The sequence below is a fragment of the Triticum aestivum genome, chromosome 3A, assembly GCF_018294505.1.
Source record: "Triticum aestivum cultivar Chinese Spring chromosome 3A, IWGSC CS RefSeq v2.1, whole genome shotgun sequence".
Classification (NCBI taxonomy): domain Eukaryota; kingdom Viridiplantae; phylum Streptophyta; class Magnoliopsida; order Poales; family Poaceae; genus Triticum; species Triticum aestivum.
Window position 1 is genome coordinate 740,323,959 of NC_057800.1, and position 72,089 is coordinate 740,396,047.

The window sequence follows — 72,089 nt, forward strand, 5'->3', positions numbered from 1 at the left end:
TATTAGGCAAGCTTTGAAAATAAGTTTATAAGCTTTCAGAATCCTATCCGCAAACACATGACAGTTCCCTTGGAGGTATATACTTATTTCTCCATATGTCATTATTTCAAGACAAAGCATGTTATTCACACCCACTTAGAATCATAATTTCCAGTAAACTTTCCATACAGCAATATCAATAAAAAGGCTTCTGTTCTTTACCTTTGATAGAAGAGGCAACTGGCTGAGGCTGCCCTAGCATGAGGTCAAACTGTCGATTGCAGAGCTGAAGCGCTATTGAAAGTAATTACATCACCTGCTCGATGTACAAAATAACCATTATATCATATATCATATTTTACGGTTAAAACTGCAAAAGGAGTAGAGAACGGCAAAAGGGAACTACACAATTTAGTCAACAAACTAAGTTTAGAGGCGCAAATGTATGATGGAGCGCACGAATTCCTTTCGCTGGTCTCCGTGTGAATTACGTAGCCTGACAACTAAATTTCAAATCATGGCATGATGGCAAGCAAGGAAAAGGTGCCAATTCACCACCACTACCAAATTCCTCCACATCCAGCTAACTTTTATGGCTTCATGCCAACATTGGCCAACTCCTTTAACATGTAGTAGAAACAAATGATTTAATTTATATCATACAGTAAAATCTTCCCTCAAGTCTGAAAGTACCACAGACCCTGATGTAAGGAGCAGAATAAATTTAAACCATCAGGCGCATTGTTTCTAAAACCAGGGCCAACCTCTCAAATCTCTATATGGTGTTCTTGTCCCCGAGAAATAGAAAAGCGAGTTATATACAAGGAAAATGTACCAAAAGCAAGGTGAGTTAGTTGTTTCAAACATGCAGTCCTTGCTAAACATTTAGCCGAAAGAAGTAGAATAACTAACCCATCACTAACGCTTAAGTACAGTATCTGATTTTTTTCTGGCCATGCAAACATGTAAATATTTGGCAGATATGTAGACTAAAGTGTCAACTAAAAAACACTGACCGCAATTGGAAGAAACATAATCAGTCTAGAATAAGCATTTGTAGCTAGATAAATTACTTATTTCAAGTTGACTGCTATTTCTTTTAGGAAGCAAATCATGGCAGGAAGTCAACTATAAAATGGCAAGAAGATGATTGTCCAACAGTTTTTCCTCTGGTTGATTTCGGGTAAAACAGAGAGGCCATACCAGCTGCACTTCCTCATTTGTAAATTCCCGACGCTTGTTCTTGTTTTGATTCATTTAGGCTGGCTATCTTCTTGCTGCTTGAACCACAAGTTCTTTTATCTTTCTTGAGACCTCTACATAGATAGAGGAAAATCAAGAAGATGAAAATTCCATTCAAGATCAAAATATCGACCTTCACTATCACCTCCAGCTCATACAAAATTAGCGACATCAAGAGACAACAAATTATAAATCAAATTAAATATTTGCACAATTCAAATATCTGCACAGAAATCTACAAGCAAACAAACAACCCCATGGATCTTTCATTGTACAAAGGCATCTCAATATACACTCAGAGCTTGATAATAGAAACGAGGCATAGTTATTTTAGTCTGCCAAGCATTTTGTGCCTACCGCAATCATGAAGTATACTGTGTAACTAACCTAATCGTTTTCTCATTGTTACCCAAGAAGGAAGAACTACCTAAATAACTGAGAGGAGGGCAGTGAGGAGGATGGCTTGGGTACTGATTCAAACTAACAACCGATAGATCGGGTTTCACATTAACATAAAACAACATCACATTTATCATCAAGTGCTAAGCTATCATCATTCAAATGCATGTAATTTCTGGTTTTACGTGGACATACCGAACGAAGCAATGGGAAAACATAGAGATTAGAATAGCAGTCCATGTAGCAGACAAAGTCAAAATAGCAACAATTTCGATCGCTTCTAGGACTATTAGCAGTGGGCCATGCACTTGCAGGTCCCGTTGCCATTAAAATGGAATCAGGTTACCCCCATGGTAGCACATTTAAAAGGTGCCGAAATCTAAACAGAAATAGAATAGCCAGGAAAACAGATCAAGTTACTCAATGGCCGCACGCACACGCATCAAAAGGTGCGGAAACCTAAACAGAAACATAAACATATATTAACCGAATTGATCAAACCTAGCTATCCGATCCAGGCCAACCAATGGCATCACATATATATCGACCGAAATGCATTGGGCCATTGCAAATCTGAATGGAGGATCAATACACAAGTTTATGATTATGGATAGGTTCGCGTTGTTTAGAGATGCGGGTTGCAGGCTATATCCATGCCAAGACAGTACCTTGTATGTATAGGACTGAAGGATAATATTTTGAAGAATCTGAATCTAACTTCCATTTAACAGAAATTATAGCATCTATACTGTGTAGAGGGTTCAGATATATATTTGTTCACCAAGCTTCTTTATTATGTCCATCTCTTTTTCTAGTTGCAATATAACACAAGGAGGCATTGTTAGTCCGAAACCAGACTGTACGCGAATTTGGGCGCATTAATTTCACAAGCCAGGGAAATAATGTACTTCCCAAGACATACCATAGCTTATTCCTCTTATTTCTTTCTCAGACATGCACACATCAAATTAGAGGAATTTTAGGGAAATAAATGAAAGCTTGATGCGGGACAGGAATGGGCAAGCATATGGGAAACGAGCACTTGCAAGCATATTCTTACTTTATGAGCACCGCTAACAAGCCCTGGAGGCTCGGGGTGACATGAGGCGCCGCATCTGGTCGATCACAATGACCATCTGAATGTCGAACACCATTTCAGCTTCCTCTGCTCTAACCCAGTGGTCTGGCAGCATCGGATGCCACCAAAGCTGATCCCTGCATACCAGGACACCAAAATTATAATATGAAAGATAGCATAGGAAGAGCAAAAAAATTTGTTTAGTCATCCCACAAAGCTACTAAATTCCTTGGCTCAGTTAAGGTGCTTTTCAACACCATCACGGAACCGGGAGTAAACTGCGCACATCTCAGCAGCTGCCACACACTGGTGCCAGACACGCGACAACAGCGGCGAGGAGGCCGGCGGCATACTCGGACGTTCAAAGCTGTTCAAAGCTCCTCAGGTTGTCTATCTATCTCAAATTCCTCTCTCTTTTACCAAAAGTTAGACACGGTCGAAAACTCAAAGAAACAAAATTCTTCTGGTTGTGTATCTCTCAGATTCCTCTCTATTTTCTTTAAAATTAGATGCGGTGGAGACGGAAAAGAAATTAACTTTGTGCACTATTTATACACACTGGGAGGAGAAAATATATGGAAGAAGTAAAACCAATTAGAGTAGTATCTAGGTTTATAAATATACAAAATTGTCGAGCATGAATTTCCCTTTTACACTTCGTCTAGCAGATTAAGTATATAACAAATCAAACAGTAAATATGTGAGCTCAATGTCGCTTGTTGGCAAGTAAACAGAAGGCAACCAAAACTGAAGATATACATGTTCTAGACAGGACAATGGTTGCTTCTGTTTGTTGCTGGCCCTCTTCTGTCCAAGGCTACCAATCGTATGGTCAGCAACTAAAACAACCATGAATTAAGAAATTAATTAACTGTAATTAACAAAAATAGACTTCACATGTGAATCCAAAATGGCAATGAACACGAACCCTAACGGTGCATCACCAGAAAATAATGTTAGGAAGGATGGACGTTTCGGGAGTTACCGGTCTGGCGCCTTAGGAGGAGGCTACCTTCCGGAGTCCGTCCTCTTGGTGATGAAGCTGACGCCGATGAAGCTGAGAATGAAATTCTGTCCAACATAGTACAACCTCCTTTAATATTTTTATAGGATTCGATATAGAAGAGGAATTCAGACAAATTATATGTGTATAAGCATCTACAGAAACATATCTACAACTATCATGTTGAAAGTTTATTTTAATTCAACCTCTAACAGGCCGTAAACTGGCAAATGAAAAAACTGCGCTCAGGATAATAACTTCCTGGACAGCACATTAAATTGATGGCTGCTCTGAAACTGCCTGGCCAAAAAGCACAAACAAATACTCTTTGGAAAGCTTGAGACCTACACTACAACTTATATTTGGAGACTTGAAATTATGGACTGATCAGCCCAGAATTGGCCCAAACATCACTATCCAAAAACACCAATTCCTCTAACTGAACCAAACTATTCCTCTAATTATGTACAGCAGGGGCAGCAGTGCTAAATGCTTTCTTCTCTACAGATTCTTATAGCAACATAGAAATAAGTGCCTTTCATTGAGCTTTTCAATTCAGCACACATGAGCAATTAACTTTCAAAATCCTAGAATAATAGAGGCATAGGTAAGAAACACCAACCTGCAATAGATGTTGCATAGAGAACTTTTCAGTTCAGCACACATGAGTATTTAACTTGCAAAATCCTAGAATAATACATGCATAGGTAGCTGCAGTGAGAAGGAGAGGAGCACCAACCTGCAATGATGTTGGATAGAGAAAATAAACTCTCAGCAGGAGCATATCCGCAAGCCAAACGGGAATAACTAAAAGTAGCAATGTGTGAAACATAACAGAGAAAGTCCAATCACTAAGTTTCATAAGAACACCGACGACAAAGGAATATTGTGAGAGATTGATCTTGGCTTACCTTCTGCCAAGGACGACGTCGACGGCACCGTCGACGACCGCTTCGCCAGCAGTGCACCAGCACCGCGCCTGCTTCAGCAGCTGCTCCTCTCATCCCCGGCGGCGCCACAAAGAGAAAAAATGAAAAAGAGAAATCAGGAGAAGAAGCAGAGCAACGAAGAGGAGAAGAGGCAGCAATGGTGAAATAATGAAACGGGAGATGTGGAGATGCAGCCCGCACAGGAGCATGGTGGCTAGTTTTACCTCATACTCTTATCCCTTGGTCAGGCAGCGCTCGATCCAGAAGCACGGCACGCAGCGGCAACGGAGTTCTTCACCAATCCTCGCCTCCCTCTCTCTCCTGCAGATCGAATCCAGCACCGCCGCCGTCGCCGGCCAGCTCATGGAGTCCAGCCACCGCCGCCCCAGATGTTGGTTGCTGCTCCTCTCCTTTCCCCTCCTCCTCTGCCGTCGCCCCAGATGCCGAGTCCCGATCGAGGCCGCACTCCTCGGCTCGAGGTCCTCAGGCTGAGGCCGGATCAAGGCCATGCTCGTCGAGGCCGGCCAGGCGAGGGAGCCCGTCCCGCGCGAACCTAGAGCTGGCGGTGGAGACGGGTTCGCCCTCGAAGCGCTTGGCCACGGAAGCCTGCGCCCGAGCGATGGGAAGGCCAGGAGGAGGAAGAGGCGAGGCGGTGGAGGAGTAGCAGTCGGCGGCGGGGCTCCTAGGGCGCAGGAGGAGGAGGTGGGAGGGAGTGGCGGCGGACGAAGGAGGGAGGAGCGAGGGGCGCGGACGAGGGAGGGAGGAGCGAGGGGCGCGGGGCTGTGGATTGGGGCTAGGGTTCGATGCGGTGCGGTGTTTTTTTCCTTCGCGTGGTGTGCTGCATCCCCACGCGCGGCGTGGTGCGGTGGTCTTTTTTCCCTCGCGTGGTACCGTGCGCTCGAGGCCTTCGTTGTGACTACCACTCTAGGAGGCTTTATATGTTAGATGTGAACGTATATGAGGAAAAAGATTCTCTATTGCATGGTCCTGATAGAGAGTACCGTGGAGCTCAAGCTACACAAATCTACTCTCCTATCTTAATTTGAACGATTGTGCAGAGATCTTTTGTATCTCCCTGTTATATAATATGCTTCGACTATGTAGAAGTCATATTGAGATTGCAAGAATACGATGCATCCAATTTTCATGCTTCATTTGTCTCATACATGTGTTTATTCATAATGCACAGTCAGGTTCATACACACGATAGTTATGCTTCTTCTCTATGTGCGGTTTGGTTTGTTACTTCACACTTATGCTTCTACATTATGTGCAGTTGGCTTCATTTTCATGCTTCGTATTGTTTCATAGACGTCATGCTTGTATCCAAATCAAACTACTCATGCTTCCTAAATTTTGACAGGGCTAACTTGAGATGATGATCGTGCTTTACCGTCTGTGTGCATGCCACGATCATCGATGTTGGTCATGGAGTCCAACGTGAGATCAAGCATCTCAATGACCAATGTTTTGTCATCATTTGGAAGCAACCTAGCAAGCCACACAATCGGTTCTCTAATTAAGGTCAAGGGTGTCGTCCCCTCGATGGTGTGGTCCTCGCTGCTCCTCACCGGATTCTCGTGGCTCGTGATGTCAATACTCACAGATTTGTGAAACAAAAGGAAGTCATCGAGGCTTGGTCGGAAGCGGTGGATGGAGCAGAGGACTATGAATTATGTAGCATGGTTTGTAGTGTTGTAAGCATGATTTTCATATGATGAAAGCAATTTGAGCACATTTGTATTCCTTGGAATCAGATTCCTAATATGCTTAAAGCATGTGTTATGACTTATGCGTACATGTGATAATAGTTCTTTTTTATAGAAAGGAGATTGTATTTGGGTAGAGCAATCCTCTAGTTGGTTGATTCAGATTTTGTGTACAGTAGAAATATTGTCCGAAACATAAGTTCCATTTTGGAAGCATATTTGGGTAGAGCAATCCCCTTTTGGAAGCAAATTTTCCATTCGGTGTACAGATATGATAGTAATTTTGGGACGGAAGTAGTAGTTGTTATACTTTCTACTCGTAATATGTTTCAACTGCCTATTAATATTGCATCCAATATTGCTCTTGTTTGCTTCCTGCGAACAAGAATGATACATTGTACATTGTACTGAATATAGTTTTTCGTACAACATTAGTGCATTATAAGCAGGAATGGCATGTGAGCAAGCATGTGACCTTTTTATTCTACCGAAGCATCAAAAATCTTTATTAAACATGTGAGGAAGCATGTGCCATCTGTGATCCTTTGGTACTGAAGCATCGAATGACAAAGTAGGCGAGCATTATACGTACGTTATGCATGAAGCAACTAAGTGCCACATATAATTTGTTAATATCCATGGTAATATCGTTGACACTGGAAAATGTTTCAAACAAGTTTGCATTATATTTCCATGAAACAACAAAAATATTTCCATGGATCAGAAAAAGTTTGCATTATTTGAGATCCGATATGATGCTTCCATGATGTGTGAGAAATGTTGCATAAATCTACCTACCATGTTTTGTTCGAATGGGGGAAATGCTTTCGTCAAAACAGATACAAACCAGGGATCAGTTCCCTAAAAATTTGGAAAATTTTATTATTCTATCATACATGCTATAAACAGATCGAAGCATATTCTGGCATACTCTGGACACTAACTAGATCGAAGCAATTGGCAGTTGGCGTGGAAGCAAAATTATACAGAGACCAAAGCAAATAATTTCTAACGGAAATATTAACGCCCACACGTGTGGGCGTTTGCATTTCGCCCACATGCGTGGATCCGCGTCCGTTTGTGAGCGCACGAATCTTGGCATGTTTCTAGTGCCACGTAAGACTGGCCTGATGTGTGGGCGTTCAGCCGGTCGCCCACACGGCCGTTTCACCACACAGGAGGGGCTGGTGTGTGGGCGTTCAGCAGTTCACCCACACGCCACTTTGCACGCACACACAAGGGCTAGTGTGTGGGCATTTGCCATCTTGCCCACACGTCCGTCTCCTCTCCCACACCCAAGCTGCTAGTTGCCATGTGTTTTGCAGTGCACATGGCAACTGCCCCTAGTGTGCTTTTATAAGCAGGTGGCAACTCTCTTTTTTACCCGAGTTTGCCATGTGTTTTGCAGGGTACACGACAACTGCCTAATGTGCACGTAAGCAGATGGCAACTCTCTTTTACCAAGTTGCCATATGTTTTTGCATGGTATATGGCAACTGTCCTAACGTGCATGTACATGGCAACTGCCCTAATGTGCACGTAAGCAGATGGCAACTCTTCCTTTTTACATGGCAACTGCCCTAGCATGCTTGTGAGCACATGGCAACTCTCTCAACTGCCTAGTGTTAGTATGTGGCAACTCCTAAAGTTATGAAATCATGGCAACTACATTAGATCAGACCATACATGGCAACTGCAGTTGAGCAACCATGGCAACTGCAGTTGTCCGACATGGCAACCGTAGTTCAGCGACATGGCAACTGCAGTTAAACAAACATGGACGAGGGTCTGGACCATGGCAACTGCGGACGCGCGGTGACCGTCACGCGTGGCATGCGGGACCAGCAGGTACGAGGCCTGACATACGGGTGTGTGGGTGTTATCAACTTCGCCCACACGCACGCGTGCGAGATGGGTCGGGAGGGAAAAAAGAGGCATGTGGGCGCTAGTTGTTTTGCCCACACGTAGGTGTGTGGGCTGTTTCTCTTATACACCACACAAAATGTGTGGGCGGACTCCCTAACGCCCACACGTGTGGAACTTATCGGCCTCCATTTCTAATTCAGAAGATCATATCTAGTACTACAAGGCAACTAAAGTTTCACCGGAAATAAGGTTCCTCGCGGTTGGAAACTAGTCTTTTTATAGAAGCAAATTGCATGCATGGAAGCACATAGTATGGCGCCTAATTAATGCCAATTAATATGATATCCGTGATTAGTAATACTAGTAGGAAACAAATTAATCATAGTTATTGCAAAATCCGCATGCAACTAAACTAACGGATGCACTTTTCAAGGAAGCAATCCAACTAATCACGCGTGGGGCTATACTACCAGATCTGGTGGCCATCATCCGACGGTCCATGACTAGTCTGATACTTGGCAAAGGATCAGTAGTCTGATCCCTAGTGGTCTCCTTTAACATATGCATCTAGCGTGGAAGGCTAGCAGATGCCATGAACTCTACCTCCAAGCTGTAACAGCCTCCGGACTGCACGTCGGCTTTGACGTCCAATATCGTCACAGAAGATTGATGATCAGCTCCAGATCTTCGAGTTAACCAACTTGGTTGTATTTGCTCTTCATTTCTAAGGTTTGCTTGATATGAGTTCACCAACTTTGCTCGTAGGGTCTGCAGTTCGGTCTCCACTTGTTTCATGGTGGGTCTTTCTTCACCACACAGTCTTAAGCATCGCTCTGCAAGAGAGGCGACACCGTTGATCTCTTCCTCGGTTGCCTCCTCCAGGACCTGAGAATTAACAATACCTGTGATTCTCCCCTCATTGAACTCCTGGAGAAAATAATTTGACAAATTCTTAATTGTGCCTGATTCACTTGTAAAAACAGGCTTCTTTCTGAGAAGCAACTCCACTAGTACCATACCAAAACTGTACATGTCGCTCTTCCCGTTCAACTGCCTGGTATGGAAATACTCTGGATCTAAGTACCCAAATGTACCTTGCACATTCATGACAATGTGTGTTTGATTGATCGGAACCAATCTGGATGCGCCAAAATCGGAAACTTTAGCTGTGTAGTTTCCCATCCAAGAGTATATTGGAGCACTTCACGTCACGATGGAAGATTGATATTGAAGCTGAAGAGTGGAGATAAGACAGAGCACCTGCTGTTTACAGGGCAATCCTTAAGTAATCACCCCAAGACAAAGAAAGATCATTACTTACATCTGCATGAAGAACTTCAGACAGTGAGCCACTGGATACATAATCATAAACCAGCAGTGGAACCTCGGTTTTGAGACAACATACAAATTGCTTCACAATATTTCTGTGATTTATCTCAGAGAGGACTGCGACCTCATTAATGAACTGACTGATCTCACACTCCTCAATGAACTTAGACTTTTTTATTGCAACAACACGCTGATCGGATAATATGCCTTTGTAAACCATGCCATGACCCCCACGGCCAATGATACGTGTAGGATCAGAGTTATTGGTTGCCTTCTCCAGCTCTTCTAACGAGAAAATCTTTGTATTCTCGTTTGCACTTTTATCAGATGATATCAATCTTTCTAGGAGAAAACCTTGGTTCTTCCGGAAATAGTTCTTGCATAGTCGCTTTTGAACATTTATTTTCCATCTACGAGTGAGAAGCACTACACTGAAGCTCAAAAGTAGAACACCAAAACCACATGGCAGCCCAATAATTACACCTGCAGGCATTAAGCTATTTTAAGTTTCTGTTCTATCTATAAAAAATGTAACAATTATAGTCTTACATAAGAGCAGAGACTGTTGTCTCTTAGTGCACTGCATTTTTAATGGATCATACTCAGTCTTGTGAGGACATTCTGTACAACTAAAGCTTCCGTTGGTATTATGGCAGGTCCCTTTACAATTGCCCGGTTCAAGGCATTCATTAATATCCGAAATTAACAAAATATGGATAAGATGCATAGAAAAATCTACAACACAGAAATCAGAAGATTATACTTCATTTAGTTAACATGAAACAATATCTAAGTACGTGAAGCCTACATGAAGGATAAAACAAACTACAAGTAGCAACTGTTTAACGTAACCAGCATAGACTCTATCAACAGAATTGAAGTCTTTAACACTTAGTTTCACACACTTGCTGTTGGTACTCACGCAAGCATATCCAGACCTATTCTGTTGGGCCTGTGAAAAACTTAGATTAGCACTAACCCATTGCACAGAGGAGAATGACCCAGAACAGGAAAAAAGATTAAACTTTCAGATATGATATATCTCCCTAGTAGGTCAGAACGGGTGGCGTTAACGGTCCCTTCGTCAATACTTATGTCAATGAGAGGGTTTTTTCCTCGGACCGAAATTCCAGTTACCGACAAGAAACCAGAAATTTCAGTGATCTCCAAAATAAATCCGGAATTCCCGAGATTTTCCGAAAACCGGCTTTTCCGCCCACTCCCCCCCCCCAAAAAAAACCTTAGTCAATGATGACATGTTTCTCCTCCCCCATGAGGGCAGCTGATAATGTCATATTTGTGCAGTTCAGGAACTTTTTCCGTGCAAAGAACAGAAATTGCACACTAGTGTTACCACACCAACGGGTACAATCAGCCCCTCCTAGGATTTAACTTATACCCTAGTTTGATCAGTGATAGGTTAGCATGTATCAATGCCCAAAATACCTAATAACTGTGCGTTTGGTCGCTAGATCAGGAAAAGAGAAGTCACCTGAGCAACCATCTTAGTGTAGGGATTGCCTTCATAGTAAGCCCTGCACTCGCAGCTGTAGCCATGGTTTCCGTCGATGCACTCGGCATGCTCGCTGATACAAGCATAGTTTGTCCTGTTTTTCTCGGCAGCAATGCAGTTGGATTGGCCAACTATCTGCCACGATAGCGTGAAGTTAGTTAGCACATCACTAGTCGTGCTGATTCTATCCCACAGTTGGGAGGTCTTGTTAGCAATAGCAAAGTCGTCCAGATGTACACGACAACATCCAAAGCCATTACAGTCGTGCATAGCTTCCATCTCAGTGATTTCTGGATCTGGGCACACCATGGCACAGATTGACTGGGTGGCATACTCTTTGACAGAGTACACATCCAGGTCGCAGCCGGTGATCTTTAGAGCAATGTCATGAAGATGGAAGGACCTCCCCGGCGGCTTAAAAGACAAGTTGTAGACACTGACACCAGATTTCATGGCGATGGTATGCGCCCAGTTCCCCTCAGGGCTATGCTGGCCTGTTACAACTCGGGATGCCAGAGTTGTTGGGGGCTGGTACGGTCTGCATACGACTAGAAACCCAATCTCTAGTTAGGCCAGAATGCAGGCCCGTACGATCCAGTAGGCCCCACAGGGCGGAAGACTTGCAATAGGCCCACAAAGGCCTGCTTAGAGAGGAGCTCGACACGGTAGTCGCGGCGGGGCTTATAAACCGGTGCGAGCTCCTCTCAACTAGCAAGGTGGGACTAAACATTGTGCACTGCGGGTGGCAGCGCACCACCTTTAGTACCGGTTGGTGGCTCCAACCGGTACTAAAGACCCCCCCCCTTTAGTACCGGTTGGAGCCACCAACCCGTACTAAAGGAAACCACCTCTTTAGTACCGGTTCGTGGCACGAACCGGTACTAAAGGTTCGCCACGAACCGGTACTAATGAGCGCCGCCCGCCTGGCCATTGGAACCGGCACTAATGGTCACATTTGTGCCGGTTCAATTACAAACCGGGACTAATGAGTTTCATATTAGACCCTTTTTCTACTAGTGAAGATGCCCATCATCGATCTACAGTTCTACACTACACCTTGCACTAGAGAAATTTAGGTCAGGCAGGAGTGGCCTCTCTTGTAGTTGTAGGTACCACTTTCATGACTGCCTTCCTTATTTCATATATATACCAATGGTTACGAACATACAGTTGACCCAAGGATGACTGGAACAGGATTCGTGTGGATGTGTGCTCAATATACAATGTGAAGAAGATGACCATGACCTCATACTCCATGCCGCAGAAAGACCTCAGTAAGTCAGTCCAGGGCCAATCTCTGTCTATTCCTAACAAAACCACGTTACACATTTCCCGTGCGGATTTTCTGGGTTTCCAAAGGTCGTTTCCTCTGCACAAAGAGAGGAAACAAATGAACATGCAAACTTGCATCATGTAAATGGCGAACCTCACAAAAAACTCAACTGGTTGGGATTTGGGAATGGCATCTTCAGTCTCCAACTCCACGGATAGCTTGCAACCGAGCTATGTGAATCCATCACCAAGAGCACGGCAGCAGTAAAAATTCAGAACATACAGTAGTTATACCTATCGCCAAGGGTTCATGTGGATGTGGTGTGTGCTTTGGTGACATGTGAGAGCAGATGATGACCCTCGTACATCCCCATGTGGATGTGGCAGTGGTTGTTAGCATCAAGCCATGCCCCGTGATGGTGGCGACCGGTGTCAGTGCACGGTCGAGTCCATGGCGGGTGTTTGCGCGTGTGTGTACGTGTGTGTCTAGTCCAGGTCGGTACGCCGGTGTTTGGCCGAGGCGTGCTCGAGTTAGGAGTCGTATGGATAGTTGGCTCAGGTCGTTAGCGAGACTCACGGGATAGGATTGGCGATCTGTCGGAGTGCAGCAGCGTGGGCGCGTAGGAGCGCGTCCTGTGCGCAGCAGCACATGTGGATCGTGGCCGGGTGATCCGGAGGAGTTGGGTACGGGGTAGTGCATGCATCCGTATAAACTCCATTCCCTTGTACTGCTTGTAGTGAGAGTCAGCTATGTAGTCATTAAAAAGATAAGGAAGATTAGGGCGTGCGTGCGCCCACGACGGCCTTCGTGCGCCGGCCCGTAATTTCTTGTGTCTTCTTCTACCTCTAGCCAAGAGTGAGAGAGGGCTGCGGTTCCAACAGTGGTGTACTTGATACAATGCATGTGAAAGAGATGATCATGACCGTGACCTTGTACGCCGTGCCGCAGGAAGACCTCAGCAAGTCACTCCATTAAAGAGGCCGGTATAAAATATGTTCCTGATACACCACGTACGGAGGAAACCAAATGTGAGAGGAACCAAATGAGCTCGCAAAAATTACAGCATGAAAATGGGGGGAACCACACAAGAAACTCACCAGCAGTAGGTAGGACAGGGCATCACGAGAACGTGGGATCGTTCCATTCAACCTGTTGTGATTGTTATCCTGCTCGTCAACAACGGAGGCCGGCCAGCAATCTTCAGTCCCCACCTAGTGGGGCAAAATTTCGTGTTTTGACCCTTTTTGCAAACAAAATCGGAATCTGATCCCGGTTCAAAAAAATTCGGGATCTGACCCTTTTGCCTACCGCCGGGCTACACGGCGGTAGGCCTGTGCATGCTACCGCCAAAGGGATCGGCGGTAGCCCACTTATCCATGTTAGCCCCAAGTAAACGGAACCGTCTCCTGCCGTCCACCCTACCGCCAGAGCCCACGGCGGTAGGCTCTGTAATCCCACCGCTGTAGGCTCTGGCGGTAGGAGCTGAAACCTTATAAACCCGCGCGGCCGGCTCGTGGGGCCCATCCACGAACCCGCCCCCATCTTCTTCCCCTAGCCGCGGGGCGGCGCAAGAACAGAGAGCACAAGCTCTCTCTCATCCCCTCCACTCCCCCCTCCGATCTCCTTCGTTTGGGCACCATTTTTGCGGATCGAGATGGCTCCAAAACGGGAAAAGTAAGCTCTCTCAATCCCTCCAATTAGTTCTACTCGAAACGCTTTCAATTTGATGCATTATTTGGTGCAAACAAATCTATCTTTTTACTTTGTTTTTATCCTAGGATTGCTTAGGTTGATTATATATGATGTATATAGTTGAATATAAACTCTAATAACTAGTTGTGGAGATTATGTGTAGTTTTGATATGAACCCTAGTTCATCACGAAGGTAGTTGGAGATTAACATTATTTTTGAACAAGTGGTGATGTGATTGATGTTGGAGGGATTGTAAGTAGTTGCTTACATGTGATTGAAATATGTATATGCATTTTTTTGAACAAATGGTCATATGATGGATTTTGATGAATGATGTATATGCAATTTTCTAATTGTTTCAATATACGATAAATGATGAATGTTGGTGAATAATTTATTTACATTGATCATTTATATTGGTTGAATATATGATAAATGATGAATGTTGGTTGAATATGATTCATTTATATTTGGACTTGATATGTTCATGTTTGTTCAAAATGATACAAGTTGGTTGAAAATGACATCATTTCTAATTGTTTAATTGTTACAGGCGGCCACCCCTTGCGCCAGAAATCGGCGTGAAGTACACGATGCTTGATCATGCTTTCGACAACGGTCACCGCGCCTGTTTTATGGAGAACGGAGTGGTAATGTCTATCATCAATTTGATGTATTGTTTATTATGACAAAATTAGTTACTAACAATTCCGTTTACATTCTAACAGATGCTCCCCCATTGCGGATGAGGGGCCACACGAAGGAACAAGAAAAGTAAGGACTCCAGTCCAGAGGATGTTGATGTGGTTGATTTTTTCTTGTGGCGTTGCTGCCGCAGAGTGACCTCTCAAGTCAGTCAATGCCTGACTTCTTGTGCAGGATATTCTAGCCCATCGAAGCGGGTGTTTGACAAGTCTTTGACAGCCGGCTCATTTATTCCCAGAATAAATCGCATTGCATTATTGCCTGGCTTGTGGTTCATGCTGCAGAGATAGACAGTGAATGCCATCGACAGTGAGACCCGGCTGCCAATCTTCAGTGCCACCTAGTGAAGATAAGCTAACTGATCGCTTCCAACCGAGATAAGCTGCAACGGAGGGCAGACTAGTAAAGTGAATATTGTGCACAGAGTAAATCAACCATGCCCTATGCCAAGGAGTTCCTGACGAGCCAAGGAGTTCTTTTTTTTGGAAAAGGAGGAAGACCCCCGGCCTCTGCATCTGGACGATGCGTGCAGCCACTTTATTAATTATTCATAAAAAATCTTACAAAAAAATACAACAGTAAGTCTAAAGCCACCGTCTAGACAACATTTGCCGCTGCTTCCTATCCAATTGATGAAGGGATGCTGATAGTTCGGGTCTAATACTACAGACCTCGCAGCCAGTGGTGGAGCTAGCCCGTCCATGGAGCCGGGGCAAAATACAAAGGGGTGTGCTCCATAGGCATTTGCCCACAAAGACTGGTGATTAATTCTCAGTCCCTTAGTGTAATTTAATGGAAGTATTTGGGCAGAGCCCGGGCAGCTGCCCAGGGTCGCTGGGAGGGTGGCTCCGCCACTGCTCACAGCCAAGGCTAACATCTAAGACCTGAGGCCCCAACCTAGCCACTTGCCGGGTCTGGGGCACACATCGGTCCGGTGCGCTCTCAGAGGCCGCCGCCGCCAACTGCCACCGCTCCATCTTCAGAGTTGTACTGAGCATCAACCTTGCTCGGTCTAGCTGTCGTCGATGCCACCATGGTGCCCAACGGCAACACCTCCCTACGCGCAAACAGCTAAGCACGTCGCGGTTGCCACCGATACACCTCAGCACCATGCTGCCAAGTATCACCAGCCAACACAGCTTGAAGTCTTTGGAAGATCGGTCGTGCGTAGCACCTGCCAACCAGGCCTGATAAAGCGTAGCACCTGTCGGTCAGGCATAACTACATCTCCACCGAAGCTCCATGCAAGGCGAAGCCGCTCCACCTCCTGCCTCTGACTTCCAGTGCTGCTCCACAAACGATGCTCTCAAGAGAGAAACGACACCGCAGTGCCGCCATAGTCCAATCTGGAACACCAGATCCTAGGGTTTCCCCCGGAGCAGCATGAGTGAGTCGACAGTAGTTACACGACGATGTGTTCATCAAGGTAACGGCGTAGAATGCCGCCATCGCCTGCCGTCGGCTCGGTTTTCACCGGCAACCATGTCTCCCCAACTCGCAGCCGGGACTAGATGATGGATCTCGAGATCTGATCACCAAGCCTCTAGCCGGCCACCTCCGACGAAGAAGATGACCACCACCGCTGGCTACACCGGCCAGAACAGATCTGCCAGAGGTGCCACCGAGCAGTCCACCAGGCCCTCGACGCCGTCGCCGATCTAAAGCCAGATGACGTGCCGCCGAAGACCGCAATGCGCCGCCGCCCGATCTAGGCCAGCAGCCGCCCGTGGCCCAAGGCAGGGCCGACCACCGCCGTCATCGTTAAACCATCGCCGCCGCTTCTCGATTGGCCGCACCTCCACGCACGTTGGGGCCCCGCCACCCCTGAGACGTGGGAGGGAGGAAGGGCCGCCACCACTGTCGGCCTCCGGGCGTAGGCCGGTGGCGGCGGGAGGTAGGAAGGAAGATGAGTTAGGCTCCGACGGCAGTTAGGGTTGGGGTGCGACCTGAGTCGCCCGAGTGGGGGGCGACGCGGGGGTGTTTCTCCTACCGAGCCAAGGAGTTCTTGGCGAGCTTAAACAACAATGGTAGCGACGTGTACTACAAGGAAGACGGAATCATCGACAATGACGTGCAGGGGATCACGTCGGTAGGGTACTACGTGTTGAGTGGTGCTCAACCTTGTCCTCCAGATCTTTAGCCAAGTTTCTCAGATCGCGCTTCTCCTATTTTGGCATCCCGTGATCTTTTGTTTTATTTTCCACTGATCATGTTATGACAAGCGGCCAACGGTTTTAGGTTATCACGTCACGCAACTCTGAAAAAAAGAGAACACGTTATCTATCTCATACGGGTTTGATCTTCTGTAATTTTTTCCACAACATGCCTCATAAACATCTTGACACAACGCGCATGCCTGTAACTAAGTCACTCCACATGTGAAGGTAATCATATTAATCAGTTTTCATAAACAAGCGCGGCTCCAACCAATAAACTCGTACAATTATCTTGAAATAAATGGACTTACAATACCAATCTTTGTCACATTGTTTTCCCCTTGAATACAAGCGCATGCGGAGCTTACAAAGGTGGAAACATAATCATGCATTATTGCATCAGTTTACAAAAGTAAAACCAAATCATCCATTATTATGGGCTTAACATAGGGAAACACTACTAGCAGCCGTCTGATAGCAGACGTTTACCAGACCATGCGCGGGTCGTTGATGTCTTTTTCATCTCACGGTTGAGATGGCCTCCTAAATCCTTTTATTCGTTTCCAAAATACACCATTATCTAGCCACATCATCACCCATAACTCCTCCCGTAATAATCTCACCTACCATAAACGCATCAGTCTCCTCGTCCTATCTCCATAACTACACCCGACAGCGTCAATCTCGTCGTCGCCCCTGTTCTCACCACCATGAACAGCCTCTGTCCATGCCCGTGAAACTAGCCATGCCGGTGCGCTGTCCCATCGTGTGGTTATGCCTGGCATTAGTTACGACGCGCACGACCAGCGAGCTCGCAGCCCCATCGCCGTCTCGGTCATCTACAATTGCTTCGAGCACCACGGCATCCAGTCCACCGCGGTAGATCTTCGTCTCGGTCACCGGATGTATCTGGCACGCGAGGAACATTGCTGGAGTCGCCCCCCTCATCTGCAGGTACCATCCTCATCTCACCTATGGATTGTGGGAGGTCTTGATATAGTTCTACTCCATTGTGTATCTGCATGACAGAATCATTGTCCTCATCCAACCTCTTGGTCCTGACTATCCTCATCATATAGAAAGTATGTTGATATTGCATCCATACCATGCTTCCTGCTTTTCATGATTCGTACATATAGGATTACAACGTCAGTCCTTACAGTTTACTTCATATTTACCACGCCAAGGCTTCTACACTAGGCCAGTTTGCTTCATACATATCAATCTTGTGCTTCTACATTGTGTTTAGTTTTTCTTTGGCTCTATGCCCTGCATGTACTTGTAGGCTCCATGTTTTTTACTTAGTCGACAGCCAAATCATGCTTCCTAAAACGTATATTATGGACAAGCTGCATGTGCCACCCCCTTCCTTATCTTAACACAAAGTTCCTTCCTAGCTCGAGCTCCGCGGTCCCTCCTATCTAGACCGTTGGCTTGCTATGCGATTTGTGCAGGAAAGGAGCGGCACGAGCGCGCAGCGGTTGCATGCAGCGTCATTTGCAGGCGCTGCCGTGCGCAGGTAAACAGTAATCAAACCTAGGTATAGCCCTGTATGCTAGTACTTGTGGGTCCTAGCGCATCTGACTCCCCTCTGTTCTGTCTTATCAGCCGCCCCTCGTCTCCCATCCGCATCTCACCCCGGCGCTGATGGAATCCTCTGCCTCGGTGGTGTCTCCACCTATTTAACTGTTGAAAGAAGCTAGGTCGCTGAGTTTGAGATCCATAGTGTATACGAGGAGATGGAAAGGAAGACAAAAGAGGATGCCAGATTATAACATACCTCTGATCCAGGCAGATGGAGACGGACGTCATTGCGGATGGATCTGGAGGCGCCGCAATCAAAATCTGTTCGGCCGCTGCCGCTATCGCCATGATGGGCTCCTCTGCCTCGTTGGTGTCTCCACCTCTTTTCCTGTTGAAAGAAGCGAGCTCGCTGCTCTCCAGATCCATGGTGCTGCAAGCAGATACAAAAGAGGAGAAAGAGGATGCCAGAGTAAAACAGCTATGCGTTGCCTGATAGAAGGAACGAGATTACACGCGTCGTACTTGCACAGAGGAGTCGTCCAGATCTGTTGGTTGTCCGTCGTTCAGTGGAACGCATAGCTGTTTGATGGGCCTAGTCACGTGGGGCCCTTCACGTCTTGTCTAGTAGCCTACTAGGCCCATCAAATTCGAACCTTTTGCAGCCTCCCGCCAGAGTATTAGGGCTTGATTCCCGTGGCAGAGCTGCTGTTATTCAAACACTAGATGACCCGTTGCACCAATGGCGCAAAGGCCGAATGTAAGCTAATCGATGTGAGAGTATGCTCTAGCATATTATTGTTCAAAAAGAATAGCTTATATACATTGGTTGAATGTGTACAGGATCGATTGGGAAATCTTAATATGAGCTTGTAAGGGTGTGTTTGGTTCAGGAACAAAGTGTAATGGAATGTCATGGTTCCGTTCCATAGAAATGGAATGGTTCCGTCTCTGTGTTTGGTATAAGAATGTAGTGGAATGGAACGGTTACGTCTCCATGTTTGGTTGGTGGAATGGTATGGAATGAAAATTGTTCAAATTGGTGTTTGCTTTTCTGGTATCATACGCAACATTGATAATATGTTCCTGAGCTTTCTTTTCTAATTCCAAAATAACATTTTCTTTGTCTTTTCATCATCGAGGAAAACAAGTCAGGTGCCTCCACCAAAGTGAAAACATCCCTCGATTCTCCTATCTCGCCTCGCCCGGCATACATGAAGATCACACTGTTCTAGACATTCACATCAGATTATCAGAACCATATCCAGTTTTGAGGATCGTTGCTTACATGGATTAGCCAATTGAACCTTCCTGAATTCTTCTAAGCTCGCCATGGCTGCCGCCTGGAATCAGGCGCCCTTCTTCCCGGCCTTGGCCATGGGCCCGCTGGTGCCACCAGCGTCAGCCGCCACCCTCTCCAACTACCCGCCGAGCACTGGATGCCACCGCTCGTCTTCCCAGCGTGAGCCCCGCTGCCCACTGCCGCCCGTCTTCTCGGCCGTGAGCCGTGCACCCGCCGCCCGTCAGCCGATTCAGGATGAGGCGAGGGAGAGGACCGGCCGGCGGCGCGGATCTAGGAGAGGACCGGCCGGCGGCTTGGATCAGGAGGGATGGATCGAGGGGGCTTCGTGCAAGTGGAGTACGACGTGCGAGATAGAGAGGGACGAGCGCTGAGCACGGTTCCGCGTGGTCCGCTCGATTTGGAGAAACCGCTCGGTTCCGGATCTCAGCGGAATATTCGCTCGATGGGAACGAGTGGGTTCCGTCCCAGTTACCAACTGAACGCTAGAACGTGGCCCAGGAACGAGTCCGACCCATTATATTCCGGTTGGTTCCTGAAACCAAACACATCCTAAGTGCTGCAGATATGATCACAGGGAATGTTTGATGCAAACATTAGTGTGAAAGCATGGATAAAAGGAAAGGTTGTTTTCTTCGGTCATAGTGTTGTGAAACAATAGTAGAAGAGGAGACCTTCACATATATACAATAAGCGATGGTAAACCGCTCTTGACTATACAGACAACAATAAAATCTAAAGATCGTAAACTACATCATAGACTACTTTTCACCATAGAGGCAGCAAGGGAGGACTAAAGTCTATACATATCTTGCTGGGAGTAGTCCAAAATGGGAAAGATGCTGGTCTGATAGATATGAAACAAAAGGTGGTTGTTGCGGTAACCGATGAAGCACGCTATCCAGGATACATTCAGCAAAGTTTACCAGAAACTGTTGCTGGTTGCTTCAAGGCGCTGCTCAAACTTCATAGCAATGTAGCGTAGCCTTTGCGTCAGTCCTTCGATGCTTGCAAGAGCTGTTTTCATAACTCCTTTGGTGTTGTCCTGACCTTTCAGGTGGCAAGCAGCTGTTGTGTTTTCTATCTGGGTAGAATATGAGTTCATGTACCTGACAGCGTAGTAGCATGTTTTGCGCAGCTTCTTGATTGTCTCATTCGATGAAGTCAACCATTTGACCAGGTGCGTCACTTGATTTTCTAGCCTCTTGACATGGGTGTAGTGGTAGCCTCTCATTTCTTTGCCATATGCATTCTCCATGAATCTAATAGCCTCCATAGCAGCACTGACTTCTGCATCTTCATAGCTATCTAAGATTGCACCTGGTATAGAACTCGGGACAAGTGAACCATCTAGCAATTCCAAAGTAGAAATGAAAGTCACTGTCACACGATTCTTTCCGCCTGGGTATATTTTGTGCTGGTAAGTTGCAGGGGGCAGCTTTAGAGCTTGCAGCATGAGGCCAAAGATGTGAGCATAAGGAATCACTATCAGGTAGTCATTATCCTGTAGGGACACAGCGAGGGTAAATTTTCTTTCTCACAAAATAATAGTTGAACCAATAGATGAGAAGTGCTAAAAGCTGCTAGCCTAATTAACCTAATAGCGGAACATTAAGCCCTCAATTTAGCAAATAATTGAAGATTTACCGCAACCATATAGATCTAATAGCAGCAGTCTTAACCAATGACAATAAATAAACTACCACTATTTTCTCCCGTAAATAAACTGCAAATAATTAACATAAGCATTAAATCGGTCACCCTAATTAACTTAATAGGTTAACACTTATCTCTCTCTAATGAAATAAATAACATCATGCATCACCGCAAGACAGTATAAATTTCACTCAAAATCTAATCAAAACTGCATCTTGTGCCATTTATGACACTTGGATCAACATTTAAGGGAATAACAATAGATCATTGTCAAGTGGGAATGTTTTACTGAATTTCAACTTATATGATAAAATTATTAGGCAAGCTTTGAAAATAAGTTTATAAGCTTTCAGAATCCTATCCGCAAACACATGACAGTTCCCTTGGAGGTATATACTTATTTCTCCATATGTCATTATTTCAAGACAAAGCATGTTATTCACACCCACTTAGAATCATAATTTCCAGTAAACTTTCCATACAGCAATATCAATAAAAAGGCTTCTGTTCTTTACCTTTGATAGAAGAGGCAACTGGCTGAGGCTGCCCTAGCATGAGGTCAAACTGTCGATTGCAGAGCTGAAGCGCTATTGAAAGTAATTACATCACCTGCTCGATGTACAAAATAACCATTATATCATATATCATATTTTACGGTTAAAACTGCAAAAGGAGTAGAGAACGGCAAAAGGGAACTACACAATTTAGTCAACAAACTAAGTTTAGAGGCGAAAATGTATGATGGAGTGCACGAATTCCTTTCGCTGGTCTCCGTGTGAATTACGTAGCCTGACAACTAAATTTCAAATCATGGCATGATGGCAAGCAAGGAAAAGGTGCCAATTCACCACCACTACCAAATTCCTCCACATCCAGCTAACTTTTATGGCTTCATGCCAACATTGGCCAACTCCTTTAACATGTAGTAGAAACAAATGATTTAATTTATATCATACAGTAAAATCTTCCCTCAAGTCTGAAAGTACCACAGACCCTGATGTAAGGAGCAGAATAAATTTAAACCATCAGGCGCATTGTTTCTAAAACCAGGGCCAACCTCTCAAATCTCTATATGGTGTTCTTGTCCCCGAGAAATAGAAAAGCGAGTTATATACAAGGAAAATGTACCAAAAGCAAGGTGAGTTAGTTGTTTCAAACATGCAGTCCTTGCTAAACATTTAGCCGAAAGAAGTAGAATAACTAACCCATCACTAACGCTTAAGTACAGTATCTGATTTTTTTTTCTGGCCATGCAAACATGTAAATATTTGGCAGATATGTAGACTAAAGTGTCAACTAAAAAACACTGACCGCAATTGGAAGAAACATAATCAGTCTAGAATAAGCATTTGTAGCTAGATAAATTACTTATTTCAAGTTGACTGCTATTTCTTTTAGGAAGCAAATCATGGCAGGAAGTCAACTATAAAATGGCAAGAAGATGATTGTCCAACAGTTTTTCCTCTGGTTGATTTCGGGTAAAACAGAGAGGCCATACCAGCTGCACTTCCTCATTTGTAAATTCCCGACGCTTGTTCTTGTTTTGATTCATTTAGGCTGGCTATCTTCTTGCTGCTTGAACCACAAGTTCTTTTATCTTTCTTGAGACCTCTACATAGATAGAGGAAAATCAAGAAGATGAAAATTCCATTCAAGATCAAAATATCGACCTTCACTATCACCTCCAGCTCATACAAAATTAGCGACATCAAGAGACAACAAATTATAAATCAAATTAAATATTTGCACAATTCAAATATCTGCACAGAAATCTACAAGCAAACAAACAACCCCATGGATCTTTCATTGTACAAAGGCATCTCAATATACACTCAGAGCTTGATAATAGAAACGAGGCATAGTTATTTTAGTCTGCCAAGCATTTTGTGCCTACCGCAATCATGAAGTATACTGTGTAACTAACCTAATCGTTTTCTCATTGTTACCCAAGAAGGAAGAACTACCTAAATAACTGAGAGGAGGGCAGTGAGGAGGATGGCTTGGGTACTGATTCAAACTAACAACCGATAGATCGGGTTTCACATTAACATAAAACAACATCACATTTATCATCAAGTGCTAAGCTATCATCATTCAAATGCATGTAATTTCTGGTTTTACGTGGACATACCGAACGAAGCAATGGGAAAACATAGAGATTAGAATAGCAGTCCATGTAGCAGACAAAGTCAAAATAGCAACAATTTCGATCGCTTCTAGGACTATTAGCAGTGGGCCATGCACTTGCAGGTCCCGTTGCCATTAAAATGGAATCAGGTTACCCCCATGGTAGCACATTTAAAAGGTGCCGAAATCTAAACAGAAATAGAATAGCCAGGAAAACAGATCAAGTTACTCAATGGCCGCACGCACACGCATCAAAAGGTGCGGAAACCTAAACAGAAACATAAACATATATTAACCGAATTGATCAAACCTAGCTATCCGATCCAGGCCAACCAATGGCATCACATATATATCGACCGAAATGCATTGGGCCATTGCAAATCTGAATGGAGGATCAATACACAAGTTTATGATTATGGATAGGTTCGCGTTGTTTAGAGATGCGGGTTGCAGGCTATATCCATGCCAAGACAGTACCTTGTATGTATAGGACTGAAGGATAATATTTTTAAGAATCTGAATCTAACTTCCATTTAACAGAAATTATAGCATCTATACTGTGTAGAGGGTTCAGATATATATTTGTTCACCAAGCTTCTTTATTATGTCCATCTCTTTTTCTAGTTGCAATATAACACAAGGAGGCATTGTTAGTCCGAAACCAGACTGTACGCGAATTTGGGCGCATTAATTTCACAAGCCAGGGAAATAATGTACTTCCCAAGACATACCATAGCTTATTCCTCTTATTTCTTTCTCAGACATGCACACATCAAATTAGAGGAATTTTAGGGAAATAAATGAAAGCTTGATGCGAGACAGGAATGGGCAAGCATATGGGAAACGAGCACTTGCAAGCATATTCTTACTTTATGAGCACCGCTAACAAGCCCTGGAGGCTCGGGGTGACATGAGGCGCCGCATCTGGTCGATCACAATGACCATCTGAATGTCGAACACCATGTCAGCTTCCTCTGCTCTAACCCAGTGGTCTGGCAGCATCGGATGCCACCAAAGCTGATCCCTGCATACCAGGACACCAAAATTATAATATGAGAAGATAGCATAGGAAGAGCAAAAAAATTTGTTTAGTCATCCCACAAAGCTACTAAATTCCTTGGCTCAGTTAAGGTGCTTTTCAACACCATCACGGAACCGGGAGTAAACTGCGCACATCTCAGCAGCTGCCACACACTGGTGCCAGACACGCGACAACAGCGGCGAGGAGGCCCGTGGCATACTCGGACGTTCAAAGCTGTTCAAAGCTCCTCAGGTTGTCTATCTATCTCAAATTCCTCTCTCTTTTACCAAAAGTTAGACACGGTCGAAAACTCAAAGAAACAAAATTCTTCTGGTTGTGTATCTCTCAGATTCCTCTCTATTTTCTTTAAAATTAGATGCGGTGGAGACGGAAAAGAAATTAACTTTGTGCACTATTTATACACACTGGGAGGAGAAAATATATGGAAGAAGTAAAACCAATTAGAGTAGTATCTAGGTTTATAAATATACAAAATTGTCGAGCATGAATTTCCCTTTTACACTTCGTCTAGCAGATTAAGTATATAACAAATCAAACAGTAAATATGTGAGCTCATTGTCGCTTGTTGGCAAGTAAACAGAAGGCAACCAAAACTGAAGATATACATGTTCTAGACAGGACAATGGTTGCTTCTGTTTGTTGCTGGCCCTCTTCTGTCCAAGGCTACCAATCGTATGGTCAGCAACTAAAACAACCATGAATTAAGAAATTAATTAACTGTAATTAACAAAAATAGACTTCACATGTGAATCCAAAATGGCAATGAACACGAACCCTAACGGTGCATCACCAGAAAATAATGTTAGGAAGGATGGACGTTTCGGGAGTTACCGGTCTGGCGCCTTAGGAGGAGGCTACCTTCCGGAGTCCGTCCTCTTGGTGATGAAGCTGACGCCGATGAAGCTGAGAATGAAATTCTGTCCAACATAGTACAACCTCCTTTAATATTTTTATAGGATTCGATATAGAAGAGGAATTCAGACAAATTATATGTGTATAAGCATCTACAGAAACATATCTACAACTATCATGTTGAAAGTTTATTTTAATTCAACCTCTAACAGGCCGTAAACTGGCAAATGAAAAAACTGCGCTCAGGATAATAACTTCCTGGACAGCACATTAAATTGATGGCTGCTCTGAAACTGCCTGGCCAAAAAGCACAAACAAATACTCTTTGGAAAGCTTGAGACCTACACTACAACTTATATTTGGAGACTTGAAATTATGGACTGATCAGCCCAGAATTGGCCCAAACATCACTATCCAAAAACACCAATTCCTCTAACTGAACCAAACTATTCCTCTAATTATGTACAGCAGGGGCAGCAGTGCTAAATGCTTTCTTCTCTACAGATTCTTATAGCAACATAGAAATAAGTGCCTTTCATTGAGCTTTTCAATTCAGCACACATGAGCAATTAACTTTCAAAATCCTAGAATAATAGAGGCATAGGTAAGAAACACCAACCTGCAATAGATGTTGCATAGAGAACTTTTCAGTTCAGCACACATGAGTATTTAACTTGCAAAATCCTAGAATAATACATGCATAGGTAGCTGCAGTGAGAAGGAGAGGAGCACCAACCTGCAATGATGTTGGATAGAGAAAATAAACTCTCAGCAGGAGCATATCCGCAAGCCAAACGGGAATAACTAAAAGTAGCAATGTGTGAAACATAACAGAGAAAGTCCAATCACTAAGTTTCATAAGAACACCGACGACAAATGAATATTGTGAGAGATTGATCTTGGCTTACCTTCTGCCAAGGACGACGTCGACGGCACCGTCGACGACCGCTTCGCCAGCAGTGCACCAGCACCGCGCCTGCTTCAGCAGCTGCTCCTCTCATCCCCGGCGGCGCCACAAAGAGAAAAAATGAAAAAGAGAAATCAGGAGAAGAAGCAGAGCAACGAAGAGGAGAAGAGGCAGCAATGGTGAAATAATGAAACGGGAGATGTGGAGATGCAGCCCGCACAGGAGCATGGTGGCTAGTTTTACCTCATACTCTTATCCCTTGGTCAGGCAGCGCTCGATCTAGAAGCACGGCACGCAGCGGCAACGGAGTTCTTCACCAATCCTCGCCTCCCTCTCTCTCCTGCAGATCGAATCCAGCACCGCCGCCGTCGCCGGCCAGCTCATGGAGTCCAGCCACCGCCGCCCCAGATGTTGGTTGCTGCTCCTCTCCTTTCCCCTCCTCCTCTGCCGTCGCCCCAGATGCCGAGTCCCGATCGAGGCCGCACTCCTCGGCTCGAGGTCCTCAGGCTGAGGCCGGATCAAGGCCATGCTCGTCGAGGCCGGCCAGGCGGGGGAGCCCGTCCCGCGCGAACCTAGAGCTGGCGGTGGAGACGGGTTCGCCCTCGAAGCGCTTGGCCACGGAAGCCTGCGTCCGAGCGATGGGAAGGCCAGGAGGAGGAAGAGGCGAGGCGGTGGAGGAGTAGCAGTCGGCGGCGGGGCTCCTAGGGCGCAGGAGGAGGAGGTGGGAGGGAGTGGCGGCGGACGAAGGAGGGAGGAGCGAGGGGCGCGGACGAGGGAGGGAGGAGCGAGGGGCGCGGGGCTGTGGATTGGGGCTAGGGTTCGATGCGGTGCGGTGTTTTTTTCCTTCGCGTGGTGTGCTGCATCCCCATGCGCGGCGTGGTGCGGTGGTCTTTTTTCCCTCGCGTGGTACCGTGCGCTCGAGGCCTTCGTTGTGACTACCACTCTAGGAGGCTTTATATGTTAGATGTGAACGTATATGAGGAAAAAGATTCTCTATTGCATGGTCCTGATAGAGAGTACCGTGGAGCTCAAGCTACACAAATCTACTCTCCTATCTTAATTTGAACGATTGTGCAGAGATCTTTTGTATCTCCCTGTTATATAATATGCTTCGACTATGTAGAAGTCATATTGAGATTGCAAGAATACGATGCATCCAATTTTCATGCTTCATTTGTCTCATACATGTGTTTATTCATAATGCACAGTCAGGTTCATACACACGATAGTTATGCTTCTTCTCTATGTGCGGTTTGGTTTGTTACTTCACACTTATGCTTCTACATTATGTGCAGTTGGCTTCATTTTCATGCTTCGTATTGTTTCATAGACGTCATGCTTGTATCCAAATCAAACTACTCATGCTTCCTAAATTTTGACAGGGCTAACTTGAGATGATGATCGTGCTTTACCGTCTGTGTGCATGCCACGATCATCGATGTTGGTCATGGAGTCCAACGTGAGATCAAGCATCTCAATGACCAATGTTTTGTCATCATTTGGAAGCAACCTAGCAAGCCACACAATCGGTTCTCTAATTAAGGTCAAGGGTGTCGTCCCCTCGATGGTGTGGTCCTCGCTGCTCCTCACCGGATTCTCGTGGCTCGTGATGTCAATACTCACAGATTTGTGAAACAAAAGGAAGTCATCGAGGCTTGGTCGGAAGCGGTGGATGGAGCAGAGGACTATGAATTATGTAGCATGGTTTGTAGTGTTGTAAGCATGATTTTCATATGATGAAAGCAATTTGAGCACATTTGTATTCCTTGGAATCAGATTCCTAATATGCTTAAAGCATGTGTTATGACTTATGTGTACATGTGATAATAGTTCTTTTTTATAGAAAGGAGATTGTATTTGGGTAGAGCAATCCTCTAGTTGGTTGATTCAGATTTTGTGTACAGTAGAAATATTGTCCGAAACATAAGTTCCATTTTGGAAGCATATTTGGGTAGAGCAATCCCCTTTTGGAAGCAAATTTTCCATTCGGTGTACAGATATGATAGTAATTTTGGGACGGAAGTAGTAGTTGTTATACTTTCTACTCGTAGTATGTTTCAACTGCCTATTAATATTGCATCCAATATTGCTCTTGTTTGCTTCCTGCGAACAAGAATGATACATTGTACATTGTACTGAATATAGTTTTTGGTACAACATTAGTGCATTATAAGCAGGAATGGCATGTGAGCAAGCATGTGACCTTTTTATTCTACCGAAGCATCAAAAATCTTTATTAAACATGTGAGGAAGCATGTGCCATCTGTGATCCTTTGGTACTGAAGCATCGAATGACAAAGTAGGCGAGCATTATACGTATGTTATGCATGAAGCAACTAAGTGCCACATATAATTTGTTAATATCCATGGTAATATCGTTGACACTGGAAAATGTTTCAAACAAGTTTGCATTATATTTCCATGAAACAACAAAAATATTTCCATGGATCAGAAAAAGTTTGCATTATTTGAGATCCGATATGATGCTTCCATGATGTGTGAGAAATGTTGCATAAATCTACCTACCATGTTTTGTTCGAATGGGGGAAATGCTTTCGTCAAAACAGATACAAACCAGGGATCAGTTCCCTAAAAATTTGGAAAATTTTATTATTCTATCATACATGCTATAAACAGATCGAAGCATATTCTGGCATACTCTGGACACTAACTAGATCGAAGCAATTGGCAGTTGGCGTGGAAGCAAAATTATACAGAGACCAAAGCAAATAATTTCTAACGGAAATATTAACGCCCACACGTGTGGGCGTTTGCATTTCGCCCACATGCGTGGATCCGCGTCCGTTTGTGAGCGCACGTGTCACATCCCTAGCTGCTGGTAGTGCTCTAGGCTAGCTCATGTGTGCATCATGTTTAAATTCTGAAAATTTGAACTGAGGGAATTTTGGAAGCCTCAAAAACTTAAATAAAAGAGGGGCAAAAACCCTAGAAATCTCATTCATTGCTCCAAAATGCTCTTCTTAAATGTTTGATAATTTTTGGTAAGGGTTCTGGTCCCAACCAAAATATTGAACATTTTTAAGGATTTATTTTTGGGACTTTGGATTTAATTCATTAGCTATTTGAATTTGAATTATATTCATATAATTGGAATATAATTTCAAATACCCCTGAAATATTTTATAAGCTTTTGGAAAAGTCCATCTAGCAATATAAAATATTCAGAGGAGATTTTGGCATTGTTTGAATTATTTTAAATTCAAAAACAGTGGCAAAATAAATTAAATAAATAAACAGAACAGAAAAAAAATAATAAAACCGAGCAGAGGACTACCTGGCGCTCACCTCAGCCCACTTACCTGGCCCAGCTCCTCCAGCGCGGCCCAGCCGGCCCGGCCCATCTCCACTCCCTCCCCTGTCGTCTTCCTCCCTGCCAGGAGGACGGGCACGCGCCCGGCGCGCGCGGCCACGCGCCCCGGCCACCTCCTGCTTCCCGGCCACCTCCTGCTTCCCCCCGGCCTCCCTAGCGACGCCACGACGAGGCCTCGTGTCCCCTCGCTCCTCTTCCTCCCCCGCTGCATCCCCTCTCTCCTCTGCTCCCCCTCTCTCGCCCGGACCGAACGGAGCCGCCGCCACCGACGAGCTCCCTCGCGGCCACCGCCACCCCCTCTCCTCCCCGACGTGCTCCCGAGCTCCTGCACCTCGTCGCCAACCTCCTCACCGAGCCACGTGACCGGAAGAGCCCCGAAGCACCACCCCGACGCTTTTTCCCCTCCTCGGCCACCGAGGATCGCCGTCGTCAAATTCATCGCCGTCCGGCCTCCCTCAAGCTCGCCGTCCACCTCTACAGGGTCTATGTGAGCTCCTCTTCCATTTCCCCTCCTCCCCGCGCTCGTTCCCGCACGCTAGCCGCCCTTTCCACCGGGGCCGTGAGCTCCTCGCCGCCGGCGATGACGCGGACAAGGCCAGAGCCACCGGAGCTAGCTACCGAGCACGGCAACGTGCTCCACACCTCACCAGGAACCTAACACACACACTAGCTTCCCCTCCCGTGCCCCCTAACGCCAACCCCGACCTCGCCCGAACTCCGGCCGCCGCCTCCCTCGCCGCTGCCGACGCCACAGCCAACCCCAACTCCTCTGGCTTGCTCCATTGGATGCGCACGAGCTCGAGCTCCCTGTAGAACCCCTCCGCGCGTCGAATGGGCGCCGGAGCAGCCATTCCGGCGAGCCACCGCCGCGTCTGGTCGTTGCCGGCGGTTAGACGCCGGTGGATTAGCCGGGTTGACCAGGGATTTGACCCCCCTGGGTCACTGACGTGTGGGCCCGTCCCCTGCTAACCTTTGGTTAAATTAATAACTAAGTTTAATTAAGCCACTGACTCACTGACATGCGGGCCCGGGCCGACTAATTAAACTAGGTTAGGTTTAAATTATATTAGGATTAGCCGTAGTCACTGACCAGTGGGCCCCACTGGTCAGGTTTGACCCGAGCCGGCCCCTGTTGACTTGCTGACGTCATGCCAACGTCATGCTGACGCAGTAATGTTTTCTGGATTTAATTTAATTCTGAAAATTCCAGAAAATGCTAAAACTTCTAAAATTCATAGAAATTCAACCGTAACTCCAAATTAAATAATTTATATATGAAAAATTATCAGAAAAATTCAAGGAATCCATCTGTACCATTTTCATGCATGTTAGAACAACTTATCACTACTGTTTAGGGCAAATGAAGTAAATGGCATTTGAATAATCACATATGGAGTTTGAATTTGAATCTTGTATTCAAACCAACTTCATTTAATCTGTTGTTAGTTGCATTAGCTCAAACACATTCATTTTGCCATGTCATGATCATGCATCATATTGTGCATTGCATTGATTGTGTTCCTTTGTGTTGCCGGTATTTGTCCCCTCTCGATAGACGTGATACCGATGATGTGATCGTTGACACCGATGAAGACTCAATGCTATCTTCAGAAGTGCCAGGCAAGCAAAACCCCCCCTTGTTCATTCCGATACAATCCTACTCTCTCGCCCCTGCTCTCTTTTAATGCATTAGGACAACACCGATTTATCTGTTACTTGCTGCGGTAGCTGAACCCCTTTATCCTTTGCATGACCTGTCATTGCCACAGTAAATAGATGAAACCCACTAGCATGAGTAGGAGTTGTTTGAGCCCTGTTGTGCCTACTCATTCATGTTTGTTTGTCATGCCTGCTACTGCTTAGAGTTGAGTCAGGTCTGATTCATCGGGGATGAATCAGAGGCGTGTGAACATGTCCTACTGTGTGTGAGCTAAGTGTGTGAACACGATTTGGTAAAGGTAGCGGTGAGAGGCCATGTAGGAGTGCATGGTGGGTTGTCTCATTGCAGCCGTCCTCAGGAACTGAGTTCTGTGTTTGTGATCCATGATTCAGTTACTACCATACATTGGGCCCTGAAATATGACCCCGCTCGACTTCTTATTCACCCTTGTCCTCTGTCCAGGAGTTGCAAGTAGTTTCTGGTGTTTGTAGCTTACTGGAGGCCGTGGACAGCGCTGACCGTAGGGGTGGGCTGTGATGCGGTAGGTACGTGGCACGGTGTACCGGATGCCCGTTTGGTATCTCGGGAACCCTGTTCACATCGTTTGGGGCTGTGAGCGAAACTCCGGCCGGATCTCCTCATGGATGGAACCCGAATAGGCGATAAACCTGGACTAGAGACTTGAGTGTTTAGGTAGGTCGTGGTCTACACCCACGTCGGCTTTCGCTTGAAGTCTGCCGAGCACATGTCGTGTGCAGACGCTAAGTGGTGGAAACATGTATGAAGAAGTACACCCCTGCAGGGTTATCATCATCTATTCGAATAGCCGTGTCCGCGGAAAAGGACTTCTGGGTTGCTTATATCAGTTCATAGACAAGTGAAAGTGGATACTCTAAAATACGCAAGATAAGCGTGAGTGCTATGTATGGCATTCTCGTAGGGAGACGGGAGTGGATCCATAGTGGTGTATTGATATGGTGAATATGTGGACTCGTGTGCGCCACCTCAAAAAGTTACTTGCAGTCGTAGTTTAGGATAGCCACCGAGTCAAAGCTGGCTTGCTGCAGTTAAACCCCACCACCCCTTTGTTGACAATGATGCATATGTAGATAGTTCTGATGTAAGTCTTGCTGGGTACATTTGTACTCACGTTTGCCTATTTTATGTTTTTGCAGAGAGACTTCAGTCTCACTAGTAATTCCGTGTGGACTTCGACGTTTAGCTTGATACCTCAGCTACGATCTTGTGCCCTCGGCAGGATCTGATAGATAGTCAGGCTTCTCAGCCTTTTTCATTTATAGTTGTCTGTACTCAGACATGATAGCTTCCGCTTGTGCTTTGACTTGTATGCTCTGAGTGTTGGGTCATGAGACCCATGTTTGTAATATCTCGCTCCTCGGAGCCTATTGAATAAACTACTTGAGTCGTAGAGTCATTTTGTGATGCCATGTTGTATTGCACATATCGAGCATATTGTGTGTATGTTATTGAAATGCTTGGTATGTGTGGGATCTGACCATCTAGTTGTTTATCTTTAGTAGCCTCTCTTACGGGGAAATGTCTCCTAGTGTTTCCACCGAGCCATGGTAGCTTGCTACTGCTCCGGAACACTTAGGCTGGCCGGCATGTGTCCTTCTTCGTTCCTGTGTCTGTCCCTTCGGGGAAATGTCACGCGATGAATACCGGAGTCCTGTTAGCCCGCTACAGCCCGGTTCACCGGAGTCCTGCTAGCCCAGTGCTACAGCCTGGTTTCACTCGCTGATGACCGACACGTTCGATGCTGGGTCATGGATGCCTGTCCCTGTAAGTCTGTGCCACTTTGGGTTTACGACTAGCCATGTCAGCCCGGGCTCCTTATCATATGGATGCTAGCGACACTGTCATATACGTGTGCCAAAAGGCGCAAACGGTCCCGGGCTAAGGTAAGGCGACACCCGTGGGAATACCGTGCGTGAGGCCGCAAAGTGATATGAGGTGTTACATGCTAGATCGATGTGGCATTGAGTCGGGGTCCTGACAGCGTTGGTATCAGAGCTTGACTGCCTGTAGGATTACCAAGCCAAACTGGTCGAAGTTGAGTCTAGAAATTCTTTAGTTATATAAGGGAATTGATTGTGGGATGGAACGTAAGGCTCTTTTTACTCCTTATACATTATGCCTTCTGATCTAAGTCATCTTATCTTTCCTGCGGGGATTAAGAACTAGGCTATCTCTTCTTTCTATCAGGATCACGTGTTACTAATCCGTAGACTTATAGATTGTTGGACTTAAGCCTCGTTTCAGTTTCTACTACTTCTGTATGTTAATTGTTGATCTCGAAATCTTGATATTGTGCTTCTGAGTGGTTATGCCACCATTTTTGTGAATGTCTCAAATCTTTTCTGAGCATTTACAGCCGTTATGCTGTCCGAGTCATCCCAGGTTTCTAAGTAGTTTGATGCATTTGCAAATCCTTTCTTCCCGTTTCAATGTTCCCATGGGCCAGATTAACCACACTAATCAGTGAGTTGAGGTACTCCGTTACCTTGACATATATGTTGGAAATATTATTATGACCCTAGGTGTCTCAGGGGATCATCTAGTAATTTAGCCATGATTTGTGTTCCCAGTGTGATGATTCTGGCCATCATTCTCGAAAGCATCCCGTGATGCTACTTAGTAGTAGGTATTCTATTCCTGGGTTTTGAACCCGAGATCCACCCTACTTATTTCATGTTGATAGTGTTAGCTAGTTCCTTTAGGATATTAGTAACCTTTGCATTAGTCCTCGATGTTCGTGGTATTCCTTTCTTCCAAATACTATGAACCGCTTATGGCAGATGTTCCTCGCTGATCGAAAGATCACAATCAGAGTGCTCTCGATGGGTTCTCGATTCTACATTGTAACTCTGCCAGTTCTACTTTTCTGCATGGGTTATCCGGAAGAAACATGTGGAATTCGTTCGACATGCTAAACCATGCATCCACAACTCAGAAAATCATAAGTTCCTTTGAGTTGTCTCTCTTTAGTTGTTTCTGACCCTCGCCTATCAATTGATAGTCAAGAGTATGCGTGCATTCGTTCGTCGATGCCTATTACCCTTGTGGTCCGCCAAGCCATTCTATTTTAGAATGAATAGGAGAAACAAACTCCAGTACCTCATCCATATCTAGGATTGGGTCAAAGTAGTTGTATTCCGCAGATCAAATGCCAATCCAGCTTTTGGTTCTGTTCTACCTTGGAGTATTACCCCCTTCATGTCAGAATTGTCATGAGAACTGCACCAACTTTCATGAATTTTGACGTAGTAATACTTCTCACCATCATTAGTCATTCCTCGGCCATCGTGTTGATGCAACCGGAATACCGACAAATGAATTGTGATGTGTGAAATCAATACTCCCAGCAACCTCGTTGCTTGGTAGTTAAGGGACAATAATTTCATTCTTAGCGTGTTGGTTTTTGAATCATCCTTCTAAGACTGATCGTGCTACCTAGTCCTTATTTCGGTGCACCCTTCGATTGATGAGTTAGGATCTTGTCAAGTCCTCACTCATTTGATCATATCGTCTTGCCCTCAAAAGCGAGATTGTTCTCGAGCTTAGTAACATATCGGTGGTTCGTGATTTTTCGAATATCTTCTCGAAAGTATCACCAGGCTGTCACCTGACTGTTATGTTGAGCTCGTGATCAAGTTGGTTTCTTGTGAACCACCTTCTCTCCAAGAATCGGTGTTAGATATCCCTGAGCTAGTTGGTTAAGCTAGACAACAACTTGGAGAGTTGGAAGATAAAAGCTTGCCTGACTTAGTTCGTTCCAAAGGGATATTCTTGTGTAGTGTGTGTTGAAGAAAGATGATATCTTCATCGATTGGTCCTTGTGATCAGTTGCTGGACCTATTGTCTTATCAATCCTTTGATTTGAGTGTGGGCTATCGTCAAATCAAATCAGTACCAACGATGCTCGTAATGTTGTCTTATTCGTGGTTGATCCCTCGAGCATACACCATTACATCTTTGGTCTGACCAATGCTATCACCGTGTTCACTTAACTATGGAATTCCTTTTAAAAGGAAACCTAGATGAATTGTTGTTGAGCCCATTGACAACATCCTTATTTCCTCCATGATTTTGTTGAACATTAAGTTAGTGTTGGAAACTTTTGAAAGCATTTGTTCATGCTAGCTCATGAAGCATATGTTTGGATGAAGGTAGTGACTTCCTTTAATTCATGTGCATCTGATGCAAGTTGCCGCCGTGGATTCGAGAAAGTCAATGTTGTTTCCTTTGGAATCATCCCAAATCAGTCATGCATACGTGCGAAAGTATTCTGTGGTTCGGAGACTTGCAACCTCCATTCCATATGTGTTCCGTAGCACCCCAAGCCACTGACTGATTTGTTCGAGAAAAGGAGTTAAGTGTTAATCCATGGTAATGCACAAGACTTCGATACCCTCGTTGATGGTTCCCCCTCCTGAACTCGGTAGTGTTTTATTGTAAGACTACCATGTGGGCATGCTTGTCTGGGACAACGTGTTCACATGTTTGTAGCAGAACCAGCTCATGTTTTGGAGCTTGCTATCGTAGTTCATTCCCCGAGAATCTCGCAACGTCATCTCGTCGATTTGTGTTGCAAACTTCCGTTTTTCTTCCTAGACTCGATGAGTCTAGAATATCCTGACACCAACCAGATCTGAATCTCAGGCAGATATGATGGTTGGAATATTTCCCAAGAATTATAATATTGGTCGCGCGATAACCGGTAAAGTGGATGTCGTGGCCAACACACCCAGCCGGAAGACCTGTTATTATAATATCTTGATTGATGAAGTTGGCCACCTCCCCATAGGGATTTCGTAGGATTTACTCCCTAGTTACCCCTATGGATTTCTGTGTTCCGAAGTCCGACCTTTTACTTGATGTTCTAGTTATCAAACCGTATCTATGAATGGGATACACTAGCACATCAAGGAGAACATTAGAAGCGGAGTGCTAAATGTCTCTCGGTCGATCATCCAGATTTTATTTCCTTGGCCCCGCCAAGGGTGAAATCTGAGAAGGTGTTATCTTCCTTTGCATCTGCATCCTCCATCACCATTCATCATGGTAGTAAGTTGTGTTACCGGACCCTTGACACGGATGTTGATAAAACCTTGATGATTATGGAAATGCTCAAGTTCTTGAGAGCACGCACAAGCGCTACGTGTTATCATCATCTCTAACTGGGATTCCTCTCAGTTTCCTCGGCAAATGCTATGACCTTTTCAAACAGTGAATTCACTCTCTTTTGTTGGGTTCTTCCCCAGTTACCAGAATCATTCCCAGCATTTGCATTTTGTTCCCAGCTTGCACCGCCAATGTGCCATTCTACCATGGATCTCTTCCATTTCCGGTGATAAGCAAAATCATCCATTACGTTGTCTTCAACAAGGTAATCCACATCATCCAAGTCCGAGTATGCCATTCTACCGACCCCCGCCAATCGATTGCTGTGATTTGCCTTCGGCTGATATAGAGAGTCTCAACGATCTCTATATCAAAGGTAATTCTTTTTGCCACTTAAGATAATACTCTACGAATCACCCTCCTCCAGGATGTTTCGTCGTGGTATCATGGCAATTCAACTCCTCGCTATGTTGACAACCGATCATCACCTTCTTAAGTGTGGAATTGTTGTCCACCTAGTGAACCTTCGTCATCCGTTTCTTCCACCCCTCTCGATGTGTATCTCGTGTCTCAACCCGAGAAATGGTCCTATGTCTCATTCCGTGAGTTGTTCGATCTTCGAGAAGATCGACCCCTCTAGAGTTTTCCTTTCCTCTTCTTGTCATGATTAGCTGGAGTTCTCAGAGCAAAACGACAAGACAAAGATGGTGTTCAAATCAACGTTCATTTGAAGTACAACCTGGATCGTGAAGATTGTACTAGTTTGCGTTTCCCCTTCATCCTACCCTACGCTTGAATCTCGAGACGAGATTCTTGTTTAGTGGGGGTGAGTTGTCACATCCCTAGCTGCTGGTAGTGCTCTAGGCTAGCTCATGTGTGCATCATGTTTAAATTCTGAAAATTTGAACTGAGGGAATTTTGGAAGCCTCAAAAACTTAAATAAAAGAGGGGCAAAAACCCTAGAAATCTCATTCATTGCTCCAAAATGCTCTTCTTAAATGTTTGATAATTTTTGGTAAGGGTTCTGGTCCCAACCAAAATATTGAACATTTTTAAGGATTTATTTTTGGGACTTTGGATTTAATTCATTAGCTATTTGAATTTGAATTATATTCATATAATTGGAATATAATTTCAAATACCCCTGAAATATTTTATAAGCTTTTGGAAAAGTCCATCTAGCAATATAAAATATTCAGAGGAGTTTTTGGCATTGTTTGAATTATTTTAAATTCAAAAACAGTGGCAAAATAAATTAAATAAATAAACAGAACAGAAAAAAAATAATAAAACCGAGCAGAGGACTACCTGGCGCTCACCTCAGCCCACTTACCTGGCCCAGCTCCTCCAGCGCGGCCCAGCCGGCCCGGCCCATCTCCACTCCCTCCCCTGTCGTCTTCCTCCCTGCCAGGAGGACGGGCACGCGCCCGGCGCGCGCGGCCACGCGCCCCGGCCACCTCCTGCTTCCCGGCCACCTCCTGCTTCCCCCCGGCCTCCCTAGCGACGCCACGACGAGGCCTCGTGTCCCCTCGCTCCTCTTCCTCCCCCGCTGCATCCCCTCTCTCCTCTGCTCCCCCTCTCTCGCCCGGACCGAACGGAGCCGCCGCCACCGACGAGCTCCCTCGCGGCCACCGCCACCCCCTCTCCTCCCCGACGTGCTCCCGAGCTCCTGCACCTCGTCGCCAACCTCCTCACCGAGCCACGTGACCGGAAGAGCCCCGAAGCACCACCCCGACGCTTTTTCCCCTCCTCGGCCACCGAGGATCGCCGTCGTCAAATTCATCGCCGTCCGGCCTCCCTCAAGCTCGCCGTCCACCTCTACAGGGTCTATGTGAGCTCCTCTTCCATTTCCCCTCCTCCCCGCGCTCGTTCCCGCACGCTAGCCGCCCTTTCCACCGGGGCCGTGAGCTCCTCGCCGCCGGCGATGACGCGGACAAGGCCAGAGCCACCGGAGCTAGCTACCGAGCACGGCAACGTGCTCCACACCTCACCAGGAACCTAACACACACACTAGCTTCCCCTCCCGTGCCCCCTAACGCCAACCCCGACCTCGCCCGAACTCCGGCCGCCGCCTCCCTCGCCGCTGCCGACGCCACAGCCAACCCCAACTCCTCTGGCTTGCTCCATTGGATGCGCACGAGCTCGAGCTCCCTGTAGAACCCCTCCGCGCGTCGAATGGGCGCCGGAGCAGCCATTCCGGCGAGCCACCGCCGCGTCTGGTCGTTGCCGGCGGTTAGACGCCGGTGGATTAGCCGGGTTGACCAGGGATTTGACCCCCCTGGGTCACTGACGTGTGGGCCCGTCCCCTGCTAACCTTTGGTTAAATTAATAACTAAGTTTAATTAAGCCACTGACTCACTGACATGCGGGCCCGGGCCGACTAATTAAACTAGGTTAGGTTTAAATTATATTAGGATTAGCCGTAGTCACTGACCAGTGGGCCCCACTGGTCAGGTTTGACCCGAGCCGGCCCCTGTTGACTTGCTGACGTCATGCCAACGTCATGCTGACGCAGTAATGTTTTCTGGATTTAATTTAATTCTGAAAATTCCAGAAAATGCCTAAAACTTCTAAAATTCATAGAAATTCAACCGTAACTCCAAATTAAATAATTTATATATGAAAAATTATCAGAAAAATTCAAGGAATCCATCTGTACCATTTTCATGCATGTTAGAACAACTTATCACTACTGTTTAGGGCAAATGAAGTAAATGGCATTTGAATAATCACATATGGAGTTTGAATTTGAATCTTGTATTCAAACCAACTTCATTTAATCTGTTGCTAGTTGCATTAGCTCAAACACATTCATTTTGCCATGTCATGATCATGCATCATATTGTGCATTGCATTGATTGTGTTCCCTTCTGTGTTGCCGGTATTTGTCCCCTCTCGATAGACGTGATACCGATGATGTGATCGTTGACACTGATGAAGACTCAATGTTATCTTCAGAAGTGCCAGGCAAGCAAAACCCCCTTGTTCATTCCGATACAATCCTACTCTCTCGCTCCTGCTCTCTTTTACTGCATTAGGACAACACCGATTTATCTGTTACTTGCTGCGGTAGCTGAACCCCTTTATCCTTTGCATGACCTGTCATTGCCACAGTAAATAGATGAAACCCACTAGCATGAGTAGGAGTTGTTTGAGCCCTGTTGTGCCTACTCATTCATGTTTGTTTGTCATGCCTGCTACTGCTTAGAGTTGAGTCAGGTCTGATTCATCGGGGATGAATCAGAGGCGTGTGAACATGTCCTACTGTGTGTGAGCTAAGTGTGTGAACACGATTTGGTAAAGGTAGCGGTGAGAGGCCATGTAGGAGTGCATGGTGGGTTGTCTCATTGCAGCCGTCCTCAGGAACTGAGTTCTGTGTTTGTGATCCATGATTCAGTTACTACCATACATTGGGCCCTGAAATATGACCCCGCTCGACTTCTTATTCACCCTTGTCCTCTGTCCAGGAGTTGCAAGTAGTTTCTGGTGTTTGTAGCTTACTGGAGGCCGTGGACAGCGCTGACCGTAGGGGTGGGCTGTGATGCGGTAGGTACGTGGCACGGTGTACCGGATGCCCGTTTGGTATCTCGGGAACCCTGTTCACATCGTTTGGGGCTGTGAGCGAAACTCCGGCCGGATCTCCTCATGGATGGAACCCGAATAGGCGATAAACCTGGACTAGAGACTTGAGTGTTTAGGTAGGTCGTGGTCTACACCCACGTCGGCTTTCGCTTGAAGTCTGCCGAGCACATGTCGTGTGCAGACGCTAAGTGGTGGAAACATGTATGAAGAAGTACACCCCTGCAGGGTTATCATCATCTATTCGAATAGCCGTGTCCGCGGAAAAGGACTTCTGGGTTGCTTATATCAGTTCATAGACAAGTGAAAGTGGATACTCTAAAATACGCAAGATAAGCGTGAGTGCTATGTATGGCATTCTCGTAGGGAGACGGGAGTGGATCCATAGTGGTGTATTGATATGGTGAATATGTGGACTCGTGTGCGCCACCTCAAAAGAGTTACTTGCAGTCGTAGTTTAGGATAGCCACCGAGTCAAAGCTGGCTTGCTGCAGTTAAACCCCACCACCCCTTTGTTGACAATGATGCATATGTAGATAGTTCTGATGTAAGTCTTGCTGGGTACATTTGTACTCACGTTTGCCTATTTTATGTTTTTGCAGAGAGACTTCAGTCTCACTAGTAATTCCGTGTGGACTTCGACGTTTAGCTTGATACCTCAGCTACGATCTTGTGCCCTCGGCAGGATCTGATAGATAGTCAGGCTTCTCAGCCTTTTTCATTTATAGTTGTCTGTACTCAGACATGATAGCTTCCGCTTGTGCTTTGACTTGTATGCTCTGAGTGTTGGGTCATGAGACCCATGTTTGTAATATCTCGCTCCTCGGAGCCTATTGAATAAACTACTTGAGTCGTAGAGTCATTTTGTGATGCCATGTTGTATTGCACATATCGAGCATATTGTGTGTATGTTATTGAAATGCTTGGTATGTGTGGGATCTGACCATCTAGTTGTTTATCTTTAGTAGCCTCTCTTACGGGGAAATGTCTCCTAGTGTTTCCACCGAGCCATGGTAGCTTGCTACTGCTCCGGAACACTTAGGCTGGCCGGCATGTGTCCTTCTTCGTTCCTGTGTCTGTCCCTTCGGGGAAATGTCACGCGATGAATACCGGAGTCCTGTTAGCCCGCTACAGCCCGGTTCACCGGAGTCCTGCTAGCCCAGTGCTACAGCCTGGTTTCACTCGCTGATGACCGACACGTTCGATGCTGGGTCATGGATGCCTGTCCCTGTAAGTCTGTGCCACTTTGGGTTTACGACTAGCCATGTCAGCCCGGGCTCCTTATCATATGGATGCTAGCGACACTGTCATATACGTGTGCCAAAAGGCGCAAACGGTCCCGGGCTAAGGTAAGGCGACACCCGTGGGAATACCGTGCGTGAGGCCGCAAAGTGATATGAGGTGTTACATGCTAGATCGATGTGGCATTGAGTCGGGGTCCTGACAGCACGAATCTTGGCATGTTTCTAGTGCCACGTAAGACTGGCCTGATGTGTGGGCGTTCAGCCGGTCGCCCACACGGCCGTTTCACCACACAGGAGGGGCTGGTGTGTGGGCGTTCAACAGTTCACCCACACGCCACTTTGCACGCACACACAAGGGCTAGTGTGTGGGCATTTGCCATCTTGCCCACACGTCCGTCTCCTCTCCCACACCCAAGCTGCTAGTTGCCATGTGTTTTGCAGTGCACATGGCAACTGCCCCTAGTGTGCTTTTATAAGCAGGTGGCAACTCTCTTTTTTTACCCGAGTTTGCCATGTGTTTTGCAGGGTACACGACAACTGCCTAATGTGCACGTAAGCAGATGGCAACTCTCTTTTACCAAGTTGCCATATGTTTTTGCATGGTATATGGCAACTGTCCTAACGTGCATGTACATGGCAACTGCCCTAATGTGCACGTAAGCAGATGGCAACTCTTCCTTTTTACATGGCAACTGCCCTAGCATGCTTGTGAGCACATGGCAACTCTCTCAACTGCCTAGTGTTAGTATGTGGCAACTCCTAAAGTTATGAAATCATGGCAACTACATTAGATCAGACCATACATGGCAACTGCAGTTGAGCAACCATGGCAACTGCAGTTGTCCGACATGGCAACCGTAGTTCAGCGACATGGCAACTGCAGTTAAACAAACATGGACGAGGGTCTGGACCATGGCAACTGCGGACGCGCGGTGACCGTCACGCGTGACATGCGGGACCAGCAGGTACGAGGCCTGACATATGGGTGTGTGGGTGTTATCAACTTCGCCCACACGCACGCGTGCGAGAGGGGTCGGGAGGGAAAAAAAGAGGCATGTGGGCGCTAGTTGTTTTGCCCACACGTAGGTGTGTGGGCTGTTTCTCTTATACACCACACAAAATGTGTGGGCGGACTCCCTAACGCCCACACGTGTGGAACTTATCGGCCTCCATTTCTAATTCAGAAGATCATATCTAGTACTACAAGGCAACTAAAGTTTCACCAGAAATAAGGTTCCTCGCGGTTGGAAACTAGTCTTTTTATAGAAGCAAATTGCATGCATGGAAGCACATAGTATGGCGCCTAATTAATGCCAATTAATATGATATCCGTGATTAGTAATACTAGTAGGAAACAAATTAATCATAGTTATTGCAAAATCCGCATGCAACTAAACTAACGGATGCACTTTTCAAGGAAGCAATCCAACTAATCACGCGTGGGGCTATACTACCAGATCTGGTGGCCATCATCCGACGGTCCATGACTAGTCTGATACTTGGCAAAGGATCAGTAGTCTGATCCCTAGTGGTCTCCTTTAACATATGCATCTAGCGTGGAAGGCTAGCAGATGCCATGAACTCTACCTCCAAGCTGTAACAGCCTCCGGACTGCACGTCGGCTTTGACGTCCAATATCGTCACAGAAGATTGATGATCAGCTCCAGATCTTCGAGTTAACCAACTTGGTTGTATTTGCTCTTCATTTCTAAGGTTTGCTTGATATGAGTTCACCAACTTTGCTCGTAGGGTCTGCAGTTCGGTCTCCACTTGTTTCATGGTGGGTCTTTCTTCACCACACAGTCTTAAGCATCGCTCTGCAAGAGAGGCGACACCGTTGATCTCTTCCTCGGTTGCCTCCTCCAGGACCTGAGAATTAACAATACCTGTGATTCTCCCCTCATTGAACTCCTGGAGAAAATAATTTGACAAATTCTTAATTGTGCCTGATTCACTTGTAAAAACAGGCTTCTTTCTGAGAAGCAACTCCACTAGTACCATACCAAAACTGTACATGTCGCTCTTCCCGTTCAACTGCCTGGTATGGAAATACTCTGGATCTAAGTACCCAAATGTACCTTGCACATTCATGACAATGTGTGTTTGATTGATCGGAACCAATCTGGATGCGCCAAAATCGGAAACTTTAGCTGTGTAGTTCCCATCCAAGAGTATATTGGAGCACTTCACGTCACGATGGAAGATTGATATTGAAGCTGAAGAGTGGAGATAAGACAGAGCACCTGCTGTTTACAGGGCAATCCTTAAGTAATCACCCCAAGACAAAGAAAGATCATTACTTACATCTGCATGAAGAACTTCAGACAGTGAGCCATGGATACATAATCATAAACCAGCAGTGGAACCTCGGTTTTGAGACAACATACAAATTGCTTCACAATATTTCTGTGATTTATCTCAGAGAGGACTGCGACCTCATTAATGAACTGACTGATCTCACACTCCTCAATGAACTTAGACTTTTTTATTGCAACAACACGCTGATCGGATAATATGCCTTTGTAAACCATGCCATGACCCCCACGGCCAATGATACGTGTAGGATCAGAGTTATTGGTTGCCTTCTCCAGCTCTTCTAACGAGAAAATCTTTGTATTCTCGTTTGCACTTTTATCAGATGATATCAATCTTTCTAGGAGAAAACCTTGGTTCTTCCGGAAATAGTTCTTGCATAGTCGCTTTTGAACATTTATTTTCCATCTACGAGTGAGAAGCACTACACTGAAGCTCAAAAGTAGAACACCAAAACCACATGGCAGCCCAATAATTACACCTGCAGGCATTAAGCTATTTTAAGTTTCTGTTCTATCTATAAAAAATGTAACAATTATAGTCTTACATAAGAGCAGAGACTGTTGTCTCTTAGTGCACTGCATTTTTAATGGATCATACTCAGTCTTGTGAGGACATTCTGTACAACTAAAGCTTCCGTTGGTATTATGGCAGGTCCCTTTACAATTGCCCGGTTCAAGGCATTCATTAATATCCGAAATTAACAAAATGCGGATAAGATGCATAGCAAAATCTACAACACAGAAATCAGAAGATTATACTTCATTTAGTTAACATGAAACAATATCTAAGTACGTGAAGCCTACATGAATGATAAAACAAACTACAAGTAGCAACTGTTTAACGTAACCAGCATAGACTCTATCAACAGAATTGAAGTCTTTAACACTTAGTTTCACACACTTGCTGTTGGTACTCACGCAAGCATATCCAGACCTATTCTGTTGGGCCTGTGAAAAACTTAGATTAGCACTAACCCATTGCACAGAGGAGAATGACCCAGAACAGGAAAAAAGATTAAACTTTCAGATATGATATATCTCCCTAGTAGGTCAGAACGGGTGGCGTTAACGGTCCCTTCATCAATACTTATGTCAATGAGAGGGTTTTTTCCTCGGACCGAAATTCCAGTTACCGACAAGAAACCGGAAATTTCAGTGATCTCCAAAATAAATCCGGAATTCCCGAGATTTTCCGAAAACCGGCTTTTCCGCCCACTCCCCCCCCCAAAAAAACCTTAGTCAATGATGACATGTTTCTCCTCCCCCATGAGGGCAGCTGATAATGTCATATTTGTGCAGTTCAGGAACTTTTTCCGTGCAAAGAACAGAAATTGCACACTAGTGTTAGCACACCAACGGGTACAATCAGCCCCTCCTAGGATTTAACTTATACCCTAGTTTGATCAGTGATAGGTTAGCATGTATCAATGCCCAAAATACCTAATAACTGTGCGTTTGGTCGCTAGATCAGGAAAAGAGAAGTCACCTGAGCAACCATCTTAGTGTAGGGATTGCCTTCATAGTAAGCCCTGCACTCGCAGCTGTAGCCATGGTTTCCGTCGATGCACTCGGCATGCTCGCTGATACAAGCATAGTTTGTCCTGTTTTTCTCGGCAGCAATGCAGTTGGATTGGCCAACTATCTGCCACGATAGCGTGAAGTTAGTTAGCACATCACTAGTCGTGCTGATTCTATCCCACAGTTGGGAGGTCTTGTTAGCAATAGCAAAGTCGTCCAGATGTACACGACAACATCCAAAGCCATTACAGTCGTGCATAGCTTCCATCTCGGTGATTTCTGGATCTGGGCACACCATGGCACAGATTGACTGGGTGGCATACTCTTTGACAGAGTACACATCCAGGTCGCAGCCGGTGATCTTTAGAGCAATGTCATGAAGATGGAAGGACCTCCCCGGCGGCTTAAAAGACAAGTTGTAGACACTGACACCAGATTTCATGGCGATGATATGCGCCCAGTTCCCCTCAGGGCTATGCTGGCCTGTTACAACTCGGGATGCCAGAGTTGTTGGGGGCTGGTACGGTCTGCATACGACTAGAAACCCAATCTCTAGTTAGGCCAGAATGCAGGCCCGTACGATCCAGTAGGCCCCACAGGGCGGAAGACTTGCAATAGGCCCACAAAGGCCTGCTTAGAGAGGAGCTCGACACGGTAGTCGCGGCGGGGCTTATAAACCGGTGCGAGCTCCTCTCAACTAGCAAGGTGGGACTAAACATTGTGCACTGCGGGTGGCAGCGCACCACCTTTAGTACCGGTTGGTGGCTCCAACCGGTACTAAAGACCCCCCCCCTTTTAGTACCGGTTGGAGCCACCAACCCGTACTAAAGGAAACCACCTCTTTAGTACCGGTTCGTGGCACGAACCGGTACTAAAGGTTCGCCACGAACCGGTACTAATGAGCGCCGCCCGCCTGGCCATTGGAACCGGCACTAATGGTCACATTTGTGCCGGTTCAATTACAAACCGGGACTAATGAGTTTCATATTAGACCCTTTTTCTACTAGTGAAGATGCCCATCATCGATCTACAGTTCTACACTACACCTTGCACTAGAGAAATTTAGGTCAGGCAGGAGTGGCCTCTCTTGTAGTTGTAGGTACCACTTTCATGACTGCCTTCCTTATTTCATATATATACCAATGGTTACGAACATACAGTTGACCCAAGGATGACTGGAACAGGATTCGTGTGGATGTGTGCTCAATATACAATGTGAAGAAGATGACCATGACCTCATACTCCATGCCGCAGAAAGACCTCGGTAAGTCAGTCCAGGGCCAATCTCTGTCTATTCCTAACAAAACCACGTTACACATTTCCCGTGCGGATTTTGTGGGTTTCCAAAGGTCGTTTCCTCTGCACAAAGAGAGGAAACAAATGAACATGCAAACTTGCATCATGTAAATGGCGAACCTCACAAAAAACTCAACTGGTTGGGATTTGGGAATGGCATCTTCAGTCTCCAACTCCACGGATAGCTTGCAACCGAGCTATGTGAATCCATCACCAAGAGCACGGCAGCAGTAAAAATTCAGAACATACAGTAGTTATACCTATCGCCAAGGGTTCATGTGGATGTGGTGTGTGCTTTGGTGACATGTGAGAGCAGATGATGACCCTCGTACATCCCCATGTGGATGTGGCAGTGGTTGTTAGCATCAAGCCATGCCCCATGATGGTGGCGACCGGTGTCAGTGCACGGTCGAGTCCATGGCGGGTGTTTGCGCGTGTGTGTACGTGTGTGTCTAGTCCAGGTCGGTACGCCGGTGTTTGGCCGAGGCGTGCTCGAGTTAGGAGTCCTATGGATAGTTGGCTCAGGTCGTTAGCGAGACTCACGGGATAGGATTGGCGATCTGTCGGAGTGCAGCAGCGTGGGCGCGTAGGAGCGCATCCTGTGCGCAGCAGCACATGTGGATCGTGGCCGGGTGATCCGGAGGAGTTGGGTACGGGGTAGTGCGTGCATCCGTATAAACTCCATTCCCTTGTACTGCTTGTAGTGAGAGTCAGCTATGTAGCCATTAAAAAGATAAGGAAGATTAGGGCGTCCGTGCGCCCACGACGGCCTTCATGCGCCGGCCCGTAATTTCTTGTGTCTTCTTCTACCTCTAGCCAAGAGTGAGAGAGGGCTGCGGTTCCAACAGTGGTGTACTTGATACAATGCATGTGAAAGAGATGATCATGACCGTGACCTTGTACGCCGTGCCGCAGGAAGACCGCAGCAAGTCACTCCATTAAAGAGGCCGGAGGAAACCAAATGTGAGAGGAACCAAATGAGCTCGCAAAAATTACAGCATGAAAATGGGGGGAACCACACAAGAAACTCACCAGCAGTAGGTAGGACAGGGCATCACGAGAACGTGGGATCGTACCATTCAACCTGTTGTGATTGTTATCCTGCTCGTCAACAACGGAGGCCGGCCAGCAATCTTCAGTCCCCACCTAATGGGGCAAAATTTCGTGTTTTGACCCTTTTTGCAAACAAAATCGAAATCTGATCCCGGTTCAAAAAAATTCGGGATCTGACCCTTTTGCCTACCGCCGGGCTACACGGCGGTAGGCCTGTGCATGCTACCGCCAAAGGGATCGGCGGTAGCCCACTTATCCATGTTAGCCCCAAGTAAACGGAACCGTCTCCTGCCGTCCACCCTACCGCCAGAGCCCACGGCGGTAGGCTCTGTAATCCTACCGCTGTAGGCTCTGGCGGTAGGAGCTGAAACCTTATAAACCCGCGCGGCCGGCTCGTGGGGCCCATCCACGAACCCGCCCCCATCTTCTTCCCCTAGCCGCGGGGCGGCGCAAGAACAGAGAGCACAAGCTCTCTCTCATCCCCTCCACTCCCCCCTCCGATCTCCTTCGTTTGGGCACCATTTTTGCGGATCGAGATGGCTCCAAAACGGGAAAAGTAAGCTCTCTCAATCCCTCCAATTAGTTCTACTCGAAACGCTTTCAATTTGATGCATTATTTGGTGCAAACAAATCTATCTTTTTACTTTGTTTTTATCCTAGGATTGCTTAGGTTGATTATATATGATGTATATAGTTGAATATAAACTCTAATAACTAGTTGTGGAGATTATGTGTAGTTTTGATATGAACCCTAGTTCATCACGAAGGTAGTTGGAGATTAACATTATTTTTGAACAAGTGGTGATGTGATTGATGTTGGAGGGATTGTAAGTAGTTGCTTACATGTGATTGAAATATGTATATGCATTTTTTTGAACAAATGGTCATATGATGGATTTTGATGAATGATGTATATGCAATTTTCTAATTGTTTCAATATACGATAAATGATGAATGTTGGTGAATAATTTATTTACATTGATCATTTATATTGGTTGAATATATGATAAATGATGAATGTTGGTTGAATATGATTCATTTATATTTGGACTTGATATGTTCATGTTTGTTCAAAATGATACAAGTTGGTTGAAAATGACATCATTTCTAATTGTTTAATTGTTATAGGCGGCCACCCCTTGCGCCAGAAATCGGCGTGAAGTACACGATGCTTGATCATGCTTTCGACAACGGTCACCGCGCCTGTTTTATGGAGAACGGAGTGGTAATGTCTATCATCAATTTGATGTATTGTTTATTATGACAAAATTAGTTACTAACAATTCCGTTTACATTCTAACAGATGCTCCCCCATTGCGGATGAGGGGCCACACGAAGGCTGTGCAGATGCAGTACGACGAGCGCTACACTCTGTATTTCAGGAGAGCACGGATGTTGGGTTTCGTTCTTCAGTTCAAAAGGCAGCCGCCGATGCTCGTGCACTCGGCTCTTACGGCATTGATCGACCGGTGGCGCCCCGAGAGGCACAGTTTCCATCTCACTTGTGGTGAGATGATAGTGACTCTCGAGGACTTCGGCATGATCACGGCCCTGCCCATCGAGGGCCATGCTCTAACTGGGCGAGTGGAGAGGGCCAACTGGCAGGAGAGGGTGATCGCCCTGATCGGCGACTGCCCTCCCATGAAGGGGAACAGAACATCCGGTGTGCGGCTCAAGTGGCTCCTGGAGAACCGGTCCGTTTGCCCGCAAGATGCCGATCAGCGGACCGTGGAGCAGTACGCGAGGGCCTATTTGTGGTACCTTCTGACGGAGGTCGTTTTCCAGACTGCTCGGGGGATTGCGCCCTATGGATGTATCTCGGATTCCTGGAGGACTGGGATGCAGGGTACAGCTGGGGGTCCGCCGGCCTAGCTTACCTATACCGCTCGGTAAGATAAATATCTCAATACTCATTTTTCGATCTACGTATGCTGTTTGAGGTTGTGCTATATGATCATGATCACTTCATGTTTGCAGCTGGATGACGTGACGCAGAGGACCGAATATACCTCTGGCGTGTGTGGATTTGTTTGGGCCCTTTCAATTTGGATGTGGGAGCGGTTACCGGTCGGCCGTCCAGAGAGAGTTCGCTCGCGTGCATGGACGGATTATGGTGAAGAAGGTGATAGTGCTCGCTACCCGACCGTCGCTTACGCCTGGGACAAGGTGAAGGTCTACACGGGCAAGGCCACTACCCTGTATAAGCTCTTCAGCAACGAGCTGGACAACCTATCAGATTTCCAGGTATACCAAGTAGCTTATCAATCGTTCCGCAACTTTCATTCTTCTTAACGATCCTTTTGTTGGTGAACTGGTTTCCGTACCGTGACTGAGAATGGGGGTTCGAGCTCAACTCGATGTGCAAGGAGGATCGGCTTGCCTGGCGGTGCATTGTACCCTTGATATGTGTGTATGCCGTCGAGTGGCACTTACCATAGCGTGTGGCCACACAGTTTAGGATCTTGCAACATACCCCACCGGGTAAACCCACAGACACCGGCGGCTCCGACCTTCACTGGTGAGGACATTGTTCTTTACTTGATGTGTTTTCGTTTATGTTTGACGTTGTCATGACGTCCGTTGCTTCCTATGCCTTGCAGGAAGAGTAGAAAGAATTGTCAGTCCATCACAGACTGGGGGCATGAGCACCAGGAGTACGTGAAAATGTGGGACGAGAGAAGTTATCGCAAAGACAGCGAGAGGAGAGTGGTTCACTGGGACACCTACCATGAACGCCACCTGAAGTGGTATGACGATGGTGTCAAGTACCGTGTACGCCTGAGGCCGCAGTGGACGGATGACGATATCTCCGAATTGGAGGAGGATGACAGCGAGGACGAAGCTTACCGTGGCCGGCTCAGAGATCTCGAAGGTGATTTCAGAGAGTATGCACCCCTGATGAACATAGTGGTAAGTGGTGTTCTCATTTGTTTTGAGCCATGAGCGATTTTGAGCCTTTAACATATTGGTTACATGTGCAGGCTTCAGAGCTCAACAGAAGTATTATCGATGGCTTGAACGCGCTTTCGTATGAAGCCGGAACCGTGGAATCCAACACCAAAATGAGGGATACAATGAAGGTAACATCGAGCTCCTTAGCCATGTTATACTAATGCAGAAGCTTGAGTTGATCCTTATTATGTTTTTGGTTGTTCACTATTGCAGAAGTTCATCACCCGTTGTCGTAAGATAGTGGGTATGCTTGGGTGCGCTCACGCGGCCAACGTCCATGATCCTGCTCATGAAGGGTCCATGCGTGTCATTGCTTCATCAAGCCACGCCGGCGGAGCTTCCTCTACTCATGTTGCCTCGTCATCCCGCGTTGTTGAGCAGCAAGAGGAAGAAGAAACAGAGGACGATGAAGAAGAGGAGGAGGAGGACGCAGAAGAAGAGGAGGAGGAGGACGCAGAGGAGTACGATGACAATGACGGGCCTCAACCGACGCAGCCAAGCCAGGGGAAGAGGGTATCTCATCCACACCAGGATATTTTGAGCCCATCCCCGTTTCAAAAACCGGTTCCTCGTCGTCGCACGAAGAAGCCAGACGAAACCCGCTCGAAGAGAAACGACGACCGTACCGCTAAGAGGAGCAGGAGCAAGTGACCACTCGTGTTGGTGATGTCGTTTAGTACAACTAGTTGTGAGCAAAAACTTGTATGCTATGCTAGTGATGTCTATTTGGTACTTTCAAGCTTTGTTGGTGATGTCGAATTGCTACTTTCAAACTATGTTCAAACTATTTGAAATGTTAATTTGCTATCTACAATGTGTGCGATCATCCTATTTTGAATTACAAACAATATTTGTTGTGATGTTTATTTATTTTTGATTGATAAGACAAAGAACCAGTTTAGAAGTTAACTGGCACATACCCTACCGCCGAATGGGACGGCGGTAGGTGTAGACATCCTACCGCCAGGAACTTTGGCGGTAGGTTGTGGTACCCTACCGCCAATGGGTCACGGTTTCTTCGTCACAGAACAGAAGGCATGTGTGTAGGACCCTACCGCCAAGGCACGTGGCGATAGGTTGGGGTACCCTACCGCCGGCGGAAACGCCATCTTCATCACAGTATCGAAGGCACAGCCTACGGCACTACCGCCGGGCCTTCTGGCGGTAGCCTTAGCTGGACTACCGCCACGTCCTGTGGCGGTACGACCGTTACGCTGCGTGGCCTCACAAAACGGGGCTGACGACGGCCGCCGTTAACCTACCGCCGCTCCCCGTGGCGGTAGCCTGTACAAGCCTACCGCCATGATCTACGGCGGTAGCGAAAGGGTCAAATCTCAAAAAAGTTTGAACCGGGGTCAGATACCGATTTTGTTTGCAAAAAGGGTCAAAACACGAAATTTGGCCACCTAGTGGTGGCAACCTAACTCATATGGCTTCCAACCGAGCTAGGTAACAGTAACTGAATCCATCACCAACATTAGCTAGTGTCACTTAAACTGCGGCCAAGGGAACCACAAATTAAAAAAAAATCTAGCCATTGACAATGAATTTCTAGGTACAGAAGCAAGCAAACCAGTAGCTCCAATTTATAGATAGCTAACTTAGCTAATTAACAGTAACTTAGCTAGGCCATCTCGTACAAGAGTTGAAATACTTTGTCTTTGAAGAGCGGGAGCTCATTCTCATGAAGGTTGATAGAAGTCAGAATAGGGTTGCAGATTTCCTAGCTAAATTTTCGCGCTCGGAGCATATAACCGACTTGTGGTTACAGGATGCCCCCGAGAATCTCCTAAGCCTTTTTGCTATGGATTGTAAAACTATTCGTTAATCAATAATGCTCTCAATCTTTACACACAAAAAAAACAGTAACTGAACTCCTTCCCCACTTTTAGTTGGTGTTTGCTTAAGCTCCAACCGGGAGCACAGAGTAAACATTCTGGTTGCTCGAGATAAACTACAGAAACTGAATGTGATAGTGCACGTCTATTCCAGATGATGATACAGATGTGTACCTGGATGTGGCAGTGGTGTGCTTCATACAATGTGAAGGAGATGACCATGACTGTGACCCAGTACGCGGTGCCGCAGGAAGAGCTCAGCAGGCCAGGGACAAGAAATGTTCCGCTCGATAGGCCCCCGCGTCGCCCCCCGCTCGTGCGACTCGGGTGGCTCCCCAACCCTAGCCTCCGCCGGGGCCTAGCTCATCTTCCTCCCTTCCTCCCGCCGCCGCCGGAGGACGCCGCTGGTTTGCGCCCGGAAGACGATGGCGGTGACGGGGGCCCTTCCTCCCTCCCGCGTCTCAGGGGTGGCGGGGCCCCAACATGCGTGGAGGTGTGGCCGATCTAGAAGTGACGGTGATGACTTCAACGGCGGCGGCGGTCGGCCCGGCCTCGGGCAACGGGCGGCTCCTTGCGGCAGCTGGCCTGGATCGGGCGGCGGCGCGATGCGGTCTTCGGCAGTATGTCATCTGGCCTTAGATCGGCGACGGTGTCGAGGGCCTGGTGGACTGCATGGCGACACCTCTGGCAGATCTGTTTTGGCCGGTGTAGCTAGTGGTGGTGGTCATCTTCTTCGTCGGAGGTGGCCGGCCAGAGGCTTGGTGATTGGATCTCGAGATCCATCATCTAGTCCCGGCTGCGAGTTGGGGAGACATGGTTACCGGTGAAAACCGAGCCGACGGCAGACGATGGCAGCGTTCTACGCCGTTACCTTGATGAAGGCATCGTCGCATAACTACTGTCGACCCACTTGTGTTGTTCCGGAGGAAACCCTAGGTTCTGGTGTTCCAGATCGGACGATGGCGGCACTGCGGTGTCGTTTCTCTCTTGGGAGCATCGTTTGTGGAGCAGCGCTGAAAGCAGAGGCAGGAGGTGGAGTGGCTTCATCTTACACGGAGTTTCGATGGAGATGTCAAGTCATACCTGACCGACAGGTGCTACGCTTTGTCATGCCTAGTCGGCAGGTGCTACGCATGACAGATCTTCCAAAAACTTTAAGTTGTGTCGGCTGGTGCTACTTGACAGCATGGTGCTGAGGTGTATCAGTGGTGACCGCGACGTGCTAAGCTGTTTGCCGCAGGGAGGAGGTGCCGTTGGGCGCCGTGGTGGCGTCGACGATAGCTGGACCGAGCAAAGTTGATGCATCAGTACAGTTCTGAAGATGGAGCGGTGGCAGTTGGCGGCGCGGCCTCTGAGAGCATGCCGGACCGGTGAGTGAACCATACCCGGCAGGCGTCCTGGATGGGAGCTCATGTCTTAGATGTTAGGTTTGGCTGCGAGGTCTGTTTGGTATTAGGCCCACACTATCAGCATCCCTTCATCAATTGGATAGGAGTAGCAACAGATGTTGCGTAGACGGTGGCTTTAATCTTACTGTTGTATTACTTTGTCAGGTGTTGTGTGAACAATTAATAAAATGGCTGCATGCATCATCCAAATGCAGAGGCCGGGGGTCTTCCTTTTTTTACGAAAAGGAAGAGCTCAACAAGTCAGTCCGTTAAAGGGGCTAGTCTAAAGTCTGCTCCTGATAAACCACGTTACACATTTCGGTTGTGGATTTTCTCGGTTTCCAAAGGTTTGCTCTATGCAAGAAAGGCATTACCAACATAGAGATGAATCAAAGCTCATGAAAAACATAGAGAGGGAACAGATGGGCACACAATTTACAGCATGAAAATGGAGAACTACACAAGAAAGCCACCAGCAGCAGTAAGGCATCAGTAGAATGCGGAGTCGTACCATGCAACCAGTTGGGAGTGCCACCTTGCTCGTCAACAATGGAAGCCGGTTAGCAATCTTCAGTCCCCACCTGTTGGAGACAGCCTAACTGAAGTGTCTTCCAGCCGAGCAAGGTGACAGTTACTGATGCGCCCATTTAACCAGTGGTAAATTTGACAATTTTAACCTATGGATGAAATCATTTCACAAAAAGCATTGCTTCTAAAAAAAGTTCACTCAGCTGACCACGATGCCTGAGATTGCTCTGCTAGGAAATAAACTTGAACTCGATCACGGGATACATACATACGTACGTACGTACATACATACTGTCTATACATACATACATACAGTGATCGTTTTTTCTTTCCTTCCTCGTGGCTGGAACCCTAGCCGCCATCAGGAGAGGCCATCTTTCAGCGCCGTCCTCCGGCGGCTCCCCTCCGCCGGCAACCTCGGTCGTCGGTGGTGAGGGGGGTCGCCGGATCCACGCGTGTGGATCGTTTTTACTTCCTTGTAGTCTAGGTTTTTTGGCTGTTCATCGGCCTGGATTCGGTGGTGACGATGACGGCGCTGAATAAAAATTCTTCAGATCCTTCCTTGTCACTTAAGCCCATGTCAGCCCATTCTTTTCCTCCGCTCATGCGACCTAGGCAGGGAGGCGGCGGTGGCCGATCTACACCTTTCCGGCAAGGGTCCCCTTCTCCCTTCGTTTGTTGCAACGATGATGGGAGGGAGTGGGGATCTCACTGCTTCGTCTTGATGGCAGTAGGGCTAGGAATATTTAGGATCTCACTGCTTCGGCTTGATGGCAGTGGGGATCTCACTGCTTCGGCTTGATGTGGTTGTGCGTGTCAATACTCCAACTCCATTTTCAACCGATGAAAGTCTCCCGATCTCGACCTCATTTAGGGGCTTGTGAGATTTGTGTTCTCCAAGTCGAGTTGGGTCTAGGGCGTCCTAACTCTCCATCATTTTCTTCTCTGTAGCGGCAATTTGCTACGTAGATCACGGTGGACAGCATCTTCTGGTCTACATAAACAACTTATGGGCCACTGCTTCTACAAGCTCCCGAGTTCAATATATTTGCTCCGCTCAAATAGAGGCCGAGAGGCAGCAATGAGCTTTCTCACGATGCGTCACAGGTGAATGCAGGAGAATGAAGACTCCACCACACCCATATTTTCGACGTATGTAAGAGTGTTTTTCAAGGGTTTGTATTTCCTAATACTATATGGCCTTTGGCCTTTTTGCAACACCCCCCCCCCCCCCCCCCGACTTATCTACCATTCTAGCGGGGTGATGTTTTTTTTTGAAATTTTGGGCATGGCAGGCTGGCACCTAAAAAAGGTAGTGCTAACTGGCGAACGTTCGCTTGAAAGTGACTCCTAGCGAACGCACTCGTAACATTTAATCGAGATCAAATGATGACAGTTTTCTTTTTAAATGACTTCTCTACCGTGAAATTGTCATGCTTGTCTGAAGAAATTGCCGCCCCCTACAACTAAATTGCCATAAAAACGTTCGCCAGCTAAGAGGGTCAAAAAGAGTTGTGAGGCTGTTGCCTTGCAGTATAAAGTCAAAAAAAAAGAGGGTAAAAAAAGTGTTGTTTGGTAAGTGGAGCTACACCTTTTTTTACGGGAAGTGGAGTTACACTGGACATAGCCGGACAAGAACGTTTGAGCATGGGCCGTGTTATGGGCTTCGGCCCCAGGACGGAAGGCAAAAATGAGGGCCCAACTGTTGCTAAAAAAAAGAGGGCTAACCCAATGCGGGCGGCGACCACATTTTTCTCTGAGCTTTGCTACACTTACAGGCAAACCTCACGGGATTGCAAGTTATGGATGATGTGACAATAATTGACTGGCATGCTGGGCCCCACAATTGAAATTCATGGAGGGAGAGGGATTAATTGGGGGAGACGTCTGCCTGTAAGTGCAGCCCGTAAGTGTAGAATTTTCGTTTTTCTCTCTGTCTTCCTCCACCACGGCGGTCCAATCGGCCGGTGCCTCCGTCCGCCGTCTTCCTCCCCCGCCGCCGGCGCCAGTCTCGCCATATGAACCGCCGACCTGAGACACAGTGCCCCCCCCCCCCCCCCACCCTGCCCCCAGACACTATCTCTAATTCTAGCCCATCCAAAGGGGCACCAGCCTATCTCTGTCCCTAAAAAATCAGATTACATGCCTCGTTTCTGGAATTCCAAAGGTTTGCTCTGTACAAGAAAGGGATTACCAGCACCTAGTAAAATTCATGCCAAACACAGACAGGAAGTCCACTATACGGTCGGGCTAAAGGCCCTTAACCTCAGCAAATTAAATTGATGCAACGGAAACATACGAGCTTGGGCACACAAAATAATGCCAACCTGCACAGGAGCTCACTAGCAGGGGGCATCAGGAGAATGCATAACCGTATCATGCAATCGGTTGTGGATGCCATCCTACTCATCAACAGCGGCAAACGGCTGGCAATCTTCAGTCCCATCCAGTGGAAGATAAGCTAACTGATTGCCTCAGCTGAGCTCACTAAAAGCAACTGATTCCATCCTCAGAAGGCTAACAATTAGCTCAAGATAAAGTAGATAAATCAAAGTCAGTAACCTCATCTCTGGAGATAAAGTAGAGAAATGTAGAGAATCGACTAAAATGATAACAAGAAATGAGCACCTGTACATTTTATTGGGACAAGTGGGTTCATCTCAAGAACTGGAGAGAACACAGTGCCTGAGATTGTTTCGACATCCTCGATTTCAGCATACAAAATACACATTCAATTCTTCAGAGGCCTTTGCTGTCTGAAATTGAAGGTGCAAATTGGAGAAGGACAGCAGTGGTGTGATGGGCCCCAACAAATGATAGAGCTGGATATAGTGCATTCTCCTTCTGTTTCCCCAACATGCATCTGAATACCTGTCGTATTTGCGCCAAGAGAAAAAACTTGAAACATATATTTTGTATTAAAAGAAGCACCAAGAAAACTCAGCAATGGCCCAATAACAAGAGCACTCAGAATCATTGCTAGTGTAATTCACTAAATCTCTTATAAACATTGATCTCATCAACACAATGCATATGCCAGTAATTGACTCCATATCTCAGGTAATAAAAACCAGTGTACACATATAAGCAAGCATGCATAATCCCAACCGAGAAACTAATACAACCATGATGCCTGAAATATTGACTTATTATAGTAGCAATCTAACTAGCCTGTAAGTACAGGTTCTAGCAACAGTTCACAAAAGAGGGAAACAAATTATCCATTATTAATAAGCTCAATAGCCCCATCTAGCGTGGTAGGCTAGCAGATGACAAGAACTCTGCCTCCAAGCTGTAGCGTCGTTGGCTACCTCCTGGCTGTGCGGACAATTGCCGAGCAGATCTACTCCTTTGAGTTAACGACCTTGGTTGCGTCTGTTCTCCATTTCTTGAATCAGGATGAGATGAGTTCATCCGTTTTGTCCGTAATGTCCGCAGTTCTGTCTCAACCTGTTTCATGGTTGGTCTTTCTTCGCCGTGTAGCCTCAAGCACCGCTCTGCAAGAGAGGCAACATCATTGATCTCAGGTGCTTCCTCAAGCACCTGAGAATTAGCAATATCTGTGATTCTTCCCTCATTGAACTCCTGGAGGAAATAGTTCGACAAGCTCTTGATTGTGCCTGATTCACTTGTGAAAACAGGCTTCATTTTGAGAAGCAACTCCACTAGTACCACACCAAAACTGTACACATCACTCTTCCCGTTCAGCTGCCTAGTATGGAAATACTCTGGATCTAAGTACCCAAATGTACCTTGCACATTCGTGACAATGTGTGTTTGATCAATCGGAACCAATCTGGATGCACCGAAATCTGACACTTTAGCTGTGTAGTTCCCATCCAAAAGTATATTTGAGGACTTCACATCACGATGGAAGATTGATATTGAAGCTGAAGAGTGGAGATAAGACAGAGCTCCTGCTGTTTCTAGGGCAATCCTTAAGTAATCACCCCAAGACAAAGAAAAACCATCACTTGAATCTGCATGAAGGACTTCAGACAGTGAGCCACTGGATACATAATCATACACCAGCAGTGGAACCTCAGTTTCGAGACAACATCCAAAGAGCTTCACAATATTTCTGTGATTTATTTGAGAGAGGACTGCAACCTCGTTGATGAATTGACTGATCTCAGACTCCTCAATGACCTTAGACTTTTTTATTGCAACGACACGCTGATCGGATAATATGCCTTTGTAAACCATGCCATGACCCCCACGTCCGATGATACGTGTAGGATCAAAGTTATTTGTTGCCTTCTCCAGCTCTTCTAATGAGAAAATCTTTGTATTCTCGTTTGCACTTTCATCAGATGATATCAGTGTTTCTAGGAGAAGACCTTGGTTCTTTCGGAAATAGTTATTCCGTAGTTGCTTTTGAACATTTATTTCCATCTACGAGTGAGAAGCACTACACTGAAGCTCATAAGTAGGACACCGAAACCACAGGACAGCCCAACAATTATACCTGAAGGCGTTAAGTGCTTTTAAGTTTCTGTTCTATCTCATTTATAAAAAATGCAACAATAATATAGTCATACTCTTACCTAACAGTAGATTCTGCTGTTTCTTCCTATTAATTTCTGTAATACCTGAATCAACGAGATCTTGATAAGACGAGTCAGCAAAATATATATACATGGAACATAGTAAATCATTCAATAATTGTGAAATCGTGCATGAGCGTATTAAATGAAACCTAAATGGATGTAACACAAACCACAAGTAGAAAAATGAAAATGCAATGTCTAAGAGTAACATGCAGTTTTTAAATGTAATACAACCTTTTTTAGAGAGTTATTAAGTACCTTCACAACCAGATTGGATGTATGGATTTCCTACAAGGCCATCTGAGCATTTGCAGCGATAACCCCTATCAACAACACCAACCCCTTCAACACCTACTTCCACACACTTGCTGTTGATACTCACGCAAGCATATCCAGACATATTCTGCCGGGCCTGCGCACAACTTAGATAACCAGCAACCCATTGCACAGAGGAGAATGACCCATAAGGAATAGGAAAAAGAACATGTTGAGATGCAATATGTTCCCCTTTTATGTCAGGATTCATGAGGTTAACGGTCCCTTCCTCGATATTTATATCGATGACCTGTTTCTCCTCCAACATGACCAATCCAGCTGATGATGTCATATCTGTGCAGTTGAGGTGGAACTGTTTCATTGCAAAGCAACCCTCTTCTAAGCCGAATGGAAATGGCACCTCAGTATAACCACACCAACGGGTGCAATCATCTCTACTCAGAATTGGATTATACCCTAGTTTGATCAGTGAGAAGTTAGCACATATCAATGTCCAAAATTTACCTAACAACAGCTGCACATTTGGCCACCTGATTAGGAAAGAAGGTTACCTTCATCGATCAAGCAGCCATGTGGAATGTAGGGGTTGCCTGAATAACCAGTGCTGCAAATACAGCTGTAGCCATAGCTTCTGTCAATGCACTGCGCATCGTCGATGTCACAGGAATTGGTTGTACTGTCAATGCACTTGGCATACTCGCCGATACAGGCACAGTTTTTCATGTTTTGCATGGCAGCAACACAGTTGGATTGGTCAACTATCTGCCACGATAGCTTAAAACCACTCGGCCCTTCACTAGTTATGCTGATTCTATCCCACAGTGGAGAGGTCTTGTTCGAGCCCGTGCTGGTGTTTTTTGTGATGTGGACAAATTTCAACTGGTAAGTGTTGGCATAGCTTTCCATGTGTACACGACAACATCCAAAGCCATTACAGTTGTGCGTAGCTACTATCTCCGTGATTTCTGGATCTGGGCACACAGTTGCACAGATTGACTTAACGGAGTTCTCTTCGATGGAGTACACCTCCAGGTCACAGCCAGCTATCTTTAGAGCAATGGAATGAAGATGGAAGGATCTCCCAGGCGGTTTCAAAGACAAGTTGTAGACACTGACACCAGGTTGTATGGGGATGGTATGGGAGACGGAGGCCCAGATTGAATTTAATAAAGTAGGATTGCCAAATTTGATCACCTCAGTGATGCCGTCGCGCAAGAAGAGCCTCGGTGGATGAGCGGTGTCGTTGCAAATGAGGTTGAAGTCAGGCCCGCCCGAGCACCTGGATCCGATGCCAAAGGGATACGTGAAGCTCAGCTTGCCGCAGCTCTTCAGGCAGCCATGCAGCGTGGCACCGGCACGGGATGGTTGCGCCCAGTTCCCTTCGGGGCTCCGATGGCTTGTTACACCTCCAGATACCAGAGCTATTGGCTTTCCTAGTGACCTGAGTACCAATAGAGAGAAAATCATAGGGAAGATGCCCATGATCAGTCTACAGTTCTACACGGCACTTTGCACTAGAGAAATTCTGGCATCCTACTGCATATATATACCAATGGTAACAAGCTTACAGTTGACTCAAGGAAGACTGGAAGAGGCTTCGTGTGGATGGGGATGGGGTGTGCTTTGCTTGCATGTGTAAGCAGATAATCATGACCGTCTGTGCATGCACATGTGGACGTGTCAGTGGTGTATCAATACAATGTGAAGAACACCTCAGCAAGTCAGTCCATAAGGCAGTCTACTATGACCATTTCTAACAAAACCACGTTACACATTTCACTTGTGGGTTTTGTGGGTTTCCAAAGGATTACTCTGCACAAAGAGAGGAAAACATATTCATGCCAAACAAAGAGAGGAAACAAATGAACATGCAGAATTACAACACGTAAGTGGCGAACCTCACAAAAAGCTCACCATTAGGAGAATGCAGAACCGTGCCGTGCAACTGGTCGGGAATGTCATCTTCTATCTCCACTGATAGCTTGCAACCGAGCTAAGTGAATCCATCACCAACAGAATATACAGTAGTAAAAATTCTGAACAGAGTGTAGCTAAACCTATCACCAAGGGTTCCTATGGATGTAGTGTGTGCTTTGATGACATGTTGATCCTCGTACATGCCCATGTGGATGTAGCCATGGCGTACTTGATACAATGCATGTAAAAGAGATGATCATGACTGTGACCTCGTACACCGTGCCACAGGATGACCTCGGCAAGTCAGGGCTAAATTTGATGTTTTGACCCTTTTGCAAAAGTTTAGCTAGATCTGACTCTGGTTCGGAAAAATTTCGGGATCTGACCCTTTTTCTACCGTCGGGGTCGATGGCGGCAGGGTATACCAGCCTACCGCTGAGGTCCTTTGTGGTAGGCAACTTATCCATGTTAGCGCAGTGCAGCCCTACCGCCAAACAGATTGGCGGTAGCCTGTGCACCCCTACCGCCGAGAGGTGCCTGGCGGTAGATGGGTACAGGCAATGTGTGTGATACTTAGAAACTATTTATGGTACGGCGTGCACCCGTACTGCCAAGGGCCTCAGCGGTAGGCTCTTATATGCTACCGCCATCGACCTGGACGGTAGGAAAAGGGTCAGATGTCAAAAAAATTCTAAAGTAGGGCCATATTTGGCTAAACTGTCGCAAAAGGGTCAAACACCAAATTTGGCCACAAGTCGGTCCATTAAAGGGGCCGGTCTAAAGTTTATTCCAACGTTGAGAGGAAACAGATGAGCACGCAAAATTTACAGCATGAAAATGGGGAACCACGCAAGAAACTCACCAGCAGTAGGTAGGGCATCAGGAGAACGCGGGATCGTACGATTCAACCTGTTATGATTGTCATCCTGCTCGTCGACAACGGAGGCCGGCTAGCAATCTTCAGTACCCACCTAGTGGAGGCAACCTAACTGATATGGCTTCCAACCGAGATAGGTCTAGGTGACACTGACAGTAACCGAATCCATCACCAACATTAGCTAGTGTCGCTTAAGCTGCGGCCAAAGGAGCCACAAATCAAAAAAAAAAAATCTAACCATTGGCGATGGCCGATGGATTTATAGGTACAGAAGCAAGCAAACCAGTAGCTCCAATTTATAGATAGCTCACTTAGCTAAGTAACAGTAACTGACTCCTTCCCCAGCTTTAGTTGGTGTTTGCTTAAGCTCCAACCGGGAGCGTAGAGTAAACATTCTAGTCGCTGGAGATAAACTACAGAAACTGAATGTGCTAGTGCAAGTCTGTTCCAGATGATGATAAGGACCCTCGTACCCATGTGGATGTGTACCTAGATGTGGCAGTGGTGTACTTCATACAATGTGAAGGAGATGACCATGACTGTGACCTAGTACGCGGTGTCGCAGGAAGACCTCAGCAAGTCGGTCCATTAAAGGGGCTGGTCTAAAGTCTCCTCCTGATAAACCACGTTACACATTTGGCTTGTGGATTTTCTCGGTTTCCAAAGGTTTGCTCTATGCAAGAAAGGCATTACCAACATAGAGATGAATCAAAGCTCATGGGAAACATAGAGACTAGAGAGGGAACAGATGGGCACACAATTTACAGCATGAAAATGGGGAACCACACAAGAAAGCCACCAGCAGCAGTAAGAAACTAAGAATGCGGAGTCGTACCATGCAACCTGTTGGGAGTGCCACCTTGCTCGTCAACAATGGAAGCCAGTTAGTAATCTTCAGTCCCCACCTGGTGGAGACAGTTACTGATGCGCCCATTTAACCAGCGGAGAGCACAGAGTAAAAAGTGTAACTGCTGGGAATAAATTACAGAAACAGAATCATGCACAATACAACTAAGGAAATCACGACGTAAAAACCTCTATCCACTGGAGATGAATTTATAGATTCAGAAGCTAGCAAGGCAGTAACACATTTTTTAGAGGAGTAACACAAATCTTAGTTAAGCTAACTGAATTCTCCAATTTAGCTGTTGCTTCCTCAAGCTGCAACCAAAAGCAGAGGCCAGAGGGTAAACATAGTCATTGCTGGAGATAAACTAGAGACAAAGGATCATGTACATGACTGATGAACACTTCCCCAAGTCAGTGCAGCCTTTTTCCCCTCGACCCCCTCGTGTCGCCCCCGTGGGTGACCCGGGGGGGAAACCCTAGCCGCCGTTTCTCGACCCCGGCCGCCCCCCTCCATTCCTCGCCACTGTCTGCACTGGCGCCGGGCAAAGCCTGGCTGGCAGGGCGGCGGCGGGGCTTCTCCCCCTTCGAGCGTCTCGGGCGGCACGGACGGCCAGATCACGAAGCGGCGTTGGGCTAGCACGTGTCCGGCGGCGCGGCGGGCGAGCATCTTTGCTGCGCTGGCGGCATGGTGCGGCGGCTGCGGCTTGGATCCGAGTACACGACGAGGTGGTGGATGCGTGGTCTTCAAATCGAGTGGTCGCGGCACCGCAATGTTCAGGCCGGATCCATCTGGATCTGGTGCTTGGATGATGTCGGCCGGCGCAGGGTGGTGGTCTTCGCCGCTGGCTTCGTCAGATCGTTGGATCCGGCGCCTGGAGATCTACGGCGGCTGTTCTTCTTGATCCTCCTTCTTGGTGGGTTGAGCCCCATGGCACTTGCATCTCTGCTGGTCTCGGTTCGTGGCTCGCTGCCGGATCCGGAATAGATGGAGGTTTTGTGGTATAGGTTGGGGACCGGAGGAAACTTTGGTCGGCTGGTCCGGCCCGGCATCGGCGGCGTCCCTCGACGCCGTTACCCTCAATGGAGGTGAAGCCGAGATCCCTCCTATCCATATCCGAACCCCTCCCGCACGAAAGTCCAAAATTCAGCCTGGATTGGGCGGCGGCGGCGTCCTGTGCGTCGTAACCTCCATGGAGGCGCCGTCTTGGGAGGATCAGATGGCCGGGGGAGAGATGCTACGGGTGGTGGTCTCCGCGTAGCTCTAGCAGCAGTGACGGTGTGAAGGTTGTCAGGAGGAGCGGCGTTGTATCTACCGCATCTATGACAACGAGTATTGGCGGCATGGTGTAGTTGGATCTCGACGACGGATGCGGCTGTAGGAACGAGCGCAGGGCGGTGGGCATGTTTGGCACCGTGGCGGTGTTGACGGCTGGCCTAGCAAGGTCGATGCATGTACTTGCTCTGAAGATGGATTGGTGGAAGACGGCGGTGACGCCCTTGCAGTATGCACATGTGGTGCCCACTGAAAGTGCGCCGGATCGGTGTGTTACCCAGACCAGGTATTGTGGCTTGGATGAGGCATCCAACATTAGATATTAGGTGTTGGTGTGATACGTCTCCAACGTATCTATAAATTTTTATTATTCCATGCTATATTATATTCTGTTTTGGATGTTTATTGGGCTTTATTATACACTTTAATATTATTTTTGGGGCTAACCTATTAACCGGAGGCCCAGCCCAAATTGCTGTTTTTTCCCATTTCAGTGTTTCGCAGAAAAAGAATATCAAACGAAGTCCAAACGGAATGAAACCTTCGGAAACGTGATTTTCGGAACAAACGTGATCCAGAGGACTTGGAGTCTACTCAAAGCAACGAACGAGGAAGGCACGAGGTAGGGGGGCGCCTACCCCCCCTGGGCGCACCCTCCACCCTCGTGGGCCCCTCATTGCTCCACTGACGTACTTCTTCCTCCTATATATACCCATGTACCCGGAAAACATCAGATATGGAGCTAAAACCCTATTTCCACTGCCGCAACCTTCTGTACCCGTGAGATCCCATCTTGGGGCCTTTTCCGCCGCTCCGCCGGAGGGGGCATTGATCATGGAGGGCTTCTACATCAACACCATAGCCTCTCCAATGAAGTGTGAGTAGTTTACCTCAGACCTTCGGGTCCATAGTTATTAGCTAGATGGCTTCTTCTCTCTTTTTGGATCTCAATACAAAGTTCTCCCCCTCTCTCGTGGAGATCTATTCGATGTAATCTTCTTTTGCGGTGTGTTTGTCGAGATCCGATGAATTGTGGGTTTATGATCAACATTATCTATGAACAATATTTGAATCTCCTCTGAATTCTTTTATGTATGATTGGTTATCTTTGCAATTCTCTTTGAATTATCAATTTGGTTTGGCCTACTAGATTGATCTTTCTTGCAATAGGAGAAGTGCTTGGCTTTGGGTTTAATCTTGTGGTGTCCTTTCCCAGTGACAGTAGGGGCAGCAAGGCACGTATTGTATTATTGCCATCAAGGATAAAAAGATGGGGTTTATATCATATTGCATGAGTTTATCCCTCTAAATCATGTCATCTTGCCTAATGCGTTACTCTGTTCTTATGAACTTAATACTCTAGATGCATGCTGGATAGCGGTCGATGTGTGGAGTAATAGTACTAAATGCAGGCAGTAGTCGGTCTACTTGTCACGGACGTGATGCCTATATACATGATCATACATAGATATTCTCATAACTATGTTCAATTCTATCAATTGCTCGACAGTAATTTGTTTACCCATCGCAACACTTATGCTATTGTGAGAGAAGCCACTAGTGACGGCAGCCTCACACCGCAGCCACACCCACACCCCCTGTTATTCTGCGGTGACGGCAGCCTCACACCGCAGCCGAACCAGTGAACCCTCGTACCCCTCTCCGCGCGGGCTTCCACTGCTGCATCTTCCCCGGCTCCGCGTCGTCCCCTTCCTAGGCCTCGCCGTCGTCCAGACCACCGCCCTGGTGCTCTCGGCGCGGCGTGGTCAACGTGGTCAATGATCGACTTCCATCGGAAGAGTACTGTACGTGGAGAGGCTGACAGCTGGGTCCAGGCGGCCGCAATGAAGTGCCTCCTTATTACCCGCAAAATAATTATTCCTCCACCTGACAGCAGGGACCCACCGGACGGGCCACCTTATTTCACGAAAAAAATGTTTCCCCCTGACTGCTGGGACACACCGGACGGGCCAGCGTATTTCGTGAAAAAAAATGTTCCCCCGGCTGTTAGCTCGGACCCACCGGAAGTGCCTCCTTATTACGCACAAAAAATGAATACTCCCCCTACTAGCTGGGACCCACCATGGTGGGAGGCTGACTTGTGGGCCTACTAAGTTGACTGGGACATGGGCCTTTGTCAACTTTAGTTAATATGAACGATTCTAGCTCCAGTGACCGTACGATGTCCATCCAACGGCCGTAGTGCTTCTTCAACCTCTGGTCTTCTTGCTCCAGCCGCCCAAAGCAGCGCCAGTCATGCCGCATGCTCCTGCCTCCCGTCGCCGGTTGTGCTGCCGCCGAGGCCTCACCGCCCCCTACTATTCCCACCGCTGGCCAGGCCCTGCGGCGACGGCGGCCTCACACCGCAGCCGAACCAGTGAACCCTCGTACTCCTCTCCGCGCAGGCTTCCACTGCCGCGTCTTCCCCGGCTCCCCATCGTCCCCTTCCTAGGCCTCGCCGTCGTCCATCGCCCTGGTGCTCTCGGCACGGCGTGGTCAACATGGTCAAGGAATGACTTTCATCGGACGTGGACTGTACGTGGAGAGGCTGACAGCTGGGTCCACGGCCGCAGCAAGGAAGTGCCTCCTTATAACGCGGAAAATAATGAATCCTCCACCTGACAGCTGGGACCCATCAGACGGGCCACTGTATTTCGCGAAAAAATGTTTCCCCCTGACTGCTGGGACCCACCAGCTACATCTTCGCATGCAAGGAAGTGCGTCCGGGCAAAAAAAATGATTCGGCCCCCTGACTGCTGGGACCCACCAGCTACATCTTCGCAGGCAAGGAAGTGCCTGACAGTCGGGATCCACCTGGTCGAAGCGTACGTAGCATTGTCATTCTGGTCGCGAACGTGTACGTACATATATACTGGTGGATGTAGAGGCGTGCACGTGTCGTAGTAGAGGCGCGTACGTTTCGTAGTAGAGGCGCGCACGTAGCATGTACACGTACGTACAGTGGCCAGGGTGCAAGAAAGAAAATACGGCCACGTATGTGTGCATATGGGCGGGGTCTCGAAGGCCTACTCGCGCATACGTACGGCCAGGGCTCGTGTACATGGCTGGATCGGAACGGAGAAACAGCGTCGTCGTCGTGTTCATGGGGACGCAACGGAATGCGTCATGTTCATCGGTAGGCAACAGAACGCGTGGGAGCCAACCGGCTGGGTCAGAACGGAATGCGTGGTCGTGTTCATCGGGAGGGCTTGGACGGTGCTAACCGATGGAAACGAGGCCTGGCATAACGCAGAACGGAGAAAACGGCCTTGTGTTCGACCGGCCACGTTTGAAACGGGATCCTGTTCATCGGGAGGGGTCTGGCTTACCGCAAAACGGAGAAAACGGACCTCCTACAGTCGAAACGGGGTCCTGTTGATCGGGAGGGGTGTGGCGTACCGCAAAACGGACGAAACGGACCTCCTACGATCGAAACGGGGGTTCTGTTGATCGGGAGGGGTGTGGCGTACAACAAAACGGACGAAACAGACCTCCTACGGTCGAAAAGGGGGTCCTGTTCATCGGGAGGGGTGTGGCGTACCGCAAAACAGGACACCAAGGCATACTGTTCATCTCCACCGTCGACCTCCTCCAGCCTCCACGGGCTCCTGTTCATCCAGCCTCCACCGCGCGCTACTCCACCCGCTACTGTTCAACCACCCCTCCACCGGCACCCCTCCACCATCTACTATTCATCCAGCCCTCCACACCACGGGGGCCTGTTCAACCACCCCTCCATGGGCACCCCTCCACCGTCTACTGTTCATCCAGCCCTCCACCACACCGCGGGGTCCTGTTCATCCAGAGGCAACGCCACCGCTCACTGTTCATCCAACCCCCCCCCCCCCCCGCAACGCTCACTGTTCATCCTAGAGGCAGCATCGATCGGCTTCAGTTAGCAGCAGTAGCGAAGGAATCGCTCGATCGGGTTTAGTTAATAGCCATCGATCGATCGCTCGGGTTCAGTAACGCGTAGCCTGCAGTGCGATCGCTCGGGTTCAGTTAGAGCCCAATGCTTCTACCACGGTTTTTTTCCGTCATGGACGACCCAAAGAATGTCATGCAGTTGCGTCTCCGGCCCCGCCCAGGACGAAAAGCCCATTTTCTGTCATGATCTTTTGTCATAGAAGTAGGAGCCCACCACATCTATGATGATACCGGGTTTTGTCACAATTATCGTCATAGAAGTGTCATATGTATGACAGAAAAAAATTTCGTTCGGCCCAAAATGTCATGGATGTGTCTTTTTTTTGTAGTGGTGACAAATCCTAATCTCGATCTCTGCCAACTCAACAAACACCATCGGAGACACCTGTAGAGCACCTTTATAATCACCCAGTTACGTTGTGACGTTTGGTAGCACACAAAGTGTTCCTCCGGTATTCGGGAGTTGCATAATCTCATAGTCTGAGGAACTTGTATAAGTCATGAAGAAAGCAGTAGCAATGAAACTAACACGATCATGATGCTAAGCTAACAGATGGGTCATGTCCATTACATCATTCTCCTAATTATGTGATCCCGTTCATCAAATGACAACACATGTCTATGGTTAGAAAACATAACCATCTTTGATTAACGAGCTAGTCCAGTAGAGGCATACTAGGGACTATAGGTTTTGTCTATGTATTCACACATGTACTAAGTTTCCGGTTAATACAATTCTAGCATGAATAATAAACATTTATCATGATATAAGGAAATAAATAATAACTTCATTATTGCCTCTAGGGCATATTTCCTTCAAAAGTAGCCGGCGGGAGCACGCCGAAAGGCCTCCACACGCACGAGGTTGCCCTCCGCCCCTCCCTCTCCTCCTGCATCGGCGGGCTGGGACCTTGCGGATCTGCAACACTTCATTGGAGGCGGCCGGATTTGACTTTCCCGGCCGCCGCCGGCTGCGCCAAGCTATGGTATGGTCGGAAGCACCTCGCGCAACCCCGACAAAGGCTCATCGGCGCATGCAGGTGCGGGTTCCTCCCCTTGCCGCCGTCGACGGTTTGCCAGGCTCGGCCCTCGTCCAGAGGCTCTGTGGCTTGCCGATGCCGCTCATACAGTGCGATGACTGCCAGCGGACAGTGCTGCGGCTGACTTCGGGCACGCCGAAGCACCCCGGATGGGTGGTCTTCAAATGCGAAAACGACGGGGTACGTGCTATTTTGCATTCGGCTCATTTCGATAGCTCAATATGTTTACTCATTTCGAACATCACAATGCGTGTAGGAAGATGGATGCTCATTTTGGTTTTGGGAAGGCGAATACATTGATTTATTGATAGAAAGAAAATTGATAGACATTCGTGCACTCCTTAATACAATCGAAGGCAATGAAGCGCATGCATGTGCAACTAGAGGGGAAGCAACGCCTACTTCTTTAGAACCAAAGAAGAATAATGAAAAATGCAAGATCAAGAATTCGCAGATCAACAATGAGTGCATGGAGAAGATATTGCTTCATCTAGTGGAAGCAGTTATGGAAGTTGGAAATCTTCTAAAATGCATACTTGTGGTTCTTGTTTTCTTTGGTCTTGCTTTTCTAGCAAAAATTTGGTCATGTCCTATGTATCCAATGTGGTTGAAAATGCAAAGAAATGCAAATTGAGGTGCAAATTTACATTTTGCGGGCTGGGGGGAGGACGGCCGAAGAGGCAGACCCCGCAAAGCTGACCCGCTGCCTCTGCGGCTTTTCGCTGCGGACTGCAAAACAGTTTTTCCGCGAACTGCAAATGTGAAATGCGGGTCAGCAGGATGCGGGGTCTGCTAGAGATGCTCTTAACGGCCAAAGGACTAGGCCAACTCAACATGCATGTAGAGCCCCACGCTCGAGCCTTCGTCGCACTTGTCGCATCACACGGCCACACTGCCTCGTGCAGCACTGCAGCCTCACGCTGCCATCGGCATCTCTCCATCATTGCCGTATCGCACGACGTCTTGGCATCTCGCCTTCTCCGCACGCCTCTGCTGAAACTTCGCCGGACTAGCTACTGCCAAACCTATCTAACATGCATAATGAAAGCAACCTAAATATGCAAATACATGAATCAAGATTAAAGCTAACAGCCTTCGCCGCCGCTATGAAGCTCCTTATGTAGCTCCTCCCAGCATCCGCTTCGACGCGCTCGAGCTCGGTCTCTAGGCGCAGCTCCCCACACCATGGCTCTTCTATGCCGCCGCCGGAGCGCGCTCCCCCCGTCGCGGCTCCTCTTTGCCGCGGTCGCAGCATGCTCCCCATGCCAAATACCCCCCCCCCCCGTGCCGTAGCTCCTCTACACGGTCGCGTCCTCATTCCACGGTGAATTGCCGGAGTCAGAAGGTCGCCACACACCGTCCATGAATAGAGGAAGTGGGAGTGGGGGAGAGGATGCTTGTATGCAAATCACGAAATAATACAGAGTCCTTAACACGTACAAGGACACCCTAACACATGTACAATGAACCAGAATGACAAAGAGGACTGGCTACAAGTCAACTGACTGAAAAACAAGATTTGGGTCAGCCGACTGACCCGAACATGTTTCAGTCAAGTGTGCCTCTAACAGTAAGGTGCATGCTTCATTATGTTAACACTCTTTTTTTCTTTATCTTTTCCATGCTTTACTTGCGGGTGCATGTGTACAGACCATTCATGCATGCACGTACACTTGTGAACTGCTGCTTTCATACATAAATATAAGGTGTACATAAATATAAGACGATTTGAATATTTCAATAAGGACTACGTATAGACTAGTATGAATGAACAAATCCAGTAAAACACTTGTGGCATTGATATTACACTTTCAGAAAAAAAATAAAAAAATAAAAAAATAATGAAGTTTTCTAAGAAAGAATGAAACCCTTTAAGAAGAAAGAAAATGAGAAACAAAAAAAAACTTTCAAAACTTGCGCACAATTTGCACTGATATTACACATTTTCAAATATGCAAAGAATAAGCATATAATTGTGCATTTTTTGCATTCTACTATAATTTCCAAAGAGTATAACTGAAATAATGTGAAGAAGAAAGAGAACTAAAAAAACTTGTGCACATGTTTTCACTGAAATTGCACTTTATCATAATATGCTAAAATAATCATATAATCATGAAAGTTTGGCACATATTATATAGTATTTGTTTGTATATAATTACACTCAGCCAAAAACCCACAAAAACAAAAATAACCAATAAAGGAAATAAAAAGGGAAAAAGAAAAACCAATAAAAACAGATAACAGAAATAAAAAATGAAAGCAAATATACCCTTAAATAGGAAAGAAAATTATATAAAAAACTAAAACAAAATGATGACAAATTTGCACACAATTTGCACATAAATTATGCTTTGTTATAATATGCAAGAATAAACACATAATAGTGATCTTTTTCGCAAAAGGATTTTTTTAAAGAAATATTGAATTAGTGGCACTGGTATTTGATCCATGGTGTCTCTATTTCTCCAGATCAAAATAATGAATTAGTGGTATCGGTATTACCGTTTAAAAAAAAAGACACTAATGACAAAATTTGTACCCAGTTTGAATAAAAATTGCGCTTTTTTATAATATGCAAGAATAAGCTCAAATAGTGAAATTTTACGAAAAAAAATTCCTAAGTACAAATGAATTAGAGGTATTGGTATTACACTTAAAGAATGAAGAAATGAAATAAAAACTTTAATAGAATTAAAATAGTGAAGTTTTCCAAGAAATAATGAATTAGTGTCATCGGTTTCCCATTAAGAACAAAGGAACTGAAAATAATAAAACAAATAACGAAATATTTTGCAAACAATTTGTACAGAAGTTGCACATTTTTATAATATGCAGGAATAAGAATATAACAGTGCATTTTTTACAAAAAAGAAGCTTCTTGAGAAGAAATGTATTTGCGGCATTGGTATTATCATTAAAGAATAAAGGAAGTAAAATAATACTAAAAAACCAAAATACCAAAGTTTTCAAGACAAAATGAATTAGTGGCTTATGTATTACTATTTAAGAAAAAAATGAAATGAAATAAAAACTAGAACACATTAAAAATAATGAGGTTTTCTAAGAAAGAATGAATTATTAACATTGGTATTGCCCTTTAAGAAGAAGAAAATAAAAAAGTAAAAATAATAAATTTTTCTAAGGTAGAATAAATTAGGGTCATTGGTGTAACCCTCTGAGAAGAAACAAAAATAAATAAATAAATTTAAATATGGAAGAATGAAGTAGCATTATTATTACCCACTAAAAAA

At 46.5% G+C, this 72,089-nt stretch overlaps 1 protein-coding gene, 1 long non-coding RNA gene and 3 pseudogenes across 2 annotated transcripts; 1 reads left to right on the plus strand and 4 right to left on the minus strand.

Moving 5' to 3' along the window:
* Positions 1-8,772: 8,772 nt before the first annotated feature.
* LOC123057344 (putative wall-associated receptor kinase-like 16) lies at positions 8,773-11,500 on the minus strand (annotated as a pseudogene).
* Positions 11,501-17,497: 5,997 nt separating this feature from the next.
* On the plus strand, positions 17,498-18,766 carry LOC123059625 (uncharacterized). Its single transcript, XM_044482148.1, has 3 exons — positions 17,498-17,828; positions 18,272-18,393; positions 18,483-18,766. The coding sequence occupies exons 1-3, from the start codon at positions 17,649-17,651 to the stop codon at positions 18,520-18,522; spliced, it is 342 nt and encodes a 113-aa protein (XP_044338083.1). The 5' UTR covers positions 17,498-17,648; the 3' UTR covers positions 18,523-18,766.
* A 1,596-nt stretch (positions 18,767-20,362) lies between these two features.
* Positions 20,363-26,542, minus strand: LOC123059626 (uncharacterized). Its single transcript, XR_006427511.1, has 6 exons — positions 26,281-26,542; positions 25,352-25,437; positions 24,348-24,502; positions 22,850-22,962; positions 21,867-21,960; positions 20,363-21,199 (listed from the first exon to the last, which is right to left on the minus strand). It is a non-coding gene; the product is annotated as an uncharacterized lncRNA (long non-coding RNA).
* Positions 26,543-42,789: 16,247 nt separating this feature from the next.
* On the minus strand, positions 42,790-44,042 carry LOC123057345 (wall-associated receptor kinase 5-like; annotated as a pseudogene).
* Positions 44,043-57,167: 13,125 nt separating this feature from the next.
* LOC123063649 (wall-associated receptor kinase-like 6) lies at positions 57,168-60,434 on the minus strand (annotated as a pseudogene).
* Positions 60,435-72,089: the final 11,655 nt, after the last annotated feature.

What these genes read in the sequence shown, in the direction of transcription:
- LOC123059625 (XM_044482148.1), top strand. Translation starts at nt 17,649, where the DNA reads ATGCCTGGCATTAGTTACGACGCGCACGACCAGCGAGCTCGCAGCCCC. An exon ending in GTCGCCCCCCTCATCTGCAG is followed by an intron (nt 17,829 to 18,271) that starts GTACCATCCTCA and finishes GTTCCTTCCTAG; the next exon opens with CTCGAGCTCCGCGGTCCCTC. An exon ending in GCAGGCGCTGCCGTGCGCAG is followed by an intron (nt 18,394 to 18,482) that starts GTAAACAGTAAT and finishes CTGTCTTATCAG; the next exon opens with CCGCCCCTCGTCTCCCATCC.